The sequence below is a fragment of the Rhea pennata genome, chromosome 5 (assembly GCF_028389875.1).
Source record: "Rhea pennata isolate bPtePen1 chromosome 5, bPtePen1.pri, whole genome shotgun sequence".
Taxonomy (NCBI): Eukaryota; Metazoa; Chordata; class Aves; order Rheiformes; family Rheidae; genus Rhea; species Rhea pennata.
This window is the reverse complement of record NC_084667.1, coordinates 28,234,615-28,306,703: the sequence shown is the minus strand read 5'-3', so window position 1 is coordinate 28,306,703 and position 72,089 is coordinate 28,234,615. Positions and strand designations below refer to the sequence as shown.

The 72,089-nt window shown below is 41.7% G+C and overlaps 1 protein-coding gene across 4 annotated transcripts; it reads right to left on the bottom strand.

Annotated features, from left to right (window-relative positions):
• Nucleotides 1-20,969: 20,969 nt before the first annotated feature.
• On the bottom strand, nucleotides 20,970-71,240 carry BBOX1 (gamma-butyrobetaine hydroxylase 1). Of its 4 annotated transcripts, none has more exons than XM_062577634.1 (8): nucleotides 71,196-71,240; nucleotides 63,018-63,465; nucleotides 61,208-61,322; nucleotides 34,394-34,592; nucleotides 26,889-26,994; nucleotides 24,369-24,565; nucleotides 23,621-23,787; nucleotides 20,970-21,597 (listed from the first exon to the last, which is right to left on the bottom strand). In XM_062577634.1, the coding sequence occupies exons 2-8, from the start codon at nucleotides 63,405-63,407 to the stop codon at nucleotides 21,422-21,424; spliced, it is 1,350 nt and encodes a 449-aa protein (XP_062433618.1). In that variant the 5' UTR covers nucleotides 63,408-63,465; nucleotides 71,196-71,240; the 3' UTR covers nucleotides 20,970-21,421. The 4 variants fall into 4 exon arrangements, with proteins under 4 accessions (XP_062433618.1, XP_062433622.1, XP_062433621.1 ...); XM_062577638.1 differs by lacking the exon at nucleotides 71,196-71,240 and adding an exon at nucleotides 68,551-68,570; XM_062577637.1 differs by lacking the exon at nucleotides 71,196-71,240 and adding an exon at nucleotides 64,056-64,134.
• Nucleotides 71,241-72,089: the final 849 nt, after the last annotated feature.

Sequence of the window (72,089 nt, the reverse complement as noted above, 5' to 3'; positions counted from 1 at the left end):
GAAGATTAGTTTTGCTTTGCATATTTTAGCGGTGTGCTTTTAGAACAGAGGGGAGTTGGAGGAGAAGCCCTTTGGCTGTCTAGATATCAGAGGAAGCATAAGAGTTACTATTTTCTGACCTAAGCTTTTGGTTAGATTTTTCTTTGGGGACAAGTTCAATAATTGCAGACTTTTCTTCTTCTTCTTTTTTTTTTTTTGGTCAGTGAACAGTGTTAAAATACACACACACAAAAATGCTTCTATAGTGTAGAAGAACTTCTATAGGGATATCTCTGCAGGGTCTTTCTTCTTTCTTTTTTTTTTTCTTTTTTTTTCTTTTTTTTTCTTGTTCATATTTGTGACTGTTGTTATCCTTCACCTCTGCATATCAGTTTTCCCCTCACTGCACTGGGATGAGGCAACTAGACATTAGTTTACTAATTGCCAGGGCAAGTGTCTTAAGTCAGGGAAAACTCAAGACAAGAGAGAGCAAACATGGATGCTCTGTGCTATATGACTCTTAGCTGCCTGTTTTGGATAACAGGGATGTGTCTGGTATGCCACTTATTTTACATAGTAAAATATGCTTATTTTGAGCCTTTCAACACGTTATACGAAGTAAATCAGTCTATGGACTGCCTTTTTTTTTTTTTTTTTTTTTTTTTTTTTAATTGGATACTGGATGAGTGCCTTAAATCATCCAGGGTGGGGGGAATCATAAGGGTCTATAACTTTGGGTCTTTGGAAGAAGGCTGTCTTCTGATTTTATAAGGCTTTTTTCCTCATAATTCACATCCTCCAGCTTGAGTGAGGTGGGTATGGGAAAGGACAATTTATTCACAAGGATTTTTCTTAAGTAGTCAGAACTGAATTAATATTCTGCAGAAGGTGTCAGTACACTGTGGTTGTTGCTCTGGAGATTGTGTGTCAAGCAGAAGTCTTGAGAACTTCTTTCATGTTATTACTCTTTCACTGAAGTTGCTAATGACCCTACTATTCAGACCAACATACCATCAACCAAATCTCTTTTCTTTCTTCATTACAAGCTGTTACTTTTTGTCCTTATGCTGTTGCGTAGCGTCCCTAAACTCTTAGAAGTTGCTCTGTTTCACAAAGAGGAACTCTGATTTTTTGAATGAAAAAGTTCTTACAGTTCTGTCAAATTCTGTAAATAGTTAATAGCAGTCACAAAAGTAGTGAGATTTGGAAGACCTGGGTAAACCCTAGAAGCTGCATTTATAAACCATGAAAGTTAGAGGAATATTCCCACCGACCCACTAATTTCTGTGTCTGGCCCAGCTCGGGTTTGACGTTTCCAATAGGGTGCGTGCCCTGCGTTAGGAATGACTGGCATGGTGTCTTCACAACACGATTGGCCTTCTCAACGCACAGGAATGAGGGCCCAAGTATGCGCCACCTTATCTTGTGTGTTTGTCCCTCACTTGTCACCGTGTCAAGTGTCAGCGCTGCTCGCCTGGCTCATACTTTAGATGAACTCTTGACGTTTGACTTGTTAGCTGACATATCCATAAATACAATATTTCTGGTAGAGTTTCAAGTATTTGGCATCTAAAAGGAAAAAAATGGGACTGAATGCGTGGTTATGGAAATGACCTTTAATTCCTTTTCTCTTTCTTTTTTCTTTTTCTTTTTTTTTTTTTTTTTTTTAATTAAAAGTTCTTTTTACACTGTACTTAAGCTTTATCTCTTGGACAAATGCATGTAGGAAAACTAAAGTAAAGATATTACATGAGTAAGTTGGTGACCTGGGCTCTCTGAATATTTCTTTAGCACTAAGCTAACTTCTGAATTTTCATTTGTCTGTGTATTTGATTTGTTATTTCCCTTGAGTTAGAAATGAAAGTGTAACATTGCTGTTTAAGCATAAGAGGGCAAATCTACGCCTTTAAGGTACCATGTTCTCCTCCAAATAAGAATGAACAAACTATAATAGCAGCCAGTGGTTCTTCATTTACCAATGGGTACATCTTAAATGAAGATTTTCAATTTTTCCTTCCGGACTGCTCAGCTGAATCACACTTGGTCATGTTCCCGTATTTAAGTGGATTGTGTTCCACTCGGAGTGTCAATTTCTAGGGCAGTGTTTCCAAATACATATTTTCAAGATATTTCTAACTATTTTGAGCCATACTACATTAAGGGGACTGTAGCATCATTTGTTGTCCCTCAGGGTTGTAAAATGTTAAAAATGTTTCTCTGTGGTGCTATATACAGTAATGGTGCACTTAGGAAAAAAAGGCAGGAGGAGCGAACCTGCTATGCCCTGACCAGGGACAAACCAAATGGAAGTCTTTACTCCTCCTCAGATGCTTGGAAGCAAACATTGAAGTTAAAATGTTCCAGGTAACTGCCACAGAAACTCTCTTCACCATGGGCCATGACTGTATATCTGAGCCTCACTAAAAAGCAAAGTATGCTTAATAGGCACTCAATATTTTAAATATTTCATTTTTCATCAAGATTGGCAAGTATAATATTTGCATATCTAATTCTTCCCATCACCACCCCTAACCTTTCTGAAGTGAAGGAGCATCAGTGCTACTGTGTGGTGAAATGGGAAGTCGTTCTGTCTGGGAAAGTACAGGTCAGATGGCAAATTGGTAAGATTTGTTTGATTTTTAAAGAGGCTTTGGACCAATTCTTAGTGACACCTATAGGTGACATCGTTCTCCTGGATCCTGTGTAACCAAATGCACCAATGTGTTCCTGCTGTTTTTAATGTTCGAAAACAATGCATTTTGCAAACACTTTTTTTTTTAAAGAACTTTATTTTCCAAAAATATGAAGTCCACTTTCAAGCAAGTAGACTTCGTTGTTATTACTTGTGTCACGTCTCACTGCACACAAAGTTGTTCAGATATACTACTCTCTTTAACCTCTAAAGTTCTAAAAAAAAAAAAAAAAAAAGTGAAGATAGTGCCAGAAAGACAGAAAGCTGTACACTGACAGCAGCGGGACATCTCCGTATTTCTCACCTCTACAAACATTAAGGCATAGCAGTTCACATCATCATTGGGCCAAGTACATGAAAAGTGAGGTCTCTGCTAGCAAAGGACTTCAATATGTGATGAGAGCTCCTTTCGAAAGCAATGACCCATTAGAAAGTTGAGGAGTGGTTTGTTTGTTTGTTTGTTTGTTTAATAGATTCCCTGTTTTCACATATTAGAATTAGCCCCTTAGATGCAAAAAAAGATGAACGATCCCATAAACGATCCCATAAAATAAATCAGCTTTAAAAATTAAATCTTCAGATGAATCAAGGTTTCAATGCTGAGGAAAAGGCTTATGAAATGTACTCCTTGAAAACTAAGAGGAAAAAACAAACCCTTGAATCCACAGACCGAATTTTTTAAGCTAAAGCATTTCTTTGAATGCCCCCGATGCTCACCTCAAAAATACTTCACAGCAAATGAATGTTGCTGCTTCAAGGAACTTAAAGCTAAAATACTGAAGCAGTTTTAGTGCTCTTATTGCTGAAAAAATATACTTCTGTTGTCTATATCTTGTAGACTTAGTCCCAAGAAAGTTTTGATGGAGCGTGAAGAACAAGTTAGTACAACTGAGTCCACTGTAATTCAGCTTTACTGCAACAGCTGTTTGAAACTATATTTAGCCAACCAGGAACTATCATAAAATTTAATAATGTTTAATTTAACTCAATTATGTTTGTTGCTTCTTGACCTATTTGATTTTCCAAGAGATAAGATAACATAGATATATATACGTGTGTGTGTGTGCGTATGCATAGTGTGTGCACACACACAATTTAAGTTTATGGAATTGTTTTAATAAGAAGTAATTAGCATGTGAAAGCTATGATATATAATTACTACCGCCCAAGTAAAATGTAATGAATGTTACTGAAACTTACTGTATAAGTCATTCTGTGTTGTAGCAACCTCCCAGGTAGAGTTTTGTACTGTGGTATCAGTTAGATACCATACATGTTACTCGTATCTGTGTGTAGGCTGCCTTCTACTGTCTGCAATCTCTGTTTTTATTTAGATAATAAAGTTACCTTAAGACAGAAGTGGTTGCGGAAATCCAAACGCTGTCCTAGATTTAAGCTCTAGCTGAAGATCCTGGGTAGACACTTCAACTGCTAATCAGACTAACATGTGCATTAAGCAAACAGTATAACCATGTTCTGCTTCTCATACTTTTCCTTCTCCAAACAAGACAAGAGCTGGAGAAAATCGTTCTAATGAGTAACATATGGTTAATTCCTATAAGATTAACAATCTATCGGAGCAATCAAAGGCGAGGGAGTGGGATGTGAAGTAGACCAAAGCACAGGCCACGTTCTCTTTGTGACAATATGTCAGGCAAAAAAGTCTGTGTAAAAAAGAAAAACAGGGAAAAAAAAGAAAATACATAATAAAAAATCCTTTCAGCAGGATGAGTACTCTTACAGAGTGCTGTCACTTGATGCCACTGTGATTTTCCAGTATATATTCTGTATAGCCTGTGTTCCCCTATATCATCCGGGGGTGGCTTTGACCTATGAGCTGTGCGTCTTTGGAATAAACTGAGGGTTTTGCGGAGTTAACAGTTTTATGACACCCCTCTTTTACACGAAAGCCGGGTGTGTATACCACTGGTTAAAATGGTGATTAAGGGGAAGAAACGTGGGCCTCCAGATCAGAGTTTAGACACAACGCAGGATGATGTACAGTAGGCGTACGTGTCAGGCAACTTAATGAGAAGCAAAAGTGCACGAGGGAGAGACTGTTAACGAACAGCCCCTCCCTGGGAGCCGTGCTGCATGTTTCACGTTTCCTCACTCTCACACTTCCCTGCAGAACCTGAATCCTGTGACAGTCCTGCCCGACACACTGACACGCTATTTCTGTATCCTCAGCTGATACGCAATCGTTTTCCTACTATATATACACTGGGTGCGTTCAGCCAGGTTTATTTATAGTTGGTTCCTTCTCTTTCCTCCTCTCCCTTCCCCCTTCTTCCTCAAAACTTTGCATCCTTACCAAACTTTTATCCCAGAAACTTAAACCTTTCCTGGCATCTTGGGATCTGGGTGGACATGTTGGCCAGTGACTAGTGCAGACCAATATATAGGAGTGAATATGTGGAACAAAACAGCTGGTCCTGAGGATGCAGCAGCCGCGTTGTACGTGTTCTTTACCCCCAGGCAGCTCTCGTGTGTCCTGCACGGACTGCATGCTTATAGGCAGCTTTAGGTGCGCTCCTGCAGCCCGTCTTCCAGTTGAGTTTCTTCCAGTCTAGGAAGCCCAGCACAAGTCAGGTGATTTGCTTCAAGAGTGCTCTCCTGGCCTGAGCTAAAACGCCACCACCGCGGCTGGCTGGGGGGCTCTGCCTGCCCTCTGCTCTCTGTAGCCTGGGGCAGGGAGAATCTGGGCTGGAGAAAGGTCTGCCAGTTACTACGGAAGAAGCATGAGGGAGGCCGAAGGGTCTGTAAAATAAGGACCTCTTGGCATAGAAAGCCAGAGCCTTCTGGAAAACAAGCTCTTGGCTGAGTTGTCTGGTGCTGCTTGAAAATGGCTTAAAAACCGAAGGGACCAGCTGCTCTGCTTTGAGCTCTGAAGAGGCTTTCTGATAGCCTCCCGCAGCGCCGCGTGTCTTGGCGGCCGCCGGGGAACAGGAGCGCGTCCAGGCGGTAGGGTTGTGCCATCTTCCAAGGCAGAAGTTTCAGAGCTACCAGCGCCGGACACCTCGCCGGCCCTCCCCTCCGCCCGGGGGGCAAATGCTGCTTTCGCAAGACGCTGCTTAAGCCAAAGGCTAGTTTTAAGCTGGGGAAAAATCCTAAAGACTTCAGCGAGGTTGTTTTGAACACTCAAGCTGACTGCATGCCTGAATACCTTGATGCACAAGAGTCCTGCCGCCCGCGGGAGCCGCTGCGGGGGAGGCGCAGGGGTGCGCTCGGGTCGCAGCGGGCATCGTGGAGCCACGCAAGCCGGCAGCAGGCCTTTCTGCAGGAACCCTGCTGCTTGCAAACTGCCATTTTGTAAGGGAAATGAATGCCCTCCAGTGGCAGAAAACCGAGAAATAGATGGGTTCGGGGAGGCTTTAATCAAAACAATTCTCCTTTAACTGGTGGTGTCCTCAAGAGCCCAGGCATATTTGTGGGTCAGAGTGATTAAGATATTGTCTTTTTTACCGGTTTTATAATTTAAAAACCTCCTTGAGAACACATCAAATATGTGGCCGCATCTGCCGGCTTGTCATGGCATAACCCTCTCGTAACAAAGAGACAACGAGAGAAGGAAACATGCTTGAGCACCCTATTTTCCAAATTCAGAACAGATTCACACACAAACAAGAAGCTTTTATAACCATAGGGAATAATCCAAAGAAGGGCTCGAACGCCACGATGCCAGTATTTGCGTGTCTGCTCTCTGAAGCAGAGCCCAAAGCCTGCAGCTGCCCCCCCGCACCACCAGGGACCGAGGTGTGTGCACGGGGCAGGGGAGCAGCGGGCGCGCACGGGGGCACCTGGATGAACTCCGAGCCCAGAGCAGGCACATCACTTTCTGTCTTTTGCAAAGATCACCTCCAACCTTGCAGCTCTAACACAAATACACTTTTTTATTTTTTATTTATATTTTATTTATCTGTCCTGGAAGAGGAGTTGGGGAAGGTGATGCTGGACACTTGCTGGCAAGTGACAGCGCACCTTCCCAAGGGTCAGGATGCGGTACTCTCCATTTCCTTCCGTGCACTTGCTCTGCCTAGATTCAAGCCTGCTCTTCCTGGCTCTAACAGATGCTTCGGAAATAAAAGTGCTTCCAAGGAATGTAGCTGCTCAGCGACAATTTTGGGATTTATGACTTTCAGAATTTATGAGTGCCCCAAATAGAATGAAATCTTTTCCTAGGCATGGTCCAGCATGCTCCTAGGCTAGTAGGTGAAGCCAGATATTTGTCTTCTAGCCTTCAATATTTATCTTGCTGCACAAATACCAAGGCGATGGTCTGTGCAGGAATTTAAGGAAGTTTAAGAAATTCCTTCAAAAAAATTGTCTATTTGTTTTGAACTTATCAAGTTATGTTGATTGTTTGTGGATTTGAACAAGCAACTTAATTCCAAAGCATCATAGAATAAACATCTGATCTAGCCCCTAATATGGTCTTACCTAGAAAGGTCTTCAATTTCCCCCTTTTTTATCTCCATTATATAGCAAATGATGGATCTACACAACTGCAGAGATTATTTGTTAATAAGAAAAAGTAAATGTAGTTTTAGAACGATCGGTTGTCTCTGAATTCATGAGAACAAAGGAAGCGGACTCTGAAGATGTCAGCTCTGTTGTTCCTGTATCCTAGATTTATATGAATATTTGTATGTATGCACCAGTCTCATCACACTGTTTGTTGGTGGGGCTTTTCTCTCACTCCGTATTTTATCTTATTTTGATAGCAAGTCATCCTGTGCATAATCTAATCTTGGTACTGAGCAATAGTCAGGAAGCAGAAAACTGGCATCAAGGACTGATTCTTGCCTAGCATATTTTTACTCTGAGTTGACCCAGAGTTCAAATGTCTGGAAATCACATTTCCATGAGCATCTTTAAAAACAAAATTAAACAGTATGGTGTCTTTGGCCGTGTGAACCAGCCAGCACTCACGAATATCGAGCACATTCACTTCAGGAAGGGCCGACACAACGTCTCTATCCTGTCGGGTTGCCCGTTCCCGTGCCCTACAAGGCCTCTTCCTTTCTCGCGGTACGTGCGCAGGAGGGTGGTCTCCATCAAAAGGCTTTTCAGCAGCCTCTGATAATGTTATTTGCAACACTTATCAGTAAGTCTTCCTTAAAATCAAAAAATGATACTGTGAGCTCTAAAATAACATTTTTTGGATGATGCAAAGGCTGGCCCTTTGGAGGAAAAAAATCAAGCTGTGTGTACTGTGTGAATGTCAGCACAGGTAAAAGTACTAACCAGTACTTTAAATGACCCTGGATGTTGCCTCTGGAAACATTGCTTTTCCAGAAAGAATTTTCTAGGTTCATCAGCTGCATAGGGATTTAATGTTTGTCCTTTGGGAGGACGAAACCTCAAGTATCTGTAGAAAGAGACTAATAATGTTCATGTTTAAATACGTTCTGAAGTACGTTAGCAGCTCTGCTTTGCTTCCAGATTTCGGCAGATCATTGGTTTTACACATCAAATGTTTTGCTCAGTTCAGAGTGCTGGGGAGAAAAACAATATGTTTTTAAAAATATATAAACAGGTTTTAGATTAACCAAAAGAATTACCAGAGATATTAATTTAACAGAACTGTCTATCCTTCTTTGGTTTAAGTGAGTTAGCTCTTGGTGTCTTTCACAATTTTGTTGTTGGGCCTAGTCAGAGCAAAATATTTTTTGGAAAAATCCTTTATTATTACTTTTTTTTTTTTTGCTTTTTTCTTTAAGGCTAATGTTATGAACACGTATAACACATATATGAACATATATATTATTAACAATTCAATAGCAGAAGAGAGTTTTGCTTAAAGAAAAACATATTTTTCTGCTCTCTTCAGATAGATTTCCAAAAGCAATTTATAGCTTGATCCAAACAATATTTGTCTACTGTCAAAGACTCTCAAGTTAGAAATCATAAAAAAAAAAAAAAAAAGTTCTTTACAGGATGCTCTGATTTGAGCATTAGCTTCTTTAGCAGTCTTAACCTGCTGAGCAGATTTTGTGTTTATGGGTCACAGCTGAATGTTAACTATCCAGGTTTTGAACATAAGTTATAACACTATGTCCATTCTACACAACTCAAATAATGTGAGTGTCTGAAAAGTAAGTCGTGTTGACTTTTCTGCTGAAAACTCGTGTTCTCAAACTTCATCGGTCAATATTGCCTTGTGTGCTTGTGTATTGACAGGATGTTGGACTAAGGAAAATGTGAGCTCGTGTTGACACAGTTTTACTCAGAGGGGAAGGTACAACGTGCTGGGAGGGTCGTGTTTAACAAGAAAAATGGCCTTAGACACAATTACTCATTTGAAATCAAGCACCTCAGTTAGTGTGTTCAAACAGCAGATCAGTAACCTCATGCAAAGACTTGCTGAGCTATCGGCCACCAGCCAGCTGGGCTGGGCGAGGCGCTAAAGCGAGCGCCTGTGCCATGCTGGGGCCCAGGAGTCCCTCACCAGGGCCTGGTTCCTGCGGCAGCACGGAGCTCGAGCTTTTCAGGTCATTCTGGCAGAGGTTGCTTTTATTTCCCACTATTCACTGGCACCACTGCTTCATTCCCCTCGAGTCAAGGCGGACAGTGGAGAGCTTTGGGTGCTAGACTCAGAGCCTGGCTCCTCTGGGCTTAACCCTGATGTCTCAGTGGGTTTTCTAGACAGTGTGGAGAAGCTACCCCAAGTGATCCTGGTGCACCGTGGTGCAAGGTACTCGCAGCCTTGGGGCCGGCTGTGTGGAAGGGCTTCTCCTGCGCTGCTGACTGCCTGGTGGGAAAGGTGCCATTCTCCCGAGAAAGGTGTCCTCCTCTGGTCTTGGGGCAGGCTGCTCCGCTGAAATACAGATAGTCATTTAGAAGAGCAGGTCTGAGTCCATGAAAGCAGTGTTTGCCAAACTGGTTTGAAAACATTAACATTAGCTTAGGCAGAGAAAGCAAAGGGGATGAAAGAGGAGAAGATAGGAGGGATGTTACTGTTCGGATTTACTTAAATTATCTGGTTTAGTTAAAATCACAGCCTTATGTAGTTGCTATAGTCAAAAAAATGACCTTCTGGTCAGGAATGACACCATACGATCCTGAAGACTCTTTTTTTATATATATATAAAAATATATAAAATATGTATATGTGTATATACATGTATGTATGTATGTATGTATATGTGGTTTTATTTTTTTACTTTCCTTTGGAATGGAAGATACACCTCTTGCTTAGATCACAACATGAATTTGCTGCAGCTACCTCTGCTAGCTAGTGAATGCATTCATTGCAAAGACAAAATTTGTAGTCTAAACAAATTTTAGAGAGCACTTATCTTTGTATCTAGCCAACTTCTAGATCATACTGGTACCCTGATGCCAAAGGTTATGTTGACCCAGAAAGGAACTGGAATACATTCAGATTCATTTAAATCACTGACTTATTCAAATTAATAGGGCAGCTGCAGCAAGGCAGAGTTTTGAACACAGAATTTTTCAGTGCCTGTTTAATGTCTGTGCTTGGCACTGTGATAGCCATCTCATTTACTTTTGTGATTTAAGGTATTTTCCTTACCTGTTACTGTAACCCTTGGACAAGTCCTTGGATCTGCATCTTTGTGTGATGCCAGTCCTACAGCCCGCATAGGGCATTTCAAGTGAGGAGGTGCAAGGAGGCCTTGTTGTTCCAGATCTCACTCATCCTTATTTTTTTTTCTTTTAATCCTGAAACATTCCCCATGAAGGAAAGGAATACATGATCTCATGCTATTTCTATGTTTAACAATCGTTCTTGTGAGAGTGCTTTTTCTCTTCCAAGAAGAGCATTGAGGAATGTGTTTATGAGCAAGGATGGTCATGCATGGCAGCAGAAAATCTGAGCTCATCCCATCTCTCTCTTTCCTAAACAAGAGCCTAAAAATAGTGCCAAAATCACTTGCTGAAAACCATAGGCTACAGCACTCCGTAGCCATTCCTCTGTTTAGAAAACCTTCAAATTTATAGGCTGTGTGGGCTTAAAGGACTAAATGAAAAAATTTGTAAGGAAAAAGCAGATTTTCAAGGATTATGGATTCTTCATCGTATTTTCCAAAAGTAAATCCAGTAGTAAAGAGAGAATAGAAATGTGTTTACTCAGATGATGTATTTGATCTGATAAAGAGAATCAAATACACAACAAAATGTGCTTTTAATCTATCAGAAGATCTGGCCTGCTGATCAGATCGATAAGTCCGTCTGCAATCCCTGTCAAGCCTTCTACAGAAGATAACAAAGGTCAGGAATACTGCGATGGTGCTTACTAACACTTAACCTCTGCAAAGGGGTTCCTCAGTTAGCAGTATGGCTTAGAAACCCTACTTCTAACCCACCTAAGCCACACAGGCACACTGCAGATTTGCCAGTGTCTTGACTGACTCTGGGCCTTTGTGCTCTGCTCAGGTGGGGAGCTACACTTTGCAACACTGAAAAGCACTGAGAGGGGACTAAAAAATACTGAGGCAGATGCCAGAGGTCCCTATGCTTTTAATGAGGGACAGTTAGTGCCTAAAAGTGCCTGAATGGGGCTGGAGAAAAGTGCCTCCCGCTCACCTGTTCAGTGCTGTAGATGGACACCTTTGTGGTTTCTTTCAACAACTGAGGTGCCCACAATTTTATTTTGTTAAAGAGGTTGTGGTGGCAGCTCTCATTTCACTTCCCATCTACAAGATTAATGATTATGGCAGTCACCTTGTAACTATTTAGGTAACTGTTTATGTGATCTTTATGGGCTGATGGTCCTCGGGGAGGTTGCCCGAGTCACCTAGGCCAGACACTCCTCTTCTTGCTGAAGCTATGCCATGGTGCAAACTCAGGGCAGGACTCCTCACCCTCCCTTTTCTAGCCAGTGATGGGATGATCAGCTGCGGTCTTTGCTCAGGAGGCGTCTTCTGTAATTTTACATCAGAGACAGTCTAAATGGAAAGCAGGACTCTCTCTGCCCAGACAGTGCTGCCAGGGTGAAGCTGTGGAGTCATGTTTCCACTTGTTCCCTCAACCTGGCTAATGAGCACTGACTCCTCCTCTTGGTAGGATTACATCTTCCACAGGGAAAATCATGGCAGTCGCTCTACTAGCTGAGAGCTCAGGAGCTGGCGAGCACTGGGAGGGAAGAGTCTTCAGTGTGAACCTCTCCAGCTGGGGAGAAAACTCATCACACGTTTCTCTCTCTTGGCAAATGTTGCAGGCACCGTCCACGCTTGCTCTTGCCTTTTTTTAATGGGGAAAGATCTGCACACACAGCCTGTGCAGTGCCTGAGCCTGTCAGTGGGTGCTGAGCACGCCTTGGAGATGTCTACCAGTCTTGGCACCTCGGGGGACCTCGGCACTGCTATGCTTGGCTCCTGGACCCTGCCAGGCTGGCAGGAGATGGGTGCCAATAGCGCAGGCAAGAGCAGTCCTAGGCATGCGCAGAGGCAGCACTGCAGGTGCCTGCCCAGCCATGGAGTCAAACGGGGACACTCAGGAGCTCGACACTTTCCTGTTTAGGCAGAGGTGAGAGTTTTGCTAGTCAAAATTGCAGACTGAAATGCTACAGGTCTCCAGTAGGTCTAGCTCTAAAAGACATGTCCAAGTTTGTCCTCTGGTGAATGTTTGCTGTGACTTCTTCTGTGCTATCTCAACACCGGGTACACACTGCTGGGTGTCTTGATAGTGTCCCATCCCCACTCTACCAGAAAGGACAAAGGGCTGCAAAAGGTGCAGCTGCGCAGTACCCTGTAGGTGGTTTCTGTACCTGGGCTCAACCTGGCTGGCAGTGGGGACAGCGTTACCGGAGTGTTGGACCAGAGCCAGCAAAGCCTCTTGGAAGCACCCGCGGCTCTTGGTGACCCGGGAGCAGGGTCCTGTGCTGCCCTTATGATGTGCAGTGTGAATCTGTCCCAGGCTGGGATGCAGCAGATGCAGTTGTGTTTCTAACCGCTGAAGCGGGATTGCTGTGTCAGGTCTGGGCTGCTGGGGTTTGCATCTCATTTTCACAGGCTTTATGAGAGAGTCATGTTAGGAGTGCGATAAGGGGAACATGCATCTGTAATGCACAGCATTGCTCCTTGGTATCTAGCGTTGGGTTTCAGAGAGCTCTCTGTGCAGAAAAAGATACGTTGTTATGCTTGCTCAGGAGAATGGATGGCACGCATAGGAGAGGAGGATTGATTTCCTCAGTGGTCTTAGGTGGTTTGGTTTTGGAGCATGAGTGCTTCCTCACACGGTGTCATTCAGGTGACGTTTTGTTGTGCACTGGAGCATCATGTGCAGATGTCACAGGTGCTCAGTCGGTGCTGTGCTCCCCCAAACGGGCGGGTAAACCCATAGCTGTGCTGGTGAATGTAGGGACAACGAAACTGTCTCTCACTGAGATGATGGTGAGTTTGGCTGAGGCATCTCTTCCTCTTCCAGCTCACAAATCCGGTTGTAAATGGACCTCCTGCATTGCGGGACAATGCAGGAGAAGTGTGATAGGCCTACTCTTCCTTAGCACTTCTGCTACGACTTGTGCTGTGTGTGGAAAGAAAAATGCTTTAAGTGGGTGTTTGTAGTGATGCTGAAACAAGGGCATAGCCAGGGGAAGAGAGTACACAGGAAACAGCGGCTTCTCCGATACAGAGTCCAGCTGGGAATAACAGCATCATGCTTAGTGACCATGTCCTTTCTGAACACTCTCCTGTACCAAATGTGAAGGAGGATGAAAAACCTTCCCCCGTCACCTGCACCACGTCTGGCTTCCCCTGGAGAGCAGATAGCATCGCACCCAGCTGTCAGCGTCTGGTCCAGAGCAGAGAGTAAATTAGCTCTAAGCAACGAGCAGCAGAGGAGCTCCAGGAGCTCCAGCTCCACAATTAACACTTGGAGCATCAAGCCCAGAGCCTGGTGCAGCCACCACTGATTGCAACTGATCAGTAGCAGTGCAACTTTCTTAAAATATTAATACCTGAGGTCTTACATAGCAGAGTAGTGGGAGTTTCTCTGCTCAAAGACATCTCCATCTCCAAGGCTGTGGCTTTCCCCAAAAAGCCACTAGATGGAGGCCCTGTCTCATCATCTGCAATCACTAGCTAAGAAGGCAAATCCAGCTGGCTTGGCTTACTGTATTAGAAAACAAAACTAAACATTTACTTGGATCTTGACACCTGATCTAAAAGATAAATATCTAAAAGATAAAGCTTGGCTTACTGTATTAGAAAACAAAACTAAACATTTACTTGGATCTTGACACCTGATCTAAAAGATAAATAACATTATGGGTGTCTTTTCTGCTGTCAGCAGTGGCTCTGAGTTAGGCTCTGCACAGAAAAAGTCCAAGGGCTTTGTTTGCTCCTTTTTTTCTTAATGCATTGGTCCCAGAGGGCTTCCTCAAACACCAGTGCTGGCAAAAAAATTTACCTTGATGCTATGGGAAGTCCTTCCCATCAGATGAGGTAGGCCACTCTGCTGCATTTTTCATCAGAAAAAGTCAAAATGACAGAGACCATATGCATTTCTAAATGGCTATAGCCTTTTTATTCTTTTTATCCATTTTTAAGCATTTCTCCCTTGAGGTCATCAGGAGTGCTTCGTGTTTGTTATTTCTATGGTAGGTGCTGGAGTCTTGTCCTGAGGTGCTGAAGCCCTGAAGGGTTTGAGTGCCTCCTGGGGCCCCAGCCCAGCTGTGAGAGATCACCCCAGCTGCAAAGGGGCTGCAGATACTTTGGCCTCTCACCAGGCAGCTTTATCGGCACATGATCCCCTGTAGAGCTGTGGGTACTACTTCGCTAAAATAATTCACTGAATCCAATGTGTACTCTTTGCTAACACTGGCCTCTTCTGTTAGTTTCTGGGCCCGTTCTCCTGACACTGTGTGTGGTGACACACAAGGAAGACTTGCCACCAGGACCGCAAGCCAGAAACCTGGCTGACGGGAGACCAGCCTGCTCCTGAAGTCCTGCTTGCTCTGGGTGCCGGGGCAGTCTTTAATTACCCTAAAGTAATTTTGCGATTTCTTTAGCTTACGCCTGTCCCTAGGACAACACCTGGTGCCTGAGCAGCCAGAATCACACACGTGTGCAAGGCACAGTGCTGTGAGCACTGCCAGGCTGTCACCCCTGTGCACGGGATGTGGCTCCAGGGCTCTGCAGCAGATAGTAGTACCAACCTTGGTAGCTGGGACAAAACACCCCTTCCCTAGTGATACTGCAATAACCAGAAACTCGGATGGAAACACAACAAATCTGTTTTAAATTTTGCTTAGTATCCCAGTTCCTCAAGACATCCTGATTCTGTTTGTGAGAATAAACCTGCAAGCCAAAGGGCAATGATTTTTTTCATCTCTGTGAATTGCTTTTAACAATAACTTATAAAATGTCAAGGCGGATCACTGCATCTGGAGCCCTAGTATAAAGTGAAAATGTTTCAGGGGGCTTTTCAGCTCCTTGGCACTGTAAGGTGATAAATCATCTTAAAAGTGCTTTTCCAGCCAATGTGACAGTAAAATGTGCAAGGCATTACTGTGCAGGATGAGCAGGACTTGGGAGCGACTGTGCTTGGTGTAGTGCATCTGACAGCAGACATCTGGCCAGGCTGTCAGCAGGAATGTGTCATTCTTTTTGTATCGTATCGGCTTACCTTATCCATCTGTTGGAGATGAAATTCCCCAGAAACTTGGCTTCCCTTGACTGTTGTGCTTTCCAGTTAAGTGCACTTGGTCCTGCACACCAGTGCAGAGACACTGGTGTGCCACAGTGGCTGGAGCCAGGACACCCGTCTGTTGCTGGAGGAGCCCCAGCCAGAAAGAGATCAGAGCTGGAACTCTGTTTTCAGGCCCCTGAGAATTTAAAGATTAAATTTCAATTGTGAGCATTTAACTTGGCCAAACTTGACTTGGTTGTGGGTTCCATACAAAAATGGAAATGGGGCTACTGTCTTTCTCCAGCTCAGATAAGACTGTAATCTCATCACTGGTAATTATTCTTGCTAGGTTTCAGCAGATGTCTCGCAAGATGTTAAGCTCATTAAGTTTCCACAACTTTTGTCTGAATTTCCATAAGAGTAACTGAATTCCCTAATACCCAAAGCCCTGATTCAACCTGAGGCGTAATCCTGCACATTAGCTTTTGGCCTTCATTCAGTTCCCATGCAAAAAAGATGGTCTTGTGCTTCATCTTGTATAGCTGATGAGATTGAAAACATTGAGTCTAGTGAAAGCTAGACTCAGCTGGAAATCTGCTCAGCTGGTTAAAGAGCACCGAGTGGAAAGGAGCTCTTCCTACAGCTTAGGTTGTTATAGAGAGTTGGACCACAAAATACACAGGGTTACCCAGTGCCTGGTTGACAGCTGATAGCAGATTGTGCCCCACAATTTAAGCTTGGGTGTACTGGGCATTAAGAGAAATTAATTTGGGGTATATGATTCCATCTCTACTGGAGATGCTCAAAAAAAAGTATCTTGCTCAAAAAGTATCTGGTTTCAAAAAGAGAAAGTTGGAGGTAAATCCTTAGCCCTAGAGGTGAGCTAAGCATGTTAGAGGGGACAATCTTTTTGTCCTCCAAAACGTATGATTTTTTTAGCTTTGACAGTTATTGACTGTGAAAAAAAATTAAATTATGTTTTTTTTTTTCAATCAGTAATGAGGGAAATAATGGCAATGGATAAAAGTAAGTGATATACAAAGCATATTACATATAAAAATATCCAGAGGTTAAGAATCTAGTGAGCTGCCCACCACTGGGCAAAGGAATGGCATTGGGAGCAAGTAGGGGAGTGGTGAAATCAAGTAGGAATTGCAAACACAGTGCTCGAAAGTGCTTCTGTTTCATTGCAGAGCATGGCCAAAAGGGAACTGCCCGCTGCACGATGTTGTAGAAAGGATGAGAAAGGCTCACTCTAAAGCTCTGCAATTGCCAAAACAAAATCACGTGATCTGGCTGTGCCGCATTTGTTTCCCTTGACAATCCTGTAGAGGAGCCAAGGAAATGAATGGGTAGGGTTTTCCTCCACACCGCTGTTGTCTGCTCTATTCATTCATCAAAGTAAAGACAAAAATGTGAGGGAGTAGTGTGGGAAAGCTTACTTGTGAGCAAGGTATTTGAGACAGCAAGGGACTGAAGGCAGCTATGGAGTACAGCAGTTAGAAATGGTAGAGTTTTGCCCTGCTGACTTCCAGGTGTGCGTTAGGGAGTCAAGGTCACCCCCCGTGAGGAACAGCGTTTCAAAGGTATGCTACTGCAGCATCGCTGCTCCACTCTGCTCCTCGCACACTTCCTTTAAAGGGGATTGCAGCACATTTCCAAAACAACATTCCTGTTTGATTAAAGGAAAAGGCCAGCCAAGATTTCAGAAATTGAATATGACGTGTTCTGAAAACTGCTGCATCTTCTCTGGGTCCACTGCTCTGTGATCTTCGCTGCTTTGAATGCTTCCAAACATAACTTGAAAGAGAAGCGTGGCTTGACTATTGCCAGCGCAAGTAGTCATTGATGTAAATGACTGCTGGGAAAGGAAGGACAGTAGAGAAACCACCCTCTGCTATCCACATGTTTAGACCTCCTGCCATATTTTGCTTGAGCTGGTGGAGAAAGACGCATTGTGGCATGGCAACAAAGAAAACCTCTGCCTGCTTTAGAGACGTTATGTGGAAAAAGGGGTTCCTGTGAGCAGTTGTGAGTTTTTTCCTTTTTTGTTTGTTTTTGGAGATGAATTCTGTGCTCCTTCTGTATCTTGTTTTTTATGATCTTTTTTTGTGCTACTGGCGTGGCATAATAGGGTAGAAGGATTTGTTCTGTAAGTTTAAAATGTGTTTATAAAATATATTTATTAAGTCAGCTTTTACTGAAAGCAATTCTGAGTTTACAGCACAAAGCTTTCAAATATGGACTTGCCCTGAAATGACAGTCAGCTTTATGAGCATGTAGATTAGAATATAAACTCATTTGCCTTAGGGAGAATTTCAGACAAGATCACTAAGTTCTTTCTCTTATTTATGTCCAGGACGAACACAGTGCAGAATAAAAGTACGTTTTTCAGGAGTAGCTTATTGCACATATGATGAAACACGGCATTTAATTTGCTGTGAATATACAGGACTGTGAATTCTGTGCAGCAATGTATGCTGTATTCTTTGTGAACTTACATAGATATCATTGAGGTTAAATGTATTTTAGAGCCAGGAAAGATCAGGCAGAACATGATCATTATTTTAGTGAGGATAAGTAATTCTCTAACTTATAGTAAAAGTGAATGCAATAAATGAAATTGAAAATGCCACTGGAATTCAAACCTAATTGATAAATGACGTTTCTGCACAGAAGTATCTGCAAATTGCCAGGCAGTCGCTAGCTCCTGCTTGTCCCATTGCTGCAGAACAAACTTTGTCGGCTATAAAGTTTTGTGATCTTTTAGCTCACAGTCAAGTCTATGGGTGCTCTGCTTAAAAAATTCTGGCACAATGTGACCTGATGACAGCCGCCAAATCTGCTCTAGGCCCTCCCGTCAGAGACACGTGCATGGAGCTTGGTGCAGTGCGTTGGGCATGACCCACGGAGCAGGAGGAAGCTGTTCGGCCCATACCTTCCTGACCCCGTAACAGCCAGTGCAGAATAAATGAGAAACGGGACTGCGTCTGCCCCAGGGTGGCCAGGGAACACAGCAGCCCACATGTGCACCTAACTTTTTATATATATGTGTATATATATATATATATATGTATCTGCATATGCATAAAACAATATAGTGTCAACTTGCAAAGCTGGCCAGCTTATCCAACCTGCTTCTCACAGTAGGCATTTGGTACTCTCTCTCTTGAAATGAGATGTGTGTATTTTCTGTTCCCCTCCCTGTGCTGAGAGGCTGCTAGGTGCAGCCCACAGGCCGGATGGTTGGTATGCTCCGTCTCTCGCCAGCAGCCCAAAGTTAACCTCGCGTTTGGGCTCGCATTTGGGCTGAGTGAATTCACGTCCGTCAGCGCTCTCTGGGTGCAGCCCAAAGCTTCTGGAGAGCTCAGGCTTGCAAACACATACCACAAACTAATGTTGCTGCTGCTGCTGCTATAAGATCTGTAAGATGGTGGAAGAGCCAAGCCTGGTAGTCTGTGAAGGTCAAGATGCCTGTGCTGGGTAACCTGCACACGTCAGTCCTGCGAGTAGGTCAGAAGCTAGACCTACATGAAAGGCTTATGGTGTAACTCTGTGGGTTTGGAGATGGGGGGGGGGGCAGAAGTGTATTTTGGTTTTTGTTCAGTCTTTAGCTGGACCAGGCACCAGCAAAGTGGCCAGGAAGCCTACTTTACAGGTAATTGTGGAAGAGCTCTCTTTTCCCAGTGTGACTGTGGTAATATGCAACCATCTGTTTTGCTTGAAATCTGTGATATAGCCAGTAGCTGGACCCCAGAAGGATCTGCAGGGGCTTGCAGGCAGAAAGCCCAGTTGTGTGTCCGCATGGCCCCCGGGGTCCGACTTTCTCGCGGTTACGTGGAATGTCGTGCCGTAGCCCGCAGAGGCGCTGCGTGGGTTGAGGCGTGTTTGTGCGGTTCTTCAGACTGCTCCATCAAAGGAAACGTCACCATGGTTTGCGCTCTGATCTGCATGACGCAGCTCGTTAAACGCCGGATAACCTGAATGAGGTTTACGTGTAACACTAAAGGATTTATACACCGCAGACTGGGAGCGAGCATGGCAGTGGTGCCACTGGGAACCTAGAGCCCGCAGCACTCCCACCCATCTTGTCTACGTACATGGCATACACGTGGTGTCAGCAAAGCTGCCTTTTCTTTTCCTTAAATATTTCATATTTTGGGGCAAACCAGATAGTTCAAGGCGATGTGAGCACATAAAGTACAATGTATCTTAAAGGTATGAACTTTAGGGATCTCTTATGTGAGTTTTAATAGGGCATGCAGGATAATCAGTTCCACAATAGCTTTTAATAAACAGATAAAATTTTAAATTAAACAAGTTTTAGAAAAGTACAGAATAAAAGCAGAAAATGTCTCTTTTCTACTAAATATTTGGGTGAATCCCAAGATGTCCTGTTTTAAAGTTATAAATTGCAATCTTCATTAAATTAAGTTATATGCAAAATATCACAGTTAAAGCACAATACTGTTGGTATTCTATAGGAATATGGGTATAAGACTTTCCCCATCTTTTTCCCCTTTTATAGCAAAGGCAAAAATATTGTCCTCATCTTTCCAAAGTCAATTATTAAACGAGACTCTGAGAAATCAAATAACCACTAAAAGCCAAAATGTTCTGCTATACCTTAATGTCACACCAGAACTTTAAGGCAGATACATTTCGCTATTTATTAAAGATAAATAGATTCAGACTACAACATGCTAGCTCACATCCAAATCCTTACTTAGTTTTATTTGATTATCCAGGTGAGATATGTTTACTGCATACAATGAACAGAATAGTCTGGGAGTATTTGCAAGCTTACATTAGATGCTCACTTATTTTTTTCTCAATATATTTAATTCTATAGTTATTTAATTCCATAGTTACAGTTCTACTGTTTTAGCCTACTAGGAAGAGACTAAGACTTACTTGGCTTTCAAGCAAAAATTTGAAAATGAACAGTTGAACAGAGAGGATTTGAGGGTGGAGGTGTAGTTACTTTGTTGAGTTCTCAGCATGGCTGAGAAGGTGTTCTGTTAACTCTGCAGCCATACGGAGAGGTTTTTTTTTTTTTTTTTTTTTTTTTTTTTTTTTTTTAAAAAAGCCCTGTATGCAAAAGATATTCTTGGGTTTGAAAATATGTATTTTAAAATTCTTTCTTTTTCAAATTGGCATCTGGCCATAATTAACATTCAAAAAAAAAAAAAAAAAGATCTGTAGCTAACCTACTGTGTACTGCTTCAGCTGCACTAATCGTTGCATAGGGTGATCTGTACACAGAACGCAATTTTAAGAAGAGTCCATAGTAAAAGGGGAAAATATCTTTCAGAACAAGTTTATCAAAGGTGTGCTCCTGTATTTGATGTATCAAATGTGGATCTAGGTTCAATCCTTGCTTCTCTGTTAGATGCTGAGTCAATAACTGACTTTTTGTGCTGGGTCATTTCTTGTTGTAAAATGGAATTAGCATTCCTCTTCCCAAATTCAGAAGTCTGCCTGCTCTGAAGACCTTCATTACATCTATGCACAGCAGCCAACCCTATCTGCAGCCTCTACACTGAGATTTATTTCTATTCATAATGCAGAGGAAAAATAATATGACATTCTCAGACGGTTTAATGGTTCTGGGCTTATGGGACTAGAAGTATAGTAAAGGTAATTTGTTGCTGTGATAGTAATAATCTGTAAATTGGAATATACACAAGAAAACATCTGTTGAATAAGGAGAACTTTTTATTAAAGTGTGGCTCCATCTAGCAAGGTGACCGTACAGAAATAACTCCAAAGCAGTGATTATTTTTTTTGATAATGAAGTTTGGTTATTATTTATGCAATACAGAATGCTTCTCTGAAAAGCTTTCTAGGGAGCATAGATATATTTGTTACAGTAAATCAAGGTGTTCTGATACCCCATCAGCCCTATAAACTGATAGCAACATGCAAAACTACTTCCAAGATCAAAAAGCAAATGAATTAACTGAGGTAGCAATGCTTTTATAGGTTCAAAGGTTAGGGCATAGATAAATCTTAAATTGTTATGAATAGGGATTCTTAAAGGCTTATGGAACTCAAAAATATTTTCTTGATGTTGGTTTCTGGAAACAAAATATATTGGGTATTTTTCTTTGCCTTTTTAAAGGGTAGATAGTCTAGTTTTTGCTCCTTCTAGTCAGAAGGAAGCTCAGTCGTGTCCAGGAGCTTCTTCCGCAGGAGCCGGAGCCTGGACATGACCACGTCCCAGTCTGCGTAGGCCCCCTCCAGGTGGCGAGTCACTGTGGCTCCCGACTGGTAGCTTCGGCGACCATGAAGCAGGCGCCAGTTATCAAATGTTATTATGTCCCCTGTAACAAGATTGCACAAAGTTTAATATTCGCTATGGCGTGCTTCATTCCTTCAAATAGATAACGTTGGGGCAGATTTGTGTCAACAGTTAGGGAGTGATAATTTCCAATAGCTCAGAAGGGAGATCTCTGCAAGCACACAGGGACTCTACAGCAGCTTTAATTTAGCTGCTCATCCTCAGAGGGAGAAGGCAGGACCCTTTTGAACTCTACGTCTTTTGTTGTATAACCAGGAGTTTGGCTTATCCTACAGACAGAGTGCGAAGAAACCAGCTGGGATATCTTAGATAAAACAATTAGAAAAGCTTCTTTATAAGAAGGAGACTGATTAAAAAGAGCATCTGCCAGTAAAAGACACTGAATGTTTCTTCCTAGATGCCAGGAAGTATGGAGAAATAGAGTCTGCTGAAGTTGTGTGAGAAAGATGAGACCTAAATAACATATACTACAATAAGTTGCCTTTTATTTGAAATTTTCTTGATTGATCCATGTATTTTCCATTTGGAAGAAACCGTGTTGAAGCACAGGGGTGATGCAGGATACGGGGCTGAGCCAGGCGTCCGTAAGCGGGGCCGAGCCAAGGGCTGCTGACTTGCCCAGCTGGCAGCTGGCAGGCACCAGCGGTGGGAAGCGCGATGCACTGGGAATCCCCGTGGGCAAAAGCTCGCCGCCAGCACAGCGGCGGCCGCAGGGATCCTCGGGAAGGACGAGGGCCCAAGGTCACTAGAAGAAATCTCACTGGATCACTCTGGCACTTCCTATATTGTACGCCCCTGTGTTGCTATCCTTGTTAGAAGAATCTTAAGAGTACAAAATCAAGCCATCAAAAGTTAGGAAATGACATAATTAAGCTGGCTTGTCATTTCAGTTTTTCTCCCGTTTGTGCCACCATTACGATAAACCTCTGATTACATAATCTTGTACTATTTCTTTCCTTCTCTCTCTCCCCTCTACCACTCTTTTGTGCATTAATTGATGGGATAGATGGTACCAATGTTATGTACAGTACTAATTTTACCATTTATTATGTGCTCTTATAATTTGTTTTACTGCATGTTCCCAATAGAGAGTGATTAATTTCCTCATAGACATTTTCAAGGTACTTACATTGTAGTATGCGAGGTAGTCAGATACATTAATTAATTTACTTTTGTAACATCTCTGAGATGAGAAATTATTAATACTTCTAGATACTTAGAAAGAACAGAGATTAAGGCCAAAGCTGTTAAATATATTCAAAGATTGACTTTTAAAGAGGAAAGGGCATTTTTTCCAGCATGTTTTATGTTCAGAGCACAGCCTTGTACCATTACAGCTGGAGTTGAGAGCACTTAGCACTTCTGCAAATCTGCCTCCAGATATCTTGCACAAGCTGCTCAGAAAAAGCAGCCTAACAGCCCTGGATTTTCATAAGTCATCTAGCATTATGCAGGCATTCAGCGTCTAAGCACAAAAGACAACTGAACTCCCTAGAGTGGTGTTCAGCTTCTTTCACCATAATGTATCTGCATCATTTTCTAGATGTTTTGAAATTCCAACAGCAACTGTGATGTTGCCCTACTAGCAAGTTGAAGTGTCATAATGAAAGCCATAGCATTTTGCATAACGTCTGTACTCTGCATCAAATGAAACAGAGGAAAAAATATGTTGTTATGGATCATTTCATGAGCAGACACTGAATTACGATGGCACTGTAGCCTTACATCTGGCATTTCCTAACTGTGGAGCTATTGATACGAGAACTTAAAATTTCCTATTTCATATGGGTTTTCAATGTCATATAAGATACACTGGACTATTCAGTACAGCATGCATCCCTCCACCCCTTTTTTTTCCTTTGTAGTTTAAGAATAGCAGAAGGCATGTGTGAAATGACTGTAAGATTACAGTATGAAATGAAATAGGTGATAAAAGGACTGAAATTTCCTTTCACTACCAGAATAATGCTACCTGCCCAAGTGTGTTGACTATCAGGAAAAGCATGTGAAAAATCATTGCAAACAGAAGCATTTCACTCACTGACCTGGTTTCATCTTGTAAGTAAACTTGTGTTCAGTGCTGTTTAATAAATCATCAAATTCCTTTAGAGCTGCATAAAATGGCTGCACGTTCTCAGCTGGTACGTCAAACACAGTGTCTCTTGTTGCGTTATTATAATTGATGCGAACGGCTCGGCCGCTGCCATCTGTGCTGTGAGACAGAGGGGGAAGCGTTACTGTGTTGTTACCGAAACGTTTTACCGTGGTTAAAGAGCAATGGAAGTCTCCTGTGAAATTGCACTGCGCTTCTCCAGTGAGATGCAACGTTGTGCCGAGGGGTGCTCCCACGGCACGCAGTTCCTTCGTTCTAGCCTGCTACTGCGTTGGAATTTGAGGAGCAAATTCCTTCTAAGCAGGAGCTGTGAGGATCACAAGGAAGTGTATACTTAACACACTTAATTCTACGTACTTTGGATGCTGAATCGTAAACTTTTTAAATACAGAAGTGATTAGGAGCATTTAAATTTGAGATGTTTATAATACAGTTCTTTAATCGGAAAGCTTCCAGTTACGCCCTCTCGTCGGCAGGGCGCGGATGCCCAGGGCCTAGAGCGCAGCTGCAAAGGCAGCCGCTGCACCGGGTGCGCAGGACAAGGCGGCGGGGACCGAGTCCAAACCGGGTCTCCCCACAAGGTGGCAGGAATGGACCGTCTCCTACCCACATGCAGTCCACGATGCACCATTTTTACCATTTTTTTTTCCCAACGTAATTGTGTTTTTGAACCTACTCACTCTATGATCCTTTGTTTGCATTGCATAGCAAAATCACAGTAGTCGACTCCAACATCTGTATAGTCTATGGCAGTAGAGGACAGGATCCGAAATGCTTGAGGATTTTGTTTCTTCAGCTTGTTGGCTACATGAAATCCATCTACAACTTCACTTTCACCTCCTGCAGCTGTTTGCTTTATACAGTGAAGAAACTGAACCTGTAATGAAGTGACAGCTCATTACAAGAATTAGCTTGCATATTTAACATTTCATTAGCATCATCCCTCATATCTTTTTTTTTTTTTTTTTTTAAGTGAAACATGGAGTTTGCATTACTGCAGTTTCACAGCTGTCTGACACCATTATCACAAAGGCATAAAATCAAAGTATCATGTTTTTAAAGCCATCTCATTTGGGATATCTTCTGTTACTTGAGATCTCTGTTTATTTCCTGTGAGTCAACTGCAAAGCTCTGGGGTCACTTTTTTCTTTTCTGAATCACTGTTCACTGTGGTCATATAATTTTAAATGCAGTACAGTCTCCCTCCTTATCTCCACAAAGAAGATTATTTTTCTCTTGCAGAAACTAAAGTCATTGTCAATTATCTGCTCACAAGAGGAAAACGTGGCTCGTGGAAGGCAACAGGCCCAGGATCTCTATAATAAAATAGGATTAAGAAAGTTTAATTTCACTTCACAATATATATATATATATATATATATATATATATATATATATAAAGTTAAGAAGTTGGGCAAGATTGAGCAAGAAGTCTACATTGGTGCAACAGAAAACAGAGTTTAAATCTGAATTACTGACCTAGGTAGTCAAAATTAAAAAGTTCAGGATTATGCAAAGTGTAACATTTTGTCTCGGTGTAACTAAACAAAATCTCTTCCTCATACCAACACAGCCTCCATTAAAACCTCAAAACTTTATTTCTGAGACCATTTTTCTGGGAGAAAATAAAACAGAGGAGGAGGAAGAGAGGATAGAGTTTGCACCAGTCTCCTTTTTGCATATTTTAGGAATAGTAATTCACCAAATTACTACTCCTCTAATCTCCTTTCCCGGAAAGGATAAAAGATAGTTTATTCTTGCAGTGAAGCAGCTCTCTGCCCTCCTGTGGGTCGCGCTTGCTCCGGTCGACACAAGGCTGGGTAGGCAGCCCGTACAGGCAGCACGAGGCAACCTGTGCTCTCCTTAAGCAGTGCAACCTGCCTCCTCTCCACGTGAGGTCAAACAGGGCTCGAACGTCCTTTGTGGTGAACTGGCCCTGCAGAAAGCTTCAAAGGGAGCATTTAGTTCAAATGAGAACGTAGCTTCATGTTCTAGGGAGCTAGTGCTTTTATGAGATCTAATAATGACTTTGTTTTAGGACATCCCTTGGAAAAACAGTTGCAAGATCAAAACCTAGGCAATCCTGAAGCTATTTTTATAGGAAACTAACCATCATCCATTTGCAAACATTATTTCAGATTTTTTTATTAAATATCTTAAGTGTTCAAATATTGTAATAACCAGAAAAATTAAGAAAACATCTAGACAATGTTAAAAAACAAAGTGCTTCCGCATTTTTATTTCATACAAGCATTTTGTATGAAAAGGTTAGGCTCATTTTCTAATGTTTTACAGTGGTATGTGAACTTTGGCACAGACAAGATAGTGAGCTAATTCACATCTGTTCCCTAGCAATGAAGCCATATTCTTATTCCACATTAATGAATAGCACCTAAATGAGTTTAACAGGTAATGTTAGTTTGAAATATTTGGCACTTACTCACAGACAAATCACGTAAGTGTTTTGTTTAATTATAGAAGCAACTGATACAAAATATCCAAAAAACTTCAGAAGGGGAAGTTGAAGTTATGAAGGTTAGAGATGCAAACTTCCACAGGATTATCTTTGCTCCTTTGTACATGCTCATCTTGCTTTTCAGATCTCTGATGAATTATCTGGATTAGGATTTGATATGATAGTGACGAGGTGAGAATATATTTCCTGTGATTAAAGTGGTGGTTTTCCAGCTTTACAGAAAGCCCCTGTCTCATCTGTTATGAAAGGGTGACTAAGTGTCTAATGTTTTTGAGTTAGTAAAAGAGAGAATATAACATCTTAACCACATTTCCTCTGATTTGTTTACCTCCTGAGTTGAGCAGACTTGTCCTACAGCTTCACAGCTTGGCTCTAGCATTTAGGCACCCAACTTCTTCAATAAAATGAAAGCAGTCTCAAAAATGCATACAGGACCCTAATGCTCTCTTTCCCCTATGGAAAAATTCTCAATACTTTGTGGGCTTCTATTTAAAAATTATGGGACACAAATTTATGGTGTTATGCAGAACTTATATGATATGTATACATTGCTTACACATGTATTTATTTTTAGATACAGACTAATATCTATATTTTTGTATTGCTCCTTTAAACCAAAATTCAGAGTCACCAGAACTAACCTTACTCTAATTCATATGTCACACTATAGGAACAATTCCCTTGCCTTGTCTGCATTGTGGAAAATATGGTAGGTTCCTCTTACCCCAGGTGGATGCTGTAGAACAGGGTAATCAGTGTGAAAACTTAGCTTCCCACTTGTATAAGCCACATTGTTAGCATCTGTTTTGTCTTGCACTTGCCAAGTTGGTCTTTATAATGAAAGGGAACAGACAAAACACATTAAAACAGCCAGCCAATACACCAGACAGCACACACTACGAAATCACAATGAAAAGAGCTATTCCACCCCTGATGAACATTAAAATGCTGTAAAATTACAAGGAAATGATTTGGCAGTGTCCTCCACAGCAAAGATGAAGTATTTCAGCAAAGCTGGCAATTCTGTTTTAACCAGCCTTAGATTCACGCTAGCCACCGAGCGTGCAGAGGAACATGGGACCACGATGCTCTTCCTAGAAGACTGACAGCTTTCCTTTGCCAGAGGTGGTACTTTGCTGAAGGCAAAGATCCGACGAAGAAACTAATAAAGAGGTACCTTTTCATTATCAACTTTCCATTTTTTCCTGCCAGAGTATGTTATCAATGAAATATGAAATTGTTAAAGCTATGAATTTTTCCCCAAAAAAATAATTTTAAAGCTTAATGATCTTGGAAAAATACAGAGTAACCTTTGCAGTGAGCTATTTGCTGTGAGTTGCATATTTGCCGTTAAAGGAAAATGTCTTGATGAAAGACTTTGGAACTTCTTCCCTTTCTCTGATATTCTTTTTCAGAATTAGCCCCATTTGGGCTTACTATAGTTTATCTGTCTTGAAATCTGACAAAATTCAGTAAGAAAGTTTACTGACAATTGCAAAACAAAACAAACAAAAAAAACCACAAAGAAACCCCCTCAAAACTCCAAACCCAAAACAAAATCAATCCCCTACCCCAACTTAGTTATATAACAGACATGAATATACCTAATCGCAGCACAATCAAAATCTGTTTCAAGTAACACATCAGGCAGGAGAATTTAAGACCAAGAATAACATTTTTTGTTTGCACAGGATTTACATGATCGAGGACAGTTCTCAGCAAATACATGATATAGATCCAGACATATTTCTGGGAAAGTGTAAGTTACCATACACAGTCCATGTAATCATAGGAGCATGAATAATTTAAAAGAAAAATAAGAAACTCATTTTCCCTTGTGAATTATTACAGACTGAATATATTACATTTTGCAGGTGGTGTGTGTCAAGTATTACTTCCTAACAGTACTTAAAATAAGGAGCTGAAGAATGTGTAGACAAAAACGATTTACATACAGTATGCAAACACTTTTATTCTAGGAGTAATATTTAGCATAGCAACTATGCTAAATAAGAAAAAATGAACCTTACTTGGTTGAGGCATTAACTGAGCTAAAGTAAAGAGTAAAGTCGCAGGGAGGGCTGTTAACATTAAGAGCCCAAGAAGTGAAGGATGAAAATGTGGACAATGTCAGAGGACTCTAGTCCCGGGGAGAGGAGAGCAAAGCAGGCTGCGAGGGTTTATGGTTTAGTAATGAGAGTCAGATTTCAACATCAGTTGCACAGGCTACGTAGCAGGATATTTGGTACCAACTGAGTGTAGCAATTTTTTTCATTAAGTAAAAACATGAGCTCAGCGTTCCAGAGCAGAAAACTGGTCCGTTCGTTGCATCTTTAACTTTGGAACGTGGTTGCATTAGGAACTGAAGTCACACTTAAATCATCTGATGTGTTTATTACAAAACCCTAAGTCTCTTTCACAAAGAGGTTTGGGAAGCCAAGCCTTTCGAGAGGTGCAGACCAACTACTGCACACAGATTATGAGGGACACAAAGGAAGCCCTTCACGCCACCGCAAGCCTTAAATAAGGTTTTGGAGTAGAGGAGAAGCACAAGTTCTAGGGCAGAAGACTTGAGAAATAAATTGTAATATGACTTGACAACTTGTTAATATAGTTATGTCGCAGTAATGTAATAAAGAAAAAGGTTAATCTGAAAATCCCTTGATGTTGTTATATGCTGATACAGATAATGTTTAATTTTCCCTAGTAATGACACATTTCATAGCATGTACTAGGCATCCATGCAAGAAAAATGCTTGTGTTTTTTCCATTTGTCAGGGCAGTATTCATTACTATTACATTTTAATGAAAATTCATGGCCCACTTGAGGTATTTGTTTTATTTGGCAAGCTTGCCAGTTTTAATTTTATCTTTTTATTTACAGTATTTGGTAGGTCTTGCATTTGGCTGCTAGTGAAATAGTAGGGGAATTACCAACAATTATTATTTTATTACAGTTGTAAAAAAAAACCTCAGAATTGTATGTGAGTAATAAATGAACTTCTGTGTTAGAGGTGAAGAGAAGGATTGAAAAATGCTGGTCTAGAGTCTGCTTTTAAGACTGAAACTCAATAGTGTTTTTGCTACTGCAAGGAGTATGCAAGAACATTAAGACCAGATGCTATAATAACCTGCTGAAGTTATTCATATCTGAAGATATAACAAGTTATTTTTGGAGAAAAGGTACTATGGAGACAGAACAATTTTCTCATCTGTAGCATTTTTAGACTGAATTCTATATATATATAATGGTGTGTGGGGGGGTATATAATGGTATGTATAAATGGCACCAAAACAAAAAAACTTGCTCCTTAGAAAATATTTGTGGAAAAAAAATCACATGAAAATCAAAAAATAAGCCAAAATCATTAAATAAAGTATTTTTCAACATTTTGCATAAGGAATTACACATTTAACAAACCCTGGTTTATTAAGCCACTTGAACACAATTCTGTAGCTGTTTTCTGATATGTTTAGCATGCTGCCACTTCATAAAAATTTGCATTAAAACATCTGAAACTATTTTTGTGACCTAAATTTTTTAAAAGTATTTATGGATCAGTTCTTAAACCATTAAAGCCAACATAACATGCAAGTCACTCTAACATGGAGGACCAAGTTAAAGTTCATTCACAATTTCAACACAATAGTTATGCTTGTATTTTCCAATGCTTGATAAATTCTGTGTCCCCTCTCCCTTTTAGCAGGACAACCTCTGGTTCAAAGACTCATCTAATAAAATATTTCAAAATATTAATCATTAACATCACCAGGAGGGTGATGAGAGCAGCTGAACATTGCTAAATATGTTTTGTTGCAATACGTGTGCCTGTATGTGTGTGCATGCATGATAGGGAGAAAGGAGACTTATTTGCAGCAAGACAGCAGCTATTTTGAGATTTAATATTTTGCAACCCAACTTTTTATTTTACAGTTTTTGTGATGAGGGAGACTCCTTTTAAACAGAGAGAAAAAATAAACCTATAAGAATTTACAATGCATTGAGGACTAAATGCTCAAAAAACGTATCTCAGTTAGGTCTGCAAATGGATGACACTTGTTGACATAACATTTTTCCCATAAACTTCACCCAATGTTGTCATGGGCAGGGTGTCTCATAATAATGACTTGAATAAGCTTTGAGTCAAGGTACGTATACCAAATAATAAGCTCTTCTTGTATGCATCCTTTGGAGGATAACTAAGCTGTACAATTCTGGAAGCTTACCTTTGTGTTACTATGACCATTATTTTTAATGTGTATACTTTTATTATACAGGCTTAAGAAAGGAACCCTTGCACAATGTCTTTGAGACAGCTAAACAATGTTCTGATTTGGAAAAATGAAAGCCAAGCTTTGGGACACTTGCCCAAAATCCAGCTCAGCGCAGGCTGGCTCTGACTTCTCAGCCAGCTTGCCATTATGAGTATACAGTTACTTTCTCTCCTTGCAAGCTGGCAACCTGTTCTGACAACAAACATGTGTTCAACAGTTTCTTTTTTCCACAGAAAGTCTGGGCTCTGTGTGTGATACAACGTTCATACTACCAATCCACCTCTTTTATAACTGCACGTTTCCTTTAGTATTGGTGGATAGGCTTTTTTTTTAATTATTATTTATTTATTTTTATTTTTATTAGATACTGCTCTGTAGATAAGTTGTTGAAGGCACTATGTGACAGAGCTGTTTTTTGTTACTTGAAATCCAGACTAGTCTGCAAAACTGCTCTTTGAATTTCACACTTTCTTTGACCTCATGTTCTTCAGATTTTAATATAAGGCCAATTCAACCCAATCATAGAAACATACTTAACAACTATCAGATGATCTAGAGTAAACTTAACTATGGTGGTTTATTTAGCATGATGTAAAACAAATTTCAGAATTTCCAAATACTCCAGGTGAATTTAAAAAGAAAAACAAAACAAAAATCTCAAATCAAACTACTGAAATATTCCTATGTTTTCTTTCAAATGCAGAATTACTGGTCAACTGGAAAACTTTGGTAATGCTGAAATTCTCTTTCTGCATCTTTACCAATATATAAATGAATTAACAAATACATTTTGAAAAAACAAAGAGACTTGCAAACTTTCTTCCTTTCATTCATGATGCAATGTCCTAGCCAATTACCTTCCTTTACTGTAGACCCCAAGACTTAAATAAACATATAAGAATAAGGTTTAATCAACACAAAATAGTAAAACTGATTTAAACTGTGCTGCAGTGAAAGCACTTCTAAAAAATATTTGCTCAGACAGAGTGGACTGAGGCCAAACCTCAGCCAAGAGCTGGTATGGAACAGAAATGGGGGGGAGGCTCTTCATAGTGTGTGATCTGTGTTAAAATGTGTTTCATGTATCAAAGACTCAGAACTCGTCCAGACAAATTATTTTGATTGAAACCATCTTTAAAAACACCAAAAATATTCATTCAAGCTGACTTTTGACAATGAAAGCATTCATTTAATATTACTGTTTATAATCCTAATAGGCAAGAGTCATTGAGACTCGAGGCTTGGGTTTTTAATAAGAAAATGTTCTGATGACACAACTGATAAACTGTTAAGTCTGTTAGTGTAGTCTGAATCTTTCATTAGCTGGACTTACTCAAGTAAAATATACCTTAATAGTCAATGCACATTTATACATTTAAGAGATTTTGAAGAGAGTCCCTTAATGTAGTACAGAAGATGCAATAGCAATCACAAGTTGGATGCTGAAGTAATAAAAATTCAAATAGATAATTGGCAGTAATTTTAAACAGCAAGGATGATAAAAAGACAGACTGCTAAGAGATTCTTTCATCTTTTGAGACTGCTGAGATAACATCAAAAACTTTTGAATGTCTTAGTGAAAAAAATGTTACAGGGCCCAGTCTATGGATAACAGGTAAACATAGTGGGCAGTCGTGAAGAATTTTAGTAAGAAAGATCTAAAGATAATTTCTAGTTTTAGGATCTAGGAACTTCTAAATTCAGTCATTTGCTGAATGTAACTTATGAAAGCTCTTAAAAGTCCTATTGTAACCCAAGTGCAAATCCATTATATATGTTAGAACTTCCTTGCTGATTTGCTTTTTCTGGGGTATTGTGTAGATGTTCCACATTTTCCTTTATCAGTATGCTTTAACAAGGAACCAGAACTGTTTGTTACTTGGAGCTTGCTGTATTTGTTTTGAACTGTCAAAATAGCTGTACAGTTTCACACTGCTGCCCAGATAGGAGAAGAACAAATGTTTCATCTTCCTTCAGACACCTGGCAGAGCTGTGAAACACCCTAAGATACATTCAGAAATTGATGTCCTTAAGAATTTCCTATTGTCTGTTATTAAAATCATATCAAAACAGAAACGGAAAGCGATACCATTATTAAAATGATGCACTTTTAAAAATGAGATATATAATGGTCTGCCAAAGACAAGTGCTTGACATTAGGAACGCGTTTAACTGCAGAAAATATTTACTCTCCTTGGATGAGGTTTCCAAATGGATTAGGGGATTTTGTTCCTGCCAGTTTCAGTAGGATTAACATGACGGAATCCTAGTTATGTTTGAAAATCACTTTTCCTTCTATCTCAGTAAGTAGAAAGGTGGGGGGAACTAAATGAAAGGACATTATCTTAACATCATGCACATTATACATTTTTTCTTTAAATATATAAAATATTTATCTTGGCTTCTGGAACTGACAAAACAAGTTTTATAATATTCTTGGTATTTTAAAGCAGTTATTCCCTCCATGCCCTCTTTTTGGATGACAATGGAAAAAGTCTTTTAAAATAATATAATTCTCACAGGCTAACTATTCTATGTGCTGTGAGTTTACTTACATCTCTGCTAATTTCAAAGAGACCTCTTGAGCCAGCTTTCCGTATTTTAAGTGGGGAAAACTCTTGCAAAAAACGGCTGACTTGCAACCTAAGAAGTGCAATTAGGCGGCTATAGTTCATATTTTATCAAGGGAAATATGGCCATGTCCACACCGGTTTCTTGCTGAGCTCTTGTTAGTTTTGAAGTAAACTGCCAGGTTCCTAATGGAGGCTAATACGCAGAATAGTGGGTTTTGCTTCTCTCTTATTGCAGCACATTTTCTTTGGTGAAACTTGTAAAATCAAATTAGTAGTTATCTCAAAATAATACTCTTTGTTGTTGCTGTTGCTCTCCACTAGAGGTGCTGACAAATGGACTAATGTATGATCTGTTAATAAGCCACAGCCCAAGTGAGGAAAACACTTCTCAGATGCAAACCCAGAATGACCATACATTAGTGAATGATTCCTAACTTAGCAACTTTCTGACTTAGTGAGGTTTGGATTGACATAGATTTGAATCATGAAATATTTTTTTCAGAAATATTGAAACAGAGTAAGAAAGAAAAGCATAGCAGGCTTTGTTCATATATATGAAATACATATTTAAGGTGCAAGCTCCTCCTCTCTGTATTCATGTAACTTAATTTCAGGGCTCATGTGTGAGTGTGCCTGAGAGCAGCAGTATACCTAAGTTTAGCTAAGAACAGAGCCCTGTAGCTAGAGGGGCAGAAAGTAGCATAAAAATGATGGAAATCAGATCAGAAGCAACTTCTGCACTGCTAGAAGCTGCTATTGTGTCACAATAGCTAATTTTCTGCCTTTCAGAACTTCTTTAGGAAGCCTGAAAGCCAGCAGTGTCATCAACGACATCATTTTCCATAGTTAATTATGGAAGTACTTTCCTTTGATAAAATGCAGATGTTGTAATAAGGCTTAATAAGAAGTATAATAGCACAAAGAAAGATTCTTCTCAGAGACAATAACTTCACCTGAGTTTTAGCTATTTGCTGGGCTGGAATTCAGGCTAAGAAAACATTCAGTACAAATACGCTCCCTCACTTCAGCAGGGAGCGTGACTGAGGACTTGCTTCATTTTGTTCCATGGTATAGACAAGGAGGGCTGTCTTGTAGTTATCTTGTATTTGGCATCTGTTTTCAGGCATTTTTTCTTTTCTCAGCAGTTGTTGCTGCTGCTGCTCTTCATTACATATCCTGCCTGTGACAATAAAGCAATCCTCTTATACAGGATGTTTAATTTACATCATGTTTTCTAAGGTGCAGATAACAAAAATGTTCATCCTATTTTAATAAATTAGTCCACAACAAGGTCCAGCAACCTGAAATGAAATATATCCAAGGTGACCACGCAGCTGGCAAAGCAAGGACATGAAAAAAAAAACAAAACCAAAAGACTCACCCATAAAATGTGAGACGCAGGAAACCAATCCTTTGGCCAAGTTTAACCAGCTCTCCCTGCCTAGTAGGGGCTCCTGTCAGTAGCACAATTCCTACTTTCTTTAGGGTGCACAGCCACTTGTACGCGCTTTCATCATTGCACAAGGCTTCTTCAAAAGGCAGTTCAGGAAGCTGCAAGTCCGAGCCCCAGTACTCACATTCTGAAAGGAAGGAAGTAGAGAAGCAAGCTCTTAGCTATTTTAGCAAAGCTCAGGACTTAGTTCAAGTAGGAACTTAATGTAATTTTTATGCATTTCTGTATTTGCCATTAATCCTGCAGTCCACCATCTGAACTAGGGTCCCTGAGCTTGCCTGGATAACAAGCAATCTTAATGACAAAGCGCAGCAAAATATTGCAGAATGGAAGGTATTTTAAATCATAATTTGAAAGGGATATTTTACTTTTAATAATCTATGAGGAATGCGTTTCCCTTTTCCTATCTGTATTAGTGAACCACAAGCATGAAAATTTTTGAAACTCTGACTACTTTTAAAGTTTCTCATCTAGATAAAATAAAGAACAAAAACAGCACAGGAGAGCCTTGAGATTTCAGTCAAGGGTATTGCTGTATGGATACATAATAAAAAAAAAGATTACACTCCATATGCAGGCTAGGAAAAGATATACATCAGTATAACAGCTTAGAAGCAGAGTAACTAAATCAATTACATAAATGGCCAATCAATTTGTTTTTTGGTAAATTTGTCTTTGTGAAATTACATCTAGTTCTGTTAAACTCTGCTGGCTCATGTCATTCATTGTCTTTTCTCTGCAGAAGATTTGTGAATATTGTTGTTATTTCAGGTGGAAGCAATTAAGAGCCCAAGACGTTAACAAGCCTGTGCACCGCTAGGATGTGAAGAAAGCAATAGAAAGATTGAGTCAAGAGAAAGAGGTTATGTTCTGGCTATTCTCAAACAAAATTAATTATGAAGACACATAGCTAGACTGAAAGAATTACTATTTTCTACCACAATCAGATGTTTGCTTGCTGAATAGCATTACAAAAATGAATGCAGGTTTCCCTGCAGCCATCTGCCCCTACAGGCAGGTACAGACTACCCAGCAGGCTGGAAAGGGTGCTGGAGCCTTCAGCCAGCTCTCCCTATCCTTCCTCTTGCTCCCAAGCCTGGGCCAGTGCGTGGTGTGGACCTGGGCACTTCCCCAGGTGGCTGTGTGGCATCTCCAGGCAGCACCACCTGGCTTGGTGGAGAAGCAAATACTGCCTCCGAATCCAAGCCTGAGCCCACATCCCTGCAAACTCAAACAGGATCCATTAAACTACAGCACTTTAACAAGCCTCTGAGAGTACCCTAAGGAGTTCTAATGAGCACAGTTACTTTACCTCCTGTATGTGATACCTGCAACATGAATACTCATTAGCAGTGTGGCAGGGAAAATGTATTTTCTAAGGCATAAAATAGCTCAAATCTGTTGTTACAGTGACATTGCTGCACATGCATCTGAGCTAGAAGTGAGCTCCAGAAGCCACTTGCACCTGGCTAAGGGAGCAGGGCAGGATCAGAGCAAGTGCATCACTTGTGTCACTGACTTTTCAAAGTGATAAATAGAATTCAGTCATCAAAAGCTATAAATTCATTAAAATCTATGTAGCTTTAAAATTTAATGTTGCTTAGTCTCATTATTTTATGTATTTCAAGCTGCCTGAATACTACTAAACCCCTATCTTTTTTTTCTAACAGCATATCCATACTTGAATCTAGGTAAATGTATTTTTAATGCCTGATCAAGTCTTATGACTACTTTCCAATGTCACGGTTTCATAATGGTTATTAACTTCCATTTCATAATGCTTTTATTTACCCTGCACTCTGGCTGAGTTGGAGAGTTCCCAAACAGATAAATCACCTAACACAGAGGCTGGTTCCCCTGAGAGAGGTGAAATAAGATATTCGATTGTAACTAGAAGAAACAATGACTTTTGCTTAACTGTGTTATTTTCTCTCTTTTTGAGGAATAATGTATTCTGCAGACAACATGTTCCATTTGTGGAAAATACTTATGGGAGAAACAGACACAAACGTGCAGTGGACAGAAGAAAGTAGTAACAGTATTGTGGAATCTGGGCAGATTTTTCATATTGCGAAGGACTACACAATCCAAAATTCGTCTTTCAAAGTGAGTAACTTCAGAATTTATGCCTACAATATTTTCCATTCAGCAAAATTGTATGACATACAATATGGCACACAATATGGCATAATCCTGACTTTGATCAGGATTATGGTGCTTGAAGTGATACCTGGAAAGGCAAAGCTTCTTACATGTCTAGCCTGCAAAAGACTGAGGCAGATGGAGACTAAGCCTCCAGGCATGCTATGGGAAGATATACCAAAATGGTGGCTGTGAACAAGATAAATCCCATCTGACCTGCTGTAAGCACTTGGATGCGTCCTCCTCTGGATTTGGCTCCACCTAGGGAGAATACACAATTCCTCTAGCGCTAATCCTGGTATCTGGTCAGCACTGAAGGCAAGGTGAGGATTGAGTCCTAACTTAATTATTCTGGTCCAGGTCTCAGGGCAAAGTCCTTGGTTGTCCCTTCTGTCTCCCAGCAGCATATGCTTGCTGTAACTCCTGGTATATCACTACAGTCACTTGAGAGTGCATTGGCAATGAGAACAGCATCCTCTGCATTAGATGGGAAGAGGACAGCTTCTGCCAGATGGAGGGTGAGTAAAGTCAGGACCTCAGCTGAGGATATCTAACTGTGTGTTCTCATTGGGTATTTTTGCTCTGCTTTGCTTAAAAACCCCATGTCTAGACATGGAGGCATGAGAACACCTGGGTTCTGGTTGCCCTTAATTAGATATTGGGATGTGCATTTATTTATTTCTCACTTGTTTTACTCCCATTTTCTGTTCTCTTTCTTCTTTCTTTCAGCCTTTTTCTGCACCTTTGCTTCTTTATTCTCAGTGAGGTGACCTTAGATTTTGAGGTCTTGACTCAGGTAGACATGTCAAGGCTGCATTTTTTTCCTCTCTCACTGCATCTTGAATATAAAGGGAGGAGGATATTCTTATCAATGGATTTAATGAACAATTCTCTTCTTTCACAGACTCATTTGTTTTAGCTTGTATTGAGGGCACTCTGAACTCCTGTGAGAGTCACAGAAATGCCCCAAATACTTAGAGTGCTGTAGTCACTTCACAAGCATCTAAAAATAGCTTTCCTTTCCTCCCTCCCTTCTGACCCAGAATAGGAATCTCATTCCTTCCACTTAATTCCTTCTACTTTCATGCAATATTCATCTTTCTCCATGTAACATATGGATACATGGAGGTTAGAGGTTTAGTGCTTTTCCTCTCTCACTACAGTTTATTTTCAGGAATTTTGATTACTCGTGAAACAAACCTGAAGTTTATTTTTAACAGTGCAGACAGCATGGTAGAGAGCACTGTCATTATTTAGATGGAGTCATTTAAATTCCTGCCTCAGCAAAATGAAACAGAAGGAACTGCTGTGGGAGAGACTTGGCCTACTCCCTATCCAGCAGGTATGCGCTGCATTAGCTCAGTATGCAAACCAGAGGGATGCAGGAGATGTACCAGCACTTCTCCAGGGGATGATACAAACTGCCAAGACTCACTGTAGGGGTTCAGAATTGTAACAAGGTGAGAAAGCGAGCAGCCTCTTCCCCACCCTGGCCTTACCAGCTCCTACAAGCCTTGCACAGAAGCTTTGCATGACCTGGCCTATGAAGGAGAAGTGCTAAGCAGGAGAGTAGCCTTCCTGCTTCACATTGCTGCTGACACTTTCCCTCCAAAGAGCATGCAGGAAAGGAGAGCAAGAGCTTTGGTTCTTGTGATCCATGAAAGGAAGTTGCAGCCACTTAGGCCGGAAGAAATAAATTTCAGAAGTATCCCTTGGAAATCCTGCCAAGGTTTGGGGTTTTCTTTTTGTGCATGTGTGCTTTTTATTTTTTTATTTTTGTTTTAAAGTGGGAATGAACTCATAGATTATCTATTGTGCAAACATGTGGAGGCCATCAAAGAGACTTGAAAATATAGAGTCATGGCCTTGATTACACCCACACAGACCCTCTGTCAACAGATACAGCTCTACAGGCCTCGGGCTGCAGGGAGTGCTTGGTGCCTCTCCGTGAGGCCTGGGCTCACAGTAAGCATTCCTGCAGAAGGTGTGCCGTTGTTGACGAGTTGTGTCATCAGGTAAAGGAGTTATAGGAAAAAGTCAGTAGGTTGCGTAGCATCTGAGAAGATGAGCAAGAGCTAGACAGAGTATTTTTGGAGACCATACAGCTCCAAGAGTCCCAGCCCCTCACAGCAGTGAAGTTGCCGGAGGACTCTGTGCTGTGTGAAATGGTACATTATAGCACTGTAGAAGAAGGCTGGAAACAGGTCACTTCTTGTAGAAGGAGAAAGATTATTACTTCTCCTGAGGAGCTGCAATTGAGGAACAAGTTTAATGCCCTCCAGGCTGTGGAGGAGCTAGCCATGGCTTCAAGGGAAGCAACTGGGCCAACAGACCCTGTGCCATGTGGGAACACTCAGAAGAAGTGGCCAGTGATTGCTGTGGGTGACTCCCTGCTGCAGAGGACAGAGGCACCTATCTGCCAACCTGACCTCTTGTCTAGAGACGTTTGTGGCCTGCCAGGGGCTTGAATGTGAGATATCATGGTAAGACTGCCAAGGCTTGTCCTTATGTTAGACTATTACCCTCTGCTGCTCTTCCATATGGGTGCTAATGATACCAAGGGCAAATTGGAGATCATCAAACAGGATTTCAGAGCTATGGGGATGGTGGGGGCAGGGTACCACAAGGTAGGATCTGGGAGCTCATGTCATTTTCTTCTCAATCCTGCTAATGAGGGGCAAGGATGGGAGGAAGAGTAGACGGATTTTCCAAGTTAACAACTGGCCGTGCTGGTGTTGGCAACATAGTTTTGGCTCCTGTGACCATGGGATCCTATTTGAAGATCAACAACTGATGAGAGAAGATGGAATTCACCTTCTAAGTGGGGCATGCATGTCTTTGCCAACTGGCTGGCCAGCCTGGTAAGCAGGGCTTTAAACTAGGAAAGATGGGGAAAGGGGAGAGCTACAGAGACAGGATAGTCAGCAAAACACAGCTCAGGTAAGGATGTCTCCAGTGGGTGCATGTAGCTGGGGAAGTATATATGGGACATGACTGTGGAGGATACTCTTGCCCCCCTCCTGGGAAACCTGCCTGCCCCATTACCTATCTCAAATGCCTGTACTCCAATGCATGCAGCATGGTGCACGCAGGAAGAATTAGAGAGCTGTGTGAGATTGCAGGGCCATGATCTCACTGCAATTACAGAGACATGGTGGGATAGCTCGCATGACTGGAATGCTGTCGTGGATTGCTATACGCTTTTTATGAAAGACAGGCCAGGAAGGCGAGGTGGTAGAGTTGCTCTTTATGTGAGGGAGCAACTGGAATGTATTGAGCTCTGCCTAGGGGCAGATCAAGAGTGAGTCAAAAGCTTATGGGTAAAGATTAAAGTGCAAGCTAACGTGGACAACACTCTTGCTTTACTACAGGACACCTGATCAGGAAGAGGAAATCGATGAGGCCTTCTGCAGACAGCTGGAAGTAGCCTCATAATCACAGGCCCTAGTTCTCATGGGGGACTTCAACCACCCTGGTATCTGCTGGAAAGATAGTACAGTGAGTCACAGACAGTCCAGGAAGCTCCTGCAGAGCACTGATGATAACTTTTTGACACAGGTGGCAGAGGAGCCAACAAGGAGAGATGTGCTGCTGGACCTTGTACTAATAATCCAAGAAGGATTGGTTGGAGATGTGAAGGCTGGGGGCAGCTTTGGCTGCAGTGACCCTGAGATGGTGGAGTTCAGGATCCTGCATAGAGGAAGCAGGGCAGTAAGTAGGACCACAACTCTGGACTTCAGAAGAGCAAACTTCAGCCTCTTCAGAAACCTACTCAAAGGAATCCCATGGGTTAGAGCCCTAGAAGGAAGGGCGAGGGGGATTCAAGACAGCTGGTTAACAGTCAAGCATCACTTCCTCCAAGCTCAAGACTTGTGCATCCCTATGAGTAAGAAGTCAAGCAGAGGGGGCAAGACACCTGCATGGATGAGCAAAGAGCTCCTGGCAAAACTCAAACAAAAGAAGGAAGTACACAGAATGTGGAAAAAGGAACAGGCCACATGGGAGGAATAGAGGAACATTGTGACAGTATGCAGGGATATGATGAGAACGACTAAGGCCCATTTGGAATTAAATCTGGCAAGGGATATTAAATCTGGCAAGAGATGTCAAGGATGATAAGAAGGACTTCTCTGAATACATCAGTAGCAAAAGGAAGACTAGGGAATATGTGGGCCCGCTGCTGAATGGGGTGGGTGCCCTGTGATGAAGGACACAGAGAAGGCAGAGTTACTGAAAGCAGTAAAGACTGAAACAAAGAAGGTAAAGGCCATCCCTCAGGAATCCCAAGCCCTGGAGACAAGAGAGAGTCTGGAAAAAGGAAGATTTTCTCTTGGTCACGGAGGATCAGGTTAGAGATAATTTAGACAACTTGATATCCACTGATGGGATGCACCCACGAGTGCTGAGGGAGCTGGCGGATGTTATTGCTAGGCAATAACATTGAAAGGTCAAGGAGAACTGGAGAGGTGCCTGAGGACTGGAAGAAAGCCAATGTCACTCCAGTCTTCAGAAAAGGCAAGAAGGAGGACCCAGGAAACTACAGGCCAGTCAGCCTCCCCTCCATCCCTGGAAAAGTGATGGAACAGCTCATCCTGGATGTCATTTCTAAGCATGTAGAGGAAGAGAAGGTGACCAGGAGTAGTCAACACAGATTCACCAAGGGGAAATCCTGCTTGACCAATCTGAGAGCCTTCTAGGATGGAATGACTGGCCGGGTAGATGAGGGGAGAGCAGTGGATGTTGTCTACCTTGACTTCAGCAAGGCTTCTGACACTGTCTCCCATAACATCCTCCTAGGCAAGCTCAGGAAGTGCGGTTAGACGAGTGGACAGTGAGGTGGATGGAGAACTGGCTGAAAGGCAGAGCTCAGAGGGTTGTCAGCAGTGGTGCAAAGTCTAGTTGAAGGCCTGTAGCTAGTAATGTCCCCCAGGGGTCAGTACTGGGTCCAGTCTTGTTCAACTTATTCATCGGTGACCTAGATGAAGGGACAGTGTGTCCCTTCACACAGCATGTTTGCTGATGATACCAAGCTGGGAGGAGTGGCTGACACACCAGAGGGCTGTACTGCCAATCAGAGAGACCTGGACAGGCTGGAGTGTTGGTTGGAGAAAAACCTCATGAAGTTCAACAAAGGCAAGTGCAGGGTCCTGCACCTGGGGAGGAAGAACTCCATGCATCAGTACAAGCTGGGGGCTGGCCTTCTGGAGAGCAGCTCTGCAGAGAAGGACCTGAGAGTGCTGGTGGACAAGCTGACTGTGAGCCAGCAATGTGCCCCTGTGGCCAGGAAGGCCAATGGTCTCCTGGGGTGCATTAGGAAGAGTGCTGCCAGCAGGTGGAGGGAGGTGATCCTGCCCCTCTACTCAGCCCTGGGGAGGCCTCATCTCGAGTACTGCATCCAGTTCTGGGCTCCCCAGGACAAGAGAGACATGGAGCTACTGGAGAGAGTCCAGCGGAGGGCTACGAGAATGATCAGAGGACTGGAGTACCTGCCCTACGAGGGACAGCTGCGAGACCTGGGACTCTTTAGCTTGGGGAAGAGAAGACTGAGAGGGGATCTTATCAAAGTATACACATACCTTGAGGGGAGTGTCCAGAAGATGAGGTTGGACTCTTCAGCGGTGCCCAGCAACAGGACTAGAGGCAACGGGCACAAACTGAAACACAGGAAGTTCCAGCTGAATATGAGGAAGAATTTCTTCACCGTGAGAGTGACAGAGCACTGGAGCAAGTTTCCCAGAGAGGTTGTGGAGTCTCCTTTTCTGGAGATATTCAAAACCTGCCTGGACACGATCCTGTGCAACCTGTTCTAGGTGACCCTGCTTGATCAGGGGGGTTGGACTAGATGATCTCAAGAGGCCTCTTCTAACCTCAACCATTCTCTGATTGTGTGATTCTGTAACATACCTAAGAATAAGTATATATGCCTATAATAGGTAGCCACAAAGAAGAAACAAACTTGTATATCTACATAAAAGAAGTGCAGAAAGCACAGCTAAATAGTAAAATCCTAAAGAGAAAAACTAAGCCTGCAGAGTAGACAAGAAAGGTGCCTGGTGAAACCAAAATAATCCCACAGAACCAGGAAAAAAAAAAAAAAAAAAAAAAAAAGCCCTAGTGATAAAAACAAGACATTTCTGTCAAGAGCATGTGAGTCATCCCCTCTCTCTTCCCTCCGCCTCTTTTATTAAAGGACAGATGTGAAGAGTTAAACACCAGCAATGTGTGAGGAAAGAGAAGAAGGACAACATCTCACTTCCGTTCTGCCTTTCTTCATCAAAAAAAGAGCTCTAAAATCTGAGCACCTGGAAAGCTGTACCACAAAGATCTAGAGCCACTACTGCCGACTGCTACATGGGATCAGCTCAGTGTGTTTTAAATTCATGACTAGTTCAGGATAAGCTTGTTAAGGACTAACTGTCTATGTGTGCACAGTGACTAAGGACTAATGATTAGCAGTGAGCATTGTTAATGAAAGTCAGTTTAGGAAAGCTGTTTTGACTCTTCGAACAGGTCTGATGGCTTCTAAATACATTATAGACTCCTTAAGTCCCTGACACATGTGAGAGTTTATATACAAACATAGATTCAGTTGTAACAGAAAAGAAAGTTTTTTGTATTTCTGAATCAAACGCAACAGCATCACCATATTCCCACAGTACTTCCAAATAGAGAGGATGCTACAGCAGGCACAAGGAAGCAGGGCTCCTGCTTGGGCAAACAGGGGAGGTAAGAAGGCATGTAAAAAGAAAATGGAAGGGTTCAGTCTCAAATCAGTCCTGATGTATGTGCAGTTAGTGACTGCCTTTCCAAGCAGTGGAGATTAGCAAGCTCAGCACACAAAAATTATCATAGTCTTGAAACTTGAAAAAAAAGACTCTCCTATGAAAACCAGACATATGGATTAGACCTCATCAGGGTTAGGTAAAAATAATTACTGAAGACTCCAAACAAGACCTGACATACTCTTTTTGTAAGGACTCACTCACATAAGAGGGAGGAAAAAAAACCACCACCACCAAAAAAAAAAAAAAAAAAGAAAAAAACCCTCTTGGAGGTACTACAACAGATTAAGCACAAGATCAGGTAACTGCTCGGGGTCACCTGAAGTCATCCAACCAGCCAACGGGGTCATGAGAGGTCACGTGCTGACTTTTATGCTTGGAGTTTTGCTGTAAGAAGTCACTAGAGATTCAGCACATGCTCAGAAGGTGGCTTCAGGGTCATAGGGGGGCCACATTTATTAGCGTACAGGGGTCATTAGAACTGAGGCACTGCCTAGTGCTCAGTGTCACCAATTAGGGCTCAGAGTTACCAGCAGTCAAGTGCTCACCAGTGCCTGAGTAACCCCCAAGGCCTAATTAGTGACTCTCACAGAGGTCTTCTAGGTGTGAGTTTCACCTCTGGTAACCCCAAATCCTAATTGGTGACCTCAGGTGACCCCACAGAGGTCTTCTAGGTGTGAGTTTGACCTCTAGTAACCCCAAGGGCTAATTGGTGACCTCAGGTGACCCCTACAGAGGTCTTCTAGGTGTGAGTTTGACCTCTAGTAACCCCAAGGGCTAATTGGTGACCTCAGGTGACCCCACAGAGGTCTTCTAGGTGTGAGTTTGACCTCTAGTAACCCCAAATCCTAATTGGTGACCTCAGGTGACCCCACAGAGGTCTCCTAGGTGTGAGTTTGACCTCTAGTAACCCCAAGGGCTAATTGGTGACCTCAGGTGACCCCCACAGAGGTCTCCTAGGTGTGAGTTTGACCTTTAGTAACCCCAAGGGCTAATTGGTGACCTCAGGTGACCCCACAGAGGTCTCCTAGGTGTGAGTTTGACCTCTAGTAACCCCAAGGGCTAATTGGTGACCTCAGGTGACCCCACAGAGGTCTCCTAGGTGTGAGTTTGACCTTTAGTAACCCCAAGGGCTAATTGGTGACCTCAGGTGACCCCACAGAGGTCTTCTAGGTTTTTAGTTTGACCTCTAGTAACCCCAAGGGCTAATTGGTGACCTCAGGTGACCCCACAGAGGTCTCCTAGGTGTGAGTTTGACCTTTAGTAACCCCAAGACCTAACTGGTGACCTCAGGTGACACCACAGAGGTCTTCTAGGTGTGAGTTTGACCTCTAGTAACCCCAAGGGCTAATTGGTGACCTCAGGTGACCCCACAGAGGTCTTCTAGGTGTGAGTTTGACCTCTAGTAACCCCAAGGGCTAATTGGTGACCTCAGGTGACCCCACAGAGGTCTTCTAGGTGTGAGTTTAACCTCTAGTAACCCCAAGGGCTAATTGGTGACCTCAGGTGACCCCCCCCCACAGAGGTCTCCTAGGTGTGAGTTTGACCTTTAGTAACCCCAAGGCCTAACTGGTGACATCAGGTGACACCACAGAGGTCTTCTAGGTGTGAGTTTGACCTCTAGTAACCCCAAGGGCTAATTGGTGACCTCAGGTGACCCCCACAGAGGTCTCCTAGGTGTGAGTTTGACCTCTAGTAACCCCAAAGGCTAATTGGTGACCTCAGGTGACCCCCACAGAGGTCTCCTAGGTGTGAGTTTGACCTCTAGTAACCCCAAGGGCTAATTGGTGACCTCAGGTGACCCCACAGAGGTCTCCTAGGTGTGAGTTTGACCTTTAGTAACCCCAAGGCCTAACTGGTGACCTCAGGTGACCCCACAGAGGTCTTCTAGGTTTGAGTTTGACCTCTAGTAACCCCAAGGGCTAATTGGTGACCTCAGGTGACCCCACAGAGGTCTCCTAGGTGTGAGTTTGACCTTTAGTAACCCCAAGGGCTAATTGGTGACCTCAGGTGACCCCACAGAGGTCTTCTAGGTGTGAGTTTGACCTCTAGTAACCCCAAGGGCTTATTGGTGACCTCAGGTGACCCCACAGAGGTCTTCTAGGTTAAAGTTTGACCTCTAGTAACCCCAAGGGCTAATTGGTGACCTCAGGTGACCCCCCCCCCCACAGAGGTCTTCTAGGTGTGAGTTTGACCTTTAGTAACCCCAAGGCCTAATTGGTGACCCTACAGAGGTCTTCTAGGTTTTTAGTTTGACCTCTAGTAACCCCAAGGCCTAATTGGTGACCTCAGGTGACCCCACAGAGGTCTTCTAGGTGTGAGTTTGACCTCTAGTAACTCCAAGGGCTAATTGGTGACCTCAGGTGACCCCAACAGAGGTCTCCAAGGTGTGAGTTTGACCTCTAGTAACCCCAAGGGCTAAGTGGTGACCTCTGGTGACCCCACAGAGGTCTTCTAGGTGTGAGTTTGACCTCTAGTAACCCCAAGGGCTAATTGGTGACCTCAGGTGACCCCACAGAGGTCTCCTAGGTGTGAGTTTGACCTTTAGTAACCCCAAGGGCTAATTGGTGACCTCAGGTGACCCCACAGAGGTCTTCTAGGTTTGAGTTTGACCTCTAGTAACCCCAAGGGCTAATTGGTGACCTCAGGTGACCCCCCCCCCCACAGAGGTCTCCTAGGTGTGAGTTTGACCTCTAGTAACCCCAAGGGCTAATTGGTGACCTCAGGTGACCCCACAGAGGTCTTCTAGGTGTGAGTTTGACCTCTAGTAACCCCAAGGGCTAATTGGTGACCTCAGGTGACCCCACAGAGGTCTCCTAGGTGTGAGTTTGACCTTTAGTAACCCCAAGGCCTAACTGGTGACCTCAGGTGACACCACAGAGGTCTTCTAGGTGTGAGTTTGACCTCTAGTAACCCCCAAGGGCTAATTGGTGACCTCAGGTGACCCCCACAGAGGTCTCCTAGGTGTGAGTTTGACCTCTAGTAACCCCAAAGGCTAATTGGTGACCTCAGGTGACCCCCACAGAGGTCTCCTAGGTTTGAGTTTGACCTCTAGTAACCCCAAGGGCTAATTGGTGACCTCAGGTGACCCCACAGAGGTCTCCTAGGTGTGAGTTTGACCTCTAGTAACCCCAAGGCCTAACTGGTGACCTCAGGTGACCCCCACAGAGGTCTTCTAGGTGTGAGTTTGACCTCTAGTAACCCCAAGGGCTAATTGGTGACCTCAGGTGACCCCACAGAGGTCTTCTAGGTGTGAGTTTGACCTCTAGTAACCCCAAATCCTAATTGGTGACCTCAGGTGACCCCACAGAGGTCTCCTAGGTGTGAGTTTGACCTCTAGTAACCCCAAGGGCTAATTGGTGACCTCAGGTGACCCCACAGAGGTCTTCTAGGTTTGAGTTTGACCTCTAGTAACCCCAAGGGCTAATTGGTGACCTCAGGTGACCCCCCCCCCACAGAGGTCTTCTAGGTGTGAGTTTGACCTTTAGTAACCCCAAGGCCTAATTGGTGACCCTACAGAAGTCTTCTAGGTTTTTAGTTTGACCTCTAGTAACCCCAAGGCCTAATTGGTGACCCTACAGAGGTCTTCTAGGTGTGAGTTTGACCTCTAGTAACCCCAAGGCCTAATTGGTGACCTCAGGTGACCCCCACAGAGGTCTTCTAGGTTTGAGTTTGACCTCTAGTAACCCCAAGGGCTAATTGGTGACCTCAGGTGACCCCAACAGAGGTCTCCTAGGTGTGAGTTTGACCTCTAGTAACCCCAAGGGCTAATTGGTGACCTCAGGTGACCCCAACAGAGGTCTCCTAGGTGTGAGTTTGACCTCTAGTAACCCCAAGGGCTAATTGGTGACCTCAGGTGACCCCTACAGAGGTCTTCTAGGTGTGCATTTGACCTCTAGTAACCCCAAGGGCTAATTGGTGACCTCAGGTGACCCCACAGAGGTCTTCTAGGTGTGAGTTTGACCTCTAGTAACCCCAAGGGCTAATTGGTGACCTCATGTGACCTCCCCTCCGGTCCCCCAAGGTCTTTCTTCTAAGATTGAGCTTGACCTCTAGTAACCCCAAGGGCTAACTGGTGACCTCAGGTGACCCCACAGAGGTCTTCTAGGTGTGAGTTTGACCTCTAGTAACCCCCAAGGGCTAATTGGTGACCTCAGGTGACCCCTACAGAGGTCTTCTAGGTGTGAGTTTGACCTCTAGTAACCCCCAAGGGCTAATTGGTGACCTCAGGTGACCCCCACAGAGGTCTCCTAGGTGTGAGTTTGACCTTTAGTAACCCCAAGGGCGAATTGGTGACCTCAGGTGACCCCACAGAGGTCTCCTAGGTGTGAGTTTGACCTTTAGTAACCCCAAGGCCTAACTGGTGACCTCAGGTGACCCCACAGAGGTCTTCTAGGTGTGAGTTTGACCTCTAGTAACCCCAAGGCCTAATTGGTGACCTCAGGTGACCCCCACAGAGGCCTTCTAGGTGTGAGTTTGACCTTTAGTAACCCCAAAGGCTAATTGGTGACCTCAGGTGACCCCACAGAGGTCTTCTAGGTGTGAGTTTGACCTTTAGTAACCCCAAGGCCTAATTGGTGACCCTACAGAGGTCTTCTAGGTTTTTAGTTTGACCTCTAGTAACCCCAAGGCCTAATTGGTGACCCTACAGAGGTCTTCTAGGTGTGAGTTTGACCTCTAGTAACCCCAAGGCCTAATTGGTGACCTCAGGTGACCCTCCCCACACACACACACACACACAGAGGTCTCTCTTCTAAGGTTGAGTTTGACCTCTAGTAACCCACCAGGTCTAATTGGTGACCCCACAGAGGTCTTCTAGGTGAGAGTTTGCCCTCTAGTAACCCCCGAAGACCTAATTGGTGACTTCAGGTGCCCCGCCCCCCCTCGCCCCCCAAGGTCTGCTTTGGTTGAGTTTAACCTCTAGTAACACCAACGCCTAATTGGTGACCTCGGGTGACCCCCCCCATGTGTTCTAGTGTTTTTGACCTTTCATAATCCTGAGGCCCAAGTGGGACCTCACATGAGTCTGAAGTACTAGCCTGAGTGTTTGACCTCTGAGTCACCCTGGCCTCACTGTTACTAGAAGTCAAACTCAGTTACTAGGCAGTGCTCTGGGATCATCTGAGAGCACAAAGGTGGGCTCAGGCTTACTACAGGTAAAGGTCAAACTCCTGCTACGTTGTTTTCTGATGCCTTCATACTGAAGCTTTTACCATTTACAATTTTTGTGTAATGAGAGCCATGAAAGTCTCTTTTTTTCTGCATCTAAAGCTTACAGGGAAACATTCAAAATGTGCAGCCAGTCAGCAATAAGTCATAGGACACTAAAATGTGCAGATCGAACTGTTCATCTCCAGATGTACTGAGAGATGTTTCCATAATGCAAGCTAGTACAGAAAGGGACGTGTGGTCCTTTCAGCTTTTAAACCCTTTTATAAGGTCTGTGCAACCGAGACTTGACTCATCATATTTCCACGTAGAGTAGATGATCCATTTTAATGTAGCCTTGAAGAAAAGTCTCTTGTGTTTTTATTTTTTTTCCATTGGAAAAATGCAATGCAATAATGTGCAGAAACCCAGCAGTACCATCTTATGTAAACCTTTACCCATAGCTCACCAAACAGGATTATTTAAAGTGATTGGCCTTGTCTCATGTTTTCTTTCATTGAAAAAGCATCCATCTGGGGGCAAAGCAGGCCACTGCCAAGAACATGGAAAAAGTGTATCTGTAGCAGCATGAAGGGTAATACGGCCATGTCTAAAAGACATTTCAAAAAGAAAGAAAGAGATGTAAACTGTGCCCAGGAAAAGCAAATTTTTTTTGTGAGACTAATTTTTAACTCTTACCAAAAGGTTGCTCCTTCTGAAACTAAAGCCACTTTATTTTAATGGCCAAAGAAAGACATATGCGGGCAGGTTGTCTCCTTCTGAAACAGACATATCCGGGCAGGAATTAAGGTTATGACTCTCTGCATGGATGTCTGCCAAGTTGTTCTCTCTGACACTGCAATGGAGATATCCAGTATTTCCTCAGTGGCTAATAATGAGTTTTTCCTCCTTCACCTTTCCATAGCAAGATCCTGAATTTTACACATGTGGCTCCAAAATGTGCTCCAGACAGATGGAATATATTAAATTAAAAAGTTTTGCAGTTGAGATTTCTGGTAGAGCACCATGAAGAAGCCTGCACAATAAACTGGAGCCAGAGTTTTCAGTTTTTCTTTTTCATTTATATTAACCATTTCTCATCATAAAGTACAGCTGGTGAAAGTATCTATTACTAAAAGATGCCTAGCACTTGTCTTCATAACAACTGCTTATAACTTTGCTCCACTTACTTACTTACTTACTTACTTAAACCATTTGGGCTGAAGTTTTCCATAGCAATATCTGCCTAAAGGCTGCCATTTGGGGAGAATTTCAGCAACAACAACAACAATGGTCCAAAAGCCTAGATTAATGAAAAATAAGTAGTGTAGTCAAGTCACAATTTTTATGTCAGCTTTGCTGAGAAAGGTTAGTGCTTTCATTTTTTTCAAGCATCAAGTTTGGCAAATATTTTCTTCAGGTATTGGGGATCTATATTTGCCACTCCTATGAAACTAGTGAAATCTGGTCAAAGATATTTCCACCATCTTTGGAAAATACCAGCTTGCAGATGCTCCATAGACATTTTTCAGTTTGGCAGCTGAATTGTCCAAACATTGCAGCTACACTGAGCATGTGCTAGCCCTTGGGTGAGAGATACAGCAGGACCATTACAAAGCACAGACAAGGAAAATAATTTCAACATAAAGTCAGTGTGCTCGCGTGAAACAAGACCATAGCATGATCCATGTGCTTCAGAAATTGTGTAATTATTACTTGGAGCATCCATTTCACTGGGACTTCATCTTATCTGTTATTATCAGTATATTGCAAAGCTGAGAGATAAAATAATAATAAATTATTTTATCTAAAATTGCTCTGCTCTAAGTGAAGGGAGGCCTCCCTGATTTCCACAAACTGAAATACAACTAAGTAACAGCTCAGTATGTGTACCTTCTGTTTTTTCCACACACAATTTCGTGTAAACTCAAATCGTGATTATACAAGAGATTAGAAAAGCTGTTGATAGTCTCATTTTGCCATATGGGGAAGCTTGCATACTGCAAGAAGAATCTCTTTCTTTGTTAACCATCTCCTTAAAACTACTCCAGTCAAGTACTTCTAAAGTCTTTAAGAGAGATTCACCAAATCAAATTAATTTTCTGTGATAAAAGGCAGTACTGTAGCAGTTCATTGGAGGCAAAAAACACACGGTAAGAACTAAACCCTAGGACTTCTTTATCTTTAGTATGTCCTCAATATTCCTATGCCCAGATTACTTTGTTAAAATAATCCAAGCTTTTTCTACCCCTTCTCCCAACTAATCCTGCCAGGACCAATTCTGCTAGACAAAACTGAAACAGACATCACCTGAGTTTTAATGGCTCCAATGCATTTAGCCAAGAACTCAAGGAAATAGTAATGCAGACAGAAAGGGAAAAGACAGGAAATTAATCATGGAGCCCAAAGCATAGCTTCTCAACAGGACATTTTCTGGGGCCTGGCAGCTGTTGCTGCAGGCTGCAGTCACTTCAATTTAATTTGTAGTAGTACTGACACAGGACACGAAACTCCACACTTGCGGGTAACACTTTTATTTTGTACTTTACCACTACTAATCAATTTCTTCCAGCACTGGCAGAATTACAGAAAACAACATTCTAAACTACTGTACAGCATCTTTAGACTGCTGAACCTATTCTGGTCTTCTCTTTCTTTATCTGTAGGATTCATTTATGCATACTACACTGAAACAGTTACAAGTTTATAAGTGCAAGTAACCTTATGTCAAGATTTATTAAATGGCTTTGTTAGAAAGCATCATCTGTAACTGTTTTTTATTTGCACTATCACTTATCTATGCATATTTATGATTATAGACAAAAAATACATATCATTACCTATAACATAACATCGAAAGAGCTGTTAATAATAAGTGGCACTAAGATTTCCCCAGAAACCTGTTTTTCTGCTGCAAAACCTTTTTTCAATTGCTTATAACTTGAGCTAAATTTAATCCTCTGGGCTGAATTCTCTATGCAGAATGTTTCGCTTTTATTGAATTTATTTGAAGAATAAGCCAGAGTGATCAGCTGTTTCTGAGAACAAAACTGAGCAAAGAAATACATTACTTGAATATATTTTAACACCCCCCCCAGCAATCTGCTGATAGGCTTCATTTCCTCTATTTTAATGACTGAGGTAAGGTCAGAAAAATGCTCTGGTGAATCCTGTGACAGCCCCCTTAAACTCATCATATTGTAATTCTGTGAAGAGGCTTCACACCAGAACTTTCTTCAGCTTCAAATCTGAAAGGGTCATGATGGCTGTGCTGCACACAGAGCCATCTCACCCAGCAGGAGCTCACCTGCAGCTGCAGGGAGGGGCGGAGAGAGAGGAGAAAGAAACAGGAGCTGAACCCTTGCCAGGCTCTCTGTTGCATGCACCCTCCAGGACCACACCAGAAGAAACCCGCTTTCCAAGAGATGGGAGTGACTATGAGGGAGGGGAAAGGCATGCAATTAGCTAGTGAAAAACTCAGGGAAACTGCACAGGGAACTGCGTGGTGGCAAAGAGGTGGGCCTGAAGACTGAGCAAAAACTGCCACAGACTGCACTGGAAAAAAAAAATCGAGCCAAATTGGTGGAACTGGGATGCCAGCCTGGCACCATGAGTTAGTTATTTAGTAACAGTGCCCTGGAACTGAGAGCTGAAAGCAAAAGCTGAGAGCTCCAAAACAATGATGAGGTTCTTCCAGCTTGTGAATGAAGGCCCAAGCAGAATAATCGAATCTCAAACTCTTCTGGCCCCCAACCCCCTAATGTATGTAACTAGAAAAAGAAACAGTTGACATGTATCTTGTACTGAAACATATTCAGCAAAATTCCCCATTACTATATAATCTCTGTGGTTAATGCAGTTTATCCATGGAACAGCATAATTTTATTTTCTGAGCTACCTGCCTTACTAGAGAATAGAGAAGCTGCTGCTGAACAGAGGAATCATCTAAGACAGTAGAGCCATCAAATATGGAGCTTTCTTATTCTATGCTTTGATGTATCTATTACCAGCCACTAGATGGATCATTGGCCTGACAGTTCAACTCCCATGCTTTGAAACATTGACTAGTATGTCTTCATCTGCATTACCATAAATGTTCAGACAGTGTCTTAAATGCTAATTCATAGGTAAGTTATTATAGAAAAAAATCGTATTATCAAAGTGAGACCAAAAGTGTTTGGAAAATGCAGACTGCATCATCCACATTTTGCTTTATTCCATTGCCCCTTCAGCAGACACACCAATAAAAACTTTTTGTTTGTTTGTTTTTGGCAAAGTGTGACTCTACGGCTGCAATGAGCAGACTTGTACATTAGCATAAGCGAGCAACTTCCAGAACTGGACTTCTGAATTCCACCCGGTGAGTGAGGGACACTATACAATTCAAAAGGATTGAAAGAATAAGTCTTTTTCTCTCTTTCTAGATACAGATAGCAAGTATAAAATACAATGTGCTGAGGAAAGACTGAACTGAGACATGACATAGTTACAACTTTCAACAGTTGCAAAGTCTGCAAATTTCCAGACACTCATATTCCTTATTCCTCTGGCTAAGGCTATCTTACAGAGTGTCCAAGAAACACAACACACATACCCAAATACAAACTAACCACACAGATTGTCTTCTGTACTCTATGTTTCAACGAAGCTGTAAGATGACTGACAAGGAGTTCAGTTTCATAAAATGTTCAAAAAATGAAAAAAGGACTATCCTTGAGGCGAGATATAATCTCACCTCATTAAATTCCTTAGTGAGACCACTCTACTGCCTCCTACTCACTGCTCTAGTGTGTTTAACTCAGAATACATTCCTTCACACATTTGTGTGATGAGGGAAAGACTAAAATATGAATGTTTTCCTTTTCTCTATTAGAAGTTATTAAATTAAAATAGCTTTTAATGTGCTGAGTGAGCTGCCAAGCATACCCTTTGAAAGAAAAACTTAAGTTTCAATGTTAATGCAAGTAAATAACCATGTGAAAACTAACGGAATATTTCAGTTCAGACTCTTCCTTCCTAATTGTTCCTATGGTCTTGCTAAACTGTATTTTCCAAGTCTTCAAATAACAGAAGGTTGAGAGGAATATCACTATCACAAGGAATATTCCAAGAGATTTTTCCCCACCTTGGGAAATACATTCAGGCACCTGGCATTTAACTGCAGTTCCAAGAGCCCCAGGCTCCTCTGAGTGCATAAGCCTTCAAAATTCTTGTTTAAATTTCTGATTCTCACCATGCTCACTAGAAGCCGTGCCTAGTACAGCATGTCCTTTTCGCAGTCAGTGACTGTGGTGTTAGGGGTTTTGGCTTTTGTTGCAACCGACTACATTTCCAGAAGCCAAGCATCAAGAAAAATAGCTCCTAAGTTTAAGCAGACAAATCAAACCCAGCTACTAGATGCAGGAGAGAGAAGCAAGACTTACTTCACCCATGTGCAGAGTGGACCTGCACATTCCCTGTAGATTTAATGGGTCAGCCAAGCCATGCCACGACAGCGCAAATCAGTTCAAGCTCAGCATATACCTCTGGGATCGTCTTTGATCTCTGTAAACAAATCTGTCAACCTGATCTTTGTAGCAAAACTGTGGAAAAGACCCTAGGAACAACAACACATTTGGTCTTTGTCCCTACTAAACCTCCTACAGTGAAGGAGGTCATCAGACTCATGTTTTCAACTACATGGAGCTGAGGGAGACAAAAGCGAAACATAAAGTACTTCTATAAACACTCTGCAAGAGAAATCTTCTCTCTGTATGGAAATAGTCAATAATGTGAACTTTACTCAGGCACTAGGGAATTATTCCTTTGCAGGCTCTGCAGTGCATTCAAGAGTCAACACTGCCTACTGGCTGAGCGGATGCTTTATAGTACCACTACGATGAGCAAATTTCAAAATTTCAAGAAAACCTAACTGTTCACTGATGCTCAACAGGCAGATACTAAAACTGAGAATTAGTTCAAGCAAAGCATCCTCTTAGGCACTTTTTAATGTTTAGCTACTTTGTGTTTTCAAAAAACAGACTGAGAGTAGCAAACACAGTTAAATCTTGCCCTGGATAAATTATACACTCTGAACTTGAAGTTTCCATTCTCTCAAATGATTACACTTTCAGTGACAAGTGCAGTCAGTGTCCTAGTGGGTTTTTAATTTATTTTGAAAGGCAGGGGCCAGTATGTGAGTGCTTACAGTGTTAGGTTATAAATCCTACCTCATGCTTCAGAGAAGGGCTCCCAGCTCCCAGTTCTCCAGTGGCATACTGATGCAGCCATGAGCTTGGTCCTTCAGCTACTGCAGGAATAACCTTTCTCCCCTGACATTTGCCAGTGTACTCCGTAATGACACTGTGATAAACATGCCAGTAGCTGAAAATGCACTGTATACAGTTCCAAGCATTACTAATCCTTGGGAAATGTGTGGAAGGCAGCAGCAGTTGGTATTTGGGAGGAAAGAAGTCTAGTGCATCTCCTAAAGTTACTGCTATGCAAAACTTCACCTCACTTGATGACTTTAAATCTTTTGAATTTAAAATTGTTTATAGTTTGTCTCAGCTCAAAGTTTTACCCATTCTAAATAGCATTAAGAAAACTTGTTCACATATATGCACATGCATTTGTGTAAGTAAGGTACCTACCTTCATATGGAAAACAACTATTCTTTTTCTCTCTCTCTCAGAAGCATTGGATTTCTTAGGTGTTTCTAGACCACTAAGCATTTTCCAAGGAGCACTGCGCAGTCTTGCTTGATATGGGGTGCCCAAGGACTCATATACTCCTACAGAATTCTCCCTGCATCAGACAATAGCAGGATGACCTTATCTGCATTGCAGGCTACCCTTCTCTTTGGACTTGAACAATTTTTGTCCTGATTGCAAACCAGTCTGCCAGCGTAGACTCATGCGCAGTCTGTGAAGTGTATCAACCCCACCAACCTTTTCTGCAAAATTGTCACCCAGATGATTATTTCCCTACCTTGTACTCACACATCTGCCTAGCTACAGTACCTCACAGTTGACCCTGCTGAATAGCACTGTATTTTCCTCAGGCTGGAGGGCCTCATTTTCCCAATACGTAAAACACTGGTGTATTCATATCTTTAGTACAGTAGGCATTTCTTGGTCTCTGCAGCTCAAGGAGGTCTGAGTCAAGATAGAGAATGGGAGCTAACATGATTAAAGAGATAAAGCAGCTACAAAGAGAGACCAGAAAGGTTGGGTCTTCCTATTTGGAGAGAAGGCAGTTAAGGAGAAATGTAAGTGTAGAAGACCACGAAAGCAGTGGATAAAGCGAATGCAGAACTTTTATTCACACAATCACACAATGCTAGAAGAAGTCTTTGAAATACATAAGGTTTTAGTTTCCTGTCTCCCCGTCTCTCTAAACAGAGTTCTGGATTGTGTTGCCCCAGGAAGCTGTGGAGGCAATTAACACAGATACTACAGGAAACAGGCAGGAACGTGTATCTTAACATCTCTGATGCAGTGACTGAGGACACTGAAGAGATACAAAGGGAACGGCCTGCAGACAGCAGCTTGGCTCCCATGTTTTTCCTATGCTACTGCTGGACACTAGAGCAATGAGCTTGATGAACTATTGGTCCAACCCAGTAAAACTTTTCTTTATGTTATTACCATTTCTGCTGCTTGTCAAGGTCATTTAGCATCCTAATCCTGGTCCTTCAATTCTCTTTATACTCCACCTCTGGTTGTGGTCATGTGCAAAATCAATGCAACTACTCTACGCTGTTATAGTCACTGGTGAAAATAAGGCACAGTACTGCATAAAGCACACACCTTGGAAGAACTCTCTTGATGTATCATTCTGAACTGATGGGAAATCATTAGAGCTACTCTTTGGACATTGTTTTCAATCAGTTTCCCTGCAAATCTTACTATATATTTTTATCTATGCCACATATCCCTAGCACATTCATGAAAATTTCATGCATGACAGTTTCAAATGTTGCACTTTAACAATATGAATCTGATTACTGCATTTAATATTTAAATACATCAAAGAAAATGATGAAGATCAATTAAAGAACAAACTTACAAATTTAGAGCACAAACCAAACCACTGCCTTCATAGCACTTGATAAACCTTTCCAAATATTAGAAAGGCATTGTCTCCATGAACAAAAAGTGGAAAAAGTTTTTAGAAAGTCATCCAGCAATAAAGCCATCCTATATGGGGAATAACTTGTGGGATTTAAACATCAGCTCAAGGCTGTATGCACAATAAATGTTTGCACTATTAGCAAAGGAGAAGCTGGCTGACAGTCATACTGGCTTTCTATAGTTGACTACTGGACAACTACTTATACCAGATGCATTCGGTAAGTACCACAGAGTGGCTTGTCGGGAGACTTCATAGTTTCAGCACAGATTTTCTCATAGCCTTTTTAAACTTTTTGCTTTACATATAAATTGTTATTATTACTAATAGTTGTTTTTCCAGAAAAAACTTAGGGTTTAACTCTAATCTACTGATGCTAGTATTAATCCTTCCAGTAGCTGCAATAGGGCTGGGATCTAATTTGTAACGCTTACGCCTACTACAAACTACTTTCAAATGATGCATATTTGCATGAAAAGCAGTGAAGGACTCCCTGTCCTGGCTAATCTCAGAGACCATCACAGTGAGGTAAGTATAAGAGCAGCAGTTTCAGCAAAAGAGAGACAAACAATAGGTCAACACTAAAAAAGCAGTATTTGTAAAGATTTCCTTCTCTTCAGGCCCAGATGAGAAGGTTTTATATTCTCCAGTATTTACATTCTGACAAATTAACTATTCCGGAATTGTGAAAGGGACATGAAAGCATATATAATAAAACCAAAACAGATGCTCTGATGCTAAGATATTTAAGTTCTTCTAGTAAACAATATTTTAAAAAATGGCTCTATATAGAAGTCTGATATAAAACGGTGTACCACATAAAGCATATTTTTCTCCCATATGTCAAACAACAGGGACATTATTCCCTTCTTTATCCACAAAAACTCCTCCAGCCTGAGACTCTATCAAGAAGCTGTACTAAACAGGAACTGTACTCTTTGCCAGGATTTCCTGGTGGTAATTGATCCCATTCATGTTCTTCATTACTTTATCATGTCAGTACAGCACATTTTTTCCACCACTTGACCACAGTTAACATATTTTCCACTGTACTACAGTAGAAATAAAAGAACTTACGTTCTAAAAGCTGAATGAACGGGGAAAGCAGATAGGAGACACTGGCACTTGACAGTCTTGATTCTTATTTCCACAACAGAGTTGCAACTGCCAAGTCAAAAAGCTTTTTGTTTACAAACGTAGCTGCACACTTCATAAGGGATAAAAACAAAGGTCTCCTACAATTCATTTGTGTCCATACTGGCCAGTAACATTGCGACTAATAAAACCCTAGATCTGTGTGCTTTTCAAAATGGGAAGTGCTAACTGTTTTGGACAAAATCAATTCATCGCAGCATCTTCCAGTTTCAGAAGAGTAACTTTGAAAAAAACCAAACAAAATGCAAATTGTGCTCATATCATTTTAACCATAAAAAGCTACCTATGCTATAGCTTGTGGGAAAGGAGAAGATGGCCTCTGCCCAGTTCCTACAGACACTATGCATACACCAAAACCACACTTGGAATTATTCAGCTTTTACATATACATGATGTTCTACAGAGAGGCAGCTTAAAATCTTTTACTGAGAGATAAATGAAATAGAGAGACTCTCCTCCTCTTTCATTCCTGTGCATGTTTTCTAAGTAAAGCAATGGAAACTGTTTTTTTCTGAGGCATTTAGTACTCTGAAAATGCCTGGGAAAACTGGGGACTTTTTAGACTTTAAATACTGCATTTACTCTTTCCCCCCCCCCTCCATTTTAGGTCATCAGTAATACCTACTAAATGAAAAGGAATGGGCAGTTAGTGGGAGGCATGTGATATAATAATCTCATAAGAATAAATTTTCTTTTATAAAATAACATAAACAAACAAACAAGCAATCAACCTAGCAGACATCTGTTTGTAACCTCCCTTCCCACAGACAGTAACTTTATATCCTTGATGAAAATGCACTTCAGAAATAACTGGTACAAGAGTTTCCAGGAACAGAAGGTTACTTTCAGAAACAGCTTCAAAAGAAAATTCTGTCTTTTTCCCAGAGAAGTTAGAAATGCAAAAAGATTACTGGAATTGATCTGCAATGAAGCTAATGACAGGAAAAAAATTTTACTCGAACAACTGCCATCATCTGCAAAATATTTAAAATTACTTTTCGGAAAGCATGCATCACTGTTTTGGAAAATGTATTTGATGCATGTCTGATTTGTGTGGGTACCACCATGTGACACAGGCATACAAGTTTGAGGGCTGTATATACCAATTCCTATACTCAGATAGTGCTTCAAGATCTAACCATGGGCACATACACATAGTGCAGAAGCTTTGCTACAAACAGCTGCCTTTATGCTTTTCAAAAAGCGTGACTTATTCCGCTAGCAATTCAGCTCCGTATTTGCCAAATCACAGATCACTGTAGCAAAGCAACTAATAGCCAGCTGAAATACTGAAATTAAAATTTTGGAAGGTTGCACTGTTACAATCTGCATGACAAAACAAACAAGAACTGAAAAACAAAGCACTGGGCTGCAGTGTCTCTGACCAAGGACTCCCTGTGGTTTTGACTGCTTGTACTGTGCACTGCTTCATCCTGCAGTTCAGAACTCCCAGCTACATTGCACACAGAGGCCAACGAGCAAATACAAAGAGACCTCAGGTGATACCTTTGAGATACCACAGCCAGAGAAGTAGCAAATGGCTCTTTTGCAAGAATCCTGGAAGCTGGGCTGAAAAAAGCCTCGCTGTAGCTAAACAGTTGGCTTTGCATACCACACTGGTAAGATCTGACACTGTGTTTATAGGGGGAATTTGTCATACTGACAGCGTTACTAGTCACTTGCCTCATACACTAAAAATCTGACCTGCTCTTTTTCTCTAGCTTGAGACATGTCTGACACCTCACTCTTGGAATCAGAAATTATGACAAAAAATATCACAAAAGAAAGAGCAAATATCCAACAGCAAAAGCAAATAACTGCTTGTAAAATTAATTAAACAAAAAAATAAAAAGCTGCAGCTGCAATAACGTCCGTCATGAAGGTTAACCTCGAACTATAGCATTCTGGTGGGCTTGCTCTGATATTTGTTCAATCAGTATGCAGGCCTGGTATTTCATACCATCAACTGTAACACTATACCACTGAGACATGATTTTCTACTTAAGAGCAAGTAATTTGCCCTGGTGTAACTCCACCAACTAGAAGGACGCTAATTCTAAACTTATTCTGATACACAATGAGAAACAGGTTTTAAACTTCTAGCAAGCAAACCCACATGATTTATAATTGCAGCCTTATTTCCAAATTAAATCTGAGAAAAAAAAATAGAAGCTATCCTATTAAAATCACTCATTTCTTTTCCGAGAATATGAAAAAGAGCTAAATGAACAAAGCCAAAGTTAATGCAAGTACTTATTTAGTGTAACGTTTATACACATATTTCCTCACATTTATACACGTTTCCTGTTCCTCACATCAATCATGGAGAACAGAATTTGAAAAGCATTGCCCAAAAAATAAAAGCATGTATTTACTGTGTATTTTATTTGTACTGTTTCATTAGAGAAGAGTAGTAGCAGAAGGGAGAACTGCGTCCAAAACAAGCATTGTATTTAGGTGCTGAAAGTAAGCATTGTGTAAATGTATGCCTATGAAGACAAATCACATCCAGTTAGATTTCACGATGGGGCAAAACAAAAGCATTAAGCCTGAAATACTAATACCTCAGTTGCTGATTCCTTTGCTAATATACACGCTAGAGACCTAGTCTGATTTGTTTGGGTATTAGGTAGAGCAACATTAAATTTACATCGATTCTCCCTTAAAAGGTTAAAAATCATCTTGCTAGCTTTCAATAATGCGCATCCATGTATCATGACAAACTGTATGTTTTCACAATCTTTTCCTGAAAGAGTAAGCAATTTTTATTGCAAAAAAGTATAACATTACACTGCAAGTTGCACAAAATGCTTCATTATCTGAAGATAAAGTCAACTACTGCAGTAAGTATCAGATACAGAGCAAACACAGCTTGAACTTCAGCACAGGATACCAGTAAGTTACACAGTTATTGTTTAACAGAAGTCCAGCAAAAGGAAAGAATAGCTTCATTTCAATTAAAACTCTCTTGCAATTCTACCTAAATATTCCCTCTAAAAAAAAAAGTAATTTATATAACAGAATTTGCTTTGTCACACAGACCAAATGAGTCTGTATGCTGGTCCACAAGCCTCATTCTTCAGACTGACTTTTTCTAGGGTAAATGGCTTTAGAGAACATAAATGCTGTCCAAACAGCTGAACATCTCTCACTCTGCAAATAGCCCAGGATAGAGCAGCCAAGAGTGATTTCTCTTTGCCTACACCCTGTAAGTTAGAAGAGGGAAAAGGGCAAAGGTGCGTGCCTGTTTTGCATGCACAGCCAAGCACTGAGCTGCCAAGAGTGGTTTCCGCTGCTCCAGCTGGGTAGCTTTCGCTCTCATGCAAGGATTTCTAAACAGGACTGTCAGTGTCAGACCACTCGAATTTGAACCCCACACGACAGATTTAGTTTTAATCCCTACCTGGTAAAAATAACTCTTTTCGCATTTCAGCTCTGGCTTCTTCAGAGAAGCATCGCTTTTTCAACCATTCGGCTTCATATTTGCTTGTGTGTCCATCTGGCCAGGTAAGAGATACCTTGCAATATAAAAACATAAAATAATTAAGAATGAAAAATTCAAAAAGCCTTCAGGTAAAACAACTAAAAAACCCCCTTAAAAATAAAGAATATTAAATATTCAAATTATAGTATCACAGTTAAGCCTTCCCTGTAGCATAACAGCAAACAATTAATAAAACCCAACCTGAACGTCACCTAAATTCTGATACCTTTTATTTTGCATGACCACATGACCCAATTTCCTATCTTGGGCAGGCTGCTTTCACCGAGGGAGTTCTGCTTAGCAGAAAGTACGGCATCACAGAACCTGGCACTTACACTGAGGAGAGCACTTTATTACAACTCAGAAGAGAGCAGTAATATTTTTACAAGCTATTTGGGTTTTGGAAAAAGGACAAGAAAAAACATGCAAAAGAGAGATGCCAGAGGATAAATCCCTCTCCTAGTTTTGAAATGTTTTCCCTCTTCCAAATAAATAGAAAAACTTTTTTTTTTCTAATTCCTGAAGAAAAGCGCAGAAAGTATATAGTTTTGCTTGTCATGACAAAAGAATTCACTGTAACCTTTCCAACTGAATTCTGAAGCCTGTTGCGTGGGTATCTCTTCTCATTTCACACAGTTCTGATCATTCTCAATATAGTAAAATGCCAATATCAGTTTAGGATTAGTGCTGTGCTTATGTCAGTGCCTAAGTAAATGGAAGCATACAACGCCTCTAGCAACAAACTTCGTAATAATACATTTGCCCTTCAAAGTATGAATTTACACAGTATAGATGGACAATCAACTTGGGAGCCCAGAATTCCTCAATAAGCATCCTCAGCCTCTGAGCAAGTCTTGCTCTTGCACTAGTCAGCTTGGGCAAACTCTGTGCAGCTGAGCTACCTCAGCTTCAAAAAGGCTGACTGCTGTACCTTTAAGATGTTTAAAATGTCTTTAACTGCAAAATGATAGATGTGAACTTGCATTACCTAAGGAGCCATGTGCTGCTTTTAGATAAATCTACAAAATATGAACAATAAATCAAGTTTCCATATATGACAGGAAAGATTAAAATTTGTATAAAGGGAGGTTCCCATCCTGTCTTACCCAACAATGTCCCCTTTTTCAAGAACAGATGTTAAAATAGATATTATAGGTATGTATATACACATATACACATATTAGGCCAATTCTAAATACTGTGTTCAACTTTGGTTTGAGTGTTTGTTCCAATAAGGTTAAGTAGAAATCTTTTACAGATTGGAAGATGAAGCATCAGCTAATAAAATAACATTTTCTTTATGGATTAAGATTATCTTCATTTTCCCATTTGCCTGATTTGTGAGAGACTTATTTACAGAATAAGGAGAAAAAGACATATGTCAAGGTGAAATTAAAAGTGAGAGGAATGCCTTTTTTTCTTTTTTTGGTATCTCCTGGTGATGAAGAAATGTACAGCAGAATTGAAAAAGCTTAATTATATTCTAAAACCTGAAGACTGGCTTTTTGTGCCTAATGCATGACATTTATAAAGTGAAGTTTCATAAAAAGGTGAAAAGATCTGAATTCCTCAAATTACAAGTACTCCTAAAAGGCTGGCAATTACACAGAATGATTTACGGACCAGGGAGTTAAGATTACAATATATCTTGAAATTGTCTCTAATTTACAGATTAGCAAGTACTGTTACACAAGTTTCACATAAAGCAAAATTAATTTTTATTAAATACCTTCTTTGTATCTGTCAAAGTGACATCCTTTACCACAATGTTAACATCTAGGTCTGCGAAAACCAATTTGCGTGCTTTGGCAGAGTGTAAGAAGCAATCAGGGCACTGGCAGTTGTCTCTCAGCCAGACGCAAGGGAAACGGCTCTCGCTTCCATCCTCCCAGTGGACACAGACAAAACGATTTTCCTCCAGAGCTTCCACCTTCTGTATTTTTGCTTTCATGTTGAGCGGCTGAGCTGTGCGGCCCACTCGAGCGGTACGCTGCCAGCCGCGCTGAGGGAGAGCGGCCCCCGGGACCGCACTCCTGCCCTTTGGTACTCGACGCAGAGAGCACGTACAGGCTCGTCGGACTTCGGCCCTTAACAGCACGCTAGCCACTGCTGTCCACATGTTGACTTCTCCAATAAAATTCTCAGAGGAAGAAGGCTTTGCTGGAGTTCCTGAAACACTGTGAAGGGCAGGTTATTACCAAAGAAATGGACACAACAGACAGACAAATTTAAGATGATTCTACCCCTCTTCTCCTCATTCCTCCTTCTTACCTAAACCCTTAGAAATATTATCTGTTGCTTACATTTTTGAGGCACAGAGGGTCTTTTCAGACTGATATATTCAGAAGTCCATTCAAAACTCCTGCAAATTAGCAGAGCTTCAATTTTATTCATCATCTTGCTCTTCTTTTATTTGGCAGTTAGTTCAATACTTTTTTTGCATAAATGGTCTCATTAGAGACACCTCAAGATGAGCTCTACAAATCAGAAGTAGGTAATATTACCAATCATGTTTGAAAGCTACAGCTTTAAAATACACGTATCTCAATTCCTGCAGTGGATACTATAGAAAAATCCACAGTATCCACAGAATCCATTTCCCTGCAAGGAAAAGCTTTGTAAACATGAGTTCAGCTATGGGAACAGAGTTTGGTGAAAGCTCAATTCTCCTTCCACAGATAAGACTGCTTTCTATATATAAGCTACTATATTTAAAGCTCTCTGAAATAACTGTATACTCCACAGCAGAAAGATAATGCATTCTAACCTTAAATTGGAAGAGAAGTCCTGGTCTAATGCTTTCCTTATTCAGAAAAATACTTGGTCTCGTCCTGAATCAATAAACCAATACATTTATTTTTAACAGATTGTTTAACCATTTCAAAGTTTGCGTATTTATTTCTAATTTGTTCACTGTCTTTTTCTGTTGTTTTTGTTTTTAAATCCAGGTGGCAAAATACCGATGCCCTGCTAGGACAGAAGTCTCCCTGTGCAGCCTTTGCACAGGCAGAATCTCACTGATGTCAGTATTTTGATTCACTGATAGCTGCAGCAGTTGACAGAAGAATTTTGATTTTTTTTCCTTCGCTCTCTGCAAGAGCTGTATGGTATAGGACCCCTGGGTCTCCTCTTAGTTTTACTTCATTTGACTGAACTGAGCAAAGCAGAATATTGATTTCTGCTTTCTTTTGTTTGGGTATCCATAAATTAACAACATTCACTTCCAATTCATCACAAGGAACAGCTACAGCTGTAGGTATACCAACTTTAATCTAAAAAAAGTGTTCATATCCAACTTGAGTATATTTCCTAATACACATATACATATTATTTTCAAAAATTATTCAATACAACAATTGTCGTTATAATTATGAAAATATTAACACCATAAGACTGGCCACAGCTTCCTTCTGAGGTTTCTTGGACAAACATTTACTACATATGACTGTGAAAACATGGTATGCTTTAGGGTTTTTTTAATCACAAGGTAATAGGATACTTAATCTAATCTTTTTGAAACAACACTGTTCAGCAAGTACTGGACCACAATGAGGGTATGCAATACTCTGAAACTTTAGAAGATCTGGTTTCCAAATGAAAAGGAAAAACAAAATCAGACCACTTTAACATGCTCTAAACTTTTGCTACGTTTGTACTTTTTTATAGTTCTGTTCAAGGCAGTGGATTATTTGACAACACTGGGACAGATCCAAAAATGCACTTAAGCAACCAAAATACAGTTTAGACAAAACTAAGACAACTACAACACAGAAGTGCAAGCCACAAAACCACTGCCTCACTCTTTAGGCAACTGAGAGCCTGTTGATATTTGTGCTTCTGCTGAAGAACCCCTAAAAAGCTAGTACTGCCCAAATCCAAAGTCAGTATCATGCTGACAGAATTAAGTATCCTCCTGCATCTCTCTTATCCAGCCTAGGTGCACATCAGAAAACCATGCAAGGCACAGCTGGGTAAGCATGACCAGAATATTCCTGACACCTGGAAAATACTGAATTCAACACAAAACATAGTGTTCACATTTATTTTCATTCAAGAACCCGACTAGAAAGAGTATGAGCAATCTGAATATCAGGATTCATTCATTCCACCTATCTTTCCATTGATGCAGAATTCAAGGACACAACACACTTCCCCCAAACAACCATCCAGCTCCTTTGTGGATATGGATACATTTCTCTGTATGATAAATACAAGTAAGTACTTCTTCAGGTATTTGTTTAAGACAAGACCATGAGAACTAGCTTTTGCTTTTGAAGTTTAAGGCCATCAGAAAGCTCTGGTTACTGGAAGGTACACAGGAAACTGCGAACTTCATCATTTTGGCTGCATAGTACCTCCATGTAAGTAGTTCATTGTGAAGCTCATCGATAACATAGCTCATACATCCATCATGTAGTTCAGATACTGCTTCTGCTCACTGTTTTCTATGAATGTTTCATGGGCAGAAAGGGAAAATGGGGACAAGGCTCCTCCTGTGCCTCAACACTTTCTGATTTCTTTTTGACAAACTATTTCCAGCAGTGACTAATTCAACAGCAAATCCTTTCACAAAGGTTGCTATTTGGAGCTGTGAAGGAAACTACCTCTCCTTCCGTACAGTCTTCATTGCAATCTCACCTCATTCTCTACAGTTAACTGGAAAGAGAAGCTGAAGATCTTGCCTTGAGGATGAAAGACAAATATATCTTGAGATACCATTATAGACCTCCTAAGAGATCACAGATTCCTTATTTGATTCATGATACACAATAAATATTATGAATCTGTACCTCAGTTAAGTTTCTCACCAATATTTTAAATACTGTTCATATGCTTAATCTTCAAACTATTAACCCACTAAATCACTTTCACCAGTGGAGCCTCAGAGTACTTTAAAGGAAGTTTAGGACTTCTTATTTGCCTTATAGCTATCCTTCCAAACACTGTCGTAAGTATCTGGTGGTGCTCCCCTATTGAGTTATGTTAACTGAGATTTGATTGTACCTTTCTTCCATGTTAATCAACAGATCCACTCGTTCATTTATTTATTTTTTGATATCAGAGGGTCCTACCCTGGTTATCCCAGGCAATTTTCCAATAGCCTAGAGAGAACAAAAAAACCTTGTTTCTACCAACTCAACTTCATATATATTCTAGTACTTTAGAGAAGTGTATACTAAAGTAAGGCTTTCTTTGAACAGCCAAAGCAAGGCTCTTCTCCTTTTAACTTCAGCATGGAGTTACAAGGACCTGGATGTTACACATGAGCTTGTTTTCTTTGGTTGTTTGGTTGTTTTTTTTTTTTTTTTTTGTTTTGTTTTTTTTTTTTGTTTTTCAAAATGAAAGCAAGATACAGGAAAAAAAAATAAGCCTTTACTTTCTGAATATCTTTCAGGGAAGATTCATTGCTAAGTTTAAAGTCTTATCTGAACCTTGGCAGATTCAAACAGCTTCTACGCTTCTTGCATTTTACCATTCAATTAAGAAATCAGAACTTGTTTCTAAAAGACTCCTTATAGCATTACTGCTAATCAAAGGCCTAATAGAACCACATGATAAATTTTTTATGGCAAGAAATTAAGGTGAGTCTATTGTGTTTCTATCATAGATGTTGCTTAAGTGTTACCTGTTCACATGGTAATAGATAAGTCGGTTACACAAAATGCCTGTCAAGAAGACTCCCTTTTAAATACGTGACAGTAATTTCTTAAAGTGCTTTGAAACAAAAGGCCAATCTAAAAAAAAGGGGTGTGACCAATCCTGGCAGAATTTCTATACAGAATAGAAATAAGACTTCTGGAAGTTACTGAGGTACACAAAATTTATCTACACAACAGGGAAGGCTGTAAGCTAAATGAGAATTTCCAGTTTTGATTAGATGTGAGAAGTATGTACAGCAGGGTTTATCTCACCTAACTTTGGACACATAAAACAGTTTTCTATACTTGAATATCATCTGCACCACTTCTTACTAGCAGCAAGAAAGAGGCACATTTAGACCACAATTCATCTCACCTTTTCAGAAAGCCTGCTTTAAGACAAGATGAACTGAACTCTTATTTCTATTCACTAACTAAAAAAAGAGCCTCAACAATTAGCTCAATTAGGTCCAAAGTAGATGTTACACTATTGATGGTTATGTTCAGCAAGACTACTTTTCATGGCTTGCATTTGTTGCATAACTAATGCTTCTGTTCACAGACTACTGTTGCTACATACAATTCACATTTCCTATACTCCATATGGCTGGGAAAATCTTGGATGGTAGCAGGCTTAACACTTCTTCTACTTGCTACTAAAGTCACACTGTTGTCAGAGCTGCCCCCATTCCAAGAGACTTCAGTTTTCAGTGCTATCTATCCAACCTGTTAATCACAAAGAACTCTCTCAAAATACTTCCAATCCTAACTGCTAGAATTTGGAACAGCCACTGCATCCATTCAAAGAGAGGGGAGGATTCACAGACTGTAGCAGAAGCCTTTGATATGTTTAGGATAGGAAGCAATTTTCCAGGACAATTTGTGGTATCAGGAAAAATCATGACATGTGGCTCTATAATACACAGATCTACTTTGTCTACTGTTAGTTTTCCACAAGACTCCAGACCTATTCAGATATTTCATTTGTGTCTGTTTATTGAGGTCAATGGAATTGCACCTGCATTAACTAGGGCAAAATCAGGTGCTTCAATTCCGGAGTTATTCAGTTTCCTAGTTATGCAAGAGGAATCTCTGAACATCAGTATAGGAAAAAGATTTCCCTGTTGTGAAGTTAAATGTTTGCCTTTTAAATGTTCAGCAGTTTTTGTATTAAACTTCTGTTTCTGTCTTTGTTGTAAAGCAGTTGTTTAGGTAACCACCTACTGAGAGAAATCTTGTAATAATAAAAAGGCCGTTTATTGTTTTCCTTGAGTTAGTAATATCGTGGTGTCATTTTTAAAAACAGAACTCAGATAACAATGTTTAAAAATATCTGCTACATCACATTTTCTTGATGTTATTCTTCTAAGACAGTTAAATTATACAGTTGTGTAAGCCCAGTTTTTGTTCCACACAAAAAGCTTCATAGCAGAAAATTCTCCCTTCAGTAGAATTATTTCCCATTTGCACTGGTGCTGGAGTGTTCAGGATCAAGTTCTCCACAAAGACAATCTGGCATGTCTTTACAGGACTACTCCGGACACAAAGCAGTTTGTACCAACCGGGGATTTCTCGTGATTCCTAACACTCTGCTCAGCCTTCCCAGCTGGGCCAGCCACTTACCTTGATTTGTGTCAGGTGAGAGCCACACACTGTGAGTCCCTCTTTTTTCACATGTCCTGTGCATGACCTGGACAGCCTACTGCAAGCTTTATTGCAGAGCACAGTAACTCTGACACTTCCAGGGAATGCCAAGCTCCTTGTGTGCATGCGTGCACCAGCTGTGCTGTGCACGTGCACCACACACGGTGGCCCTGAGGTGCCAGGCTACCCAGGCCAGCACTGTAGGCAAATCTTCTAGTGCTCCAAAACTGCAAGAAGGGTAACCAACAGTTCGTGCTTGCACAATAAAGGCAGGCTGCTCCTCTGTCCTGGAGCAATGAATGACAGAATACATACGGCTGAGAGCTATGCCTGGGGTAGCACTAGCAAACTGCTAGCTGCTACATATACAAGAAGCCCCTGCTTGATAGCTCAGCCTATTTCCAGGGTACTGCGCAGAAGGAAATCTGCAGACTGGGTGGATTTATCTGGAACCTGTACGTTATACCTCATTTCTAATTCAATGATTTTTATTCATTTTAAATACATACAGGACACTAAGGTGAGCCTGCAAATGACAGTGAAGAACTCAGACTGTTCATATCAGTATCTTCAGAAAATCATGCAATAGTTCACTTACAAATACTGCACAGAAGTACACTATGATACTACTAATGTCATGTCTCAAAAAACCTGGAATATAAGACACCAAACAAGCTGCCGGTAAAGAAAGACCAATCCAAACTCCTGGTGCTGATCATTCCCAGGCCATGCTGTAGAAATGGGAAGATCATGTTTCTTTTTCTAGGAAGCTATTGAAGATGCTTAATGGAACCAATCACACAACATCTGTACTATCTTAACATGTTCAGAATAGTTTTTTTCAATTCTTGACAGTTGTTTACAAATTTGCATTCTTTTTTCATTTTTATTATAAAAGAAGAATGAAAGTCTCATGTCATTGTAAGTTAAAAGTAGAAGTTCCAGGAGCTTTTATTCCTTTATCCCTCAAAATTTTCAGGCAGACCCTTCTCCATGTGGTATTATTTTACACTTGAAATCGCATTCTGTATTAAACTAAAAGCAGAACCCACTGGTTCAAATAAAGTTACTTGCATGGTAATAACTATCGTCAAGTTGATTTACTGATAAGTCGGAAAAATGCAAAACAAGCTCCCTGCATCACAACTCTCTGCTTTTCTTTTCTCTCAACTACAGCTATCTGCACCAACTTAGAAGCCACAATTCCACTCTCGGTTTTCATACATCAGATCTGTATAGTTAAAACAGATGCTACCAACAGCTCTCACGATTCTCACTGTCCCATGCGAAAGCAGTCCCAGGCCCAAGGTTTTTCTGTTCCCATTGCTCGTTATTCACTCACAGCCCTCCACAGCGTGCCGGCGGCCAGCCAGTTATGCTGACAGACAGTTATGCTTTAAGATAATCACCATCATCTGGCGCACTATGCTTCTAGACTTGTCCCAGGCTCCGGTTAAAAGATAATGATGTTCACTATCCTCTTTCTCAACTCTCCCTCTCCTTCGGCCTCCTCTGCCTTCTCCCCATGACGTACCACATACAGCCCCCTGCCTGTCAACACCAGCGGTACATTTGTTAGTTTTACAATTACTTAAAAATGAGTTCAGATTAATAGTACTTTAAGACAGCTGGGATAGTTGGGTAACAGGTACTCTCTTCACACATGGTTAAGAAGCTGCACGGAATTCCAGGGTTTAATTATTGCATCTAACTCCGGTTTTAGCAATACCTAAATCCCCCCCCAATTTGCTGTGCCAGGAGCTGGTCAATTTAATCACTGAGGATATAATGGAATTTTAACACCACTGTCAGCTGTACCAGGACCTTAAATACAGAAAAATTTCAGAAAGCTCCAGGAAGCTCAGCCTGAACTGAGATTTTCTATCTTTTAAACTCTGCCTAAGTATAATGTATTAGTTAAATACTAAATTCAATAATTATATAAAATGTAATTATTTAAAATATAATCAAGCTTTAGAAAAGGAATAGCCCTACACTACATACAGTGCGCATACTTTCTCTGATTGCAAGGCTAAATTACATCTTGTCTACAAAAATAGCAACAAGAGACAGAATACCCGTCTCTGCAGGACAACGTTTCTCTGATACTGTTATCTCAGGTTACAACAACAACAACAACAAAAAAAAAAAAAAAAAAAAAAAAAAAAAAAACAAACATGCAGTATATAAATGACCACAAAGAAATACTGCTTTGAAAAATTACTGTTTGAGAGGCTTCAATCACATTGCAACTTTCAGCCTTTACTAATACAGCATAACCAGGGGCATACGACCAGGAAGCCCGTTTACACCAGTAACTTCTGCAAACCAGGCGGGAACGCAAAGCGATTACGTTCATGTTTGTGCAAACGCGATACAACGCGTTTCCCCGAAACCACGCGCCGCGCCGCGCCGCAGCCGCGCTCCTCCAGCGCCCGTGTGCGGGCGCGGCCCCCCGCGCCGCCGCCGCCGCGCACGCGCTTCCACCGCGGGCCGCGCAGGCCGCTCCCTTTCTGAGGGAGTCCGCAGCGGTAACGCTGCAGCTGCCGCGGCAAGCGCCGCACCGGCCCCTTCCCGCCGCCCGCCCCGCGCTCCTCCGCCCGCGGCCGCCCCGCCGCCCTCACCTGCCCGCCCGGCGCCCCGCCGCGCCTTCCCGCCGCTGGGCGGCGCGGCGCGGCGCGGCGCGCGCGGCCGTTGGCGGCGGCCGTTGGCGGCGGCCGTTGGCGGCGGCCGTTGGCGGCGGCCGTTGGCCGTCTCGGCGTGGGGGTGGGGGGAAGGGACGAGCCCAGCGTTTCGGGCGGTAGCAGGCGGACGCTGCGGTAACAGTGGGGATAAAGCAACGTGCAGCTGTAGCAGGCAGTGCGCCGCCGTGCTCACAGTCTGCCCCTAAAATGGGATTCAGGTATTTATTACCCAAGCCGGATAACTAGAGACGTGCAGGTACGTAAGTTTTCATACAAATGAATCAACTTCCCCTGAAGAGCTCTCCCACTTAGTGCTTCTCCGTGTTGGACATCCTGTTATTTTCTCCGTAGAGCCACCCGCCCCGCAGTGACGGCCTCGTGCTGCAGAGGCACGGATGGCCAAACCGCTGGGGCCCGTCGGTCTCCTGACCGGCTTCCTCGGAGGGCTCCCGGGCGGAGATCCAGCCTGCCCGGGGACACGCGGGAGGCTTCGCGGGTGTGCGGCGGGCAGCCGCAGAGCCCCGCGCTGCTGTGCGGGGTGGCGGAGCCCAGCCCCACGCTCGCTGGGGGAAGGCGCCTCGCCGGCAGGCGGCCACAGCTCGGGCGCTCGGGGCCAAGCTACCTGGGTCGGTCAGCAGATCTCCAGCCCACACTTAAAAACAGGCCACACGTTCATTAGCAGCCTATTTCTTTAAGGCTAAGAGGGAATCTTAACATTTTTTAGTCCCTTGCATAACACAGCTGATAAAATGCAGTCAATAAACTCCTAGTTACCACTGAATTGACCCAATAGCTTCCCAGTAGCTTGACTGAGGTATCATTTTTTAAAAAGGC

Bases quoted from the DNA above. Each gene is read 5' to 3' on its own strand.
- BBOX1 (XM_062577634.1), bottom strand. From the start codon at position 63,407: ATGTGGACAGCAGTGGCTAGCGTGCTGTTAAGGGCCGAAGTCCGACGA. The intron at 61,323-63,017 runs GTATTTAATAAA...TTATATTGCAAG, and splicing joins CTTTGACAGATACAAAGAAG to GTATCTCTTACCTGGCCAGA. The intron at 34,593-61,207 runs GTAGGGATTAAA...CCTTCCTTTCAG, and splicing joins AAAAGAGTTATTTTTACCAG to AATGTGAGTACTGGGGCTCG.